The sequence below is a fragment of the Myotis daubentonii genome, chromosome 14 (assembly GCF_963259705.1).
Source record: "Myotis daubentonii chromosome 14, mMyoDau2.1, whole genome shotgun sequence".
Lineage (NCBI taxonomy): Eukaryota > Metazoa > Chordata > Mammalia > Chiroptera > Vespertilionidae > Myotis > Myotis daubentonii.
Genome location: NC_081853.1, coordinates 618,584 through 690,672, shown reverse-complemented (window position 1 = coordinate 690,672; position 72,089 = coordinate 618,584).

Genomic DNA, 72,089 nt, shown 5'->3' with positions numbered 1-72,089 from the left:
ACATTTACTGTCTTATTCTATCCCGGAGTTTACCAGGGGAAAGCTGTGAAATGATGCAAATCCTGGTAATATTTACGTCTCCGGGTACTTCCGGTGGCGTTTTCACAGGACTGTGCTTTGAAATATTAAGAGTTCATGCTTACAGAGCTCAGAATTGGTGTCTAAAGCCTTGGAATGACGAGAATAGTGTTTCTGTTTACAATAAAGGAGGATTGGCTTTGGCGTTTTTTTGTGTGAATCAGTTAAAATGGTGACAATTCCGGTAAATTCTTCTAAGCAAACTGTCTAATTTTGGTAAAACTGTTAAAATACACAATGATAGTGCCCAGAAATGATTAAGAACGTGTAAGAAACACCTCAAGTACAAGTACATAGATTCTTACTACATTTACTGTCGTATTCAAACACGGAGGTTTCCAGGGGAAAGCTGTGAAATGACACAAATACTGGTAATATTTACGTCTCAGGGTACTTCCGGTGGCGTTTTCACGGGACTGTGCTTTGAAATATTAAGAGTTCATACTTACAGGGCTCAGAATTGGTGTCTAAAGCCTTGGAATGACGAGAATAGTGTTGAGGTTTACAATTAAGGAGGATTGGCTTTGGCGTTTTTTTGTGTGAATCAGTTGAAATGGTGACGATTCCGGTAAATTCTTCTAAGCAAACTGTCTAATTTTGGTAAAACTGTTAAAATACACAATGATAGTTCCCAGAAATGATTAAGAACGTGTAAGAAACACCTCAAGTACAAGTAAATACATTCTTACTACAGTTACTGTCTTATTCTATCCCGGAGTTTACCAGGGGAAAGCTGTGAAATGATGCAAATCCTGGTAATATTTACGTCTCCGGGTACTTCCGGTGGCGTTTTCACGGGACTGTGCTTTGAAATATTAAGAGTTCATGCTTACAGAGCTCAGAATTGGTGTCTAAAGCCTTGGAATGACGAGAATAGTGTTTCTGTTTACAATTAAGGAGGATTGGCTTTGGCGTTTTTTTTTGTGAATCAGTTAAAATGGTGACGATTCCGGTAAATACTTCTAAGCAAACTGTCATATTTTGGTAAAACTGTTAAAATACACAATGATAGTTCCCAGAAATGATTAAGAACGTGTAAGAAACACCTCAAGTACAAGTAAATACATTCTTACTACATTTACTGTCGTATTCAAACACGGAGGTTTACAGGGGAAAGCTGTGAAATGACGCAAATAATGGTAATATTTACATCTCAGGGTACTTCCGGTGGCGTTTTCATGGGACTGTGCTTTGAAATATTAAGAGTTCATACTTACAGGGCTCAGAATTGGTGACTAAAGCCTTGGAATGACGAGAATAGTGTTTCTGTTTACAATTAAGGAGGATTGGCTTTGGCGTTTTTTTGTGTGAATCAGTTAAAATGGTGACGATTCCGGTAAATACTTCTAAGCAAACTGTCTAATTTTGGTAAAACTGTTAAAATACACAATGATAGTTCCCAGAAATGATTAAGAACGTGTAAGAAACACCTCAAGTACAAGTAAATACATTCTTACTACATTTACTGTCTTATTCTATCCCGGAGGTTTCCAGGGGAAAGCTGTGAAATGATGCAAATCCTGGTAATATATACGTCTCCGGGTACTTTCGGTGGCGTTTTCACGGGACTGTGCTTTGAAATATTAAGACTTCATGCTTACAGGGCTCAGAATTGGTGTCTAAAGCCTTGGAGTGACGAGAATAGTGTTGAGGTTTACAATTAAGGAGGATTGGCTTTGGCGTTTTTTTGTGTGAATCAGTTAAAATGGTGACGATTCCGGTAAATACTTCTAAGCAAACTGTCTAATTTTGGTAAAACTGTTAAAGTACACAATGATAGTTCCCAGAAATGATTAAGAACGTGTAAGAAACACCTCAAGTACACCTAAATAGATTCTTACTACATTTACTGTAGTATTCAATCACGGAGGTTTCCATTGGAAAGCTGTGAAATGCCGAAAATACTGGTAATATTTACATCTCCAGGTACTTCCGGTGGCGTTTTCACGGGACTGTACTTTGAAATATTAAGATTTCATGCTTACAGAGCTCAGAATTGGTGTCTAAAGCCTTGGAATGACGAGAATAGTGTTGATGTTTACAATTAAGGAGGATTGGCTTTGGCGTTTTTTTGTGTGAATCAGTTAAAATGGTGACGACTCCGGTAATTTCTTCTAAGCAAACTGTCTAATTTTGGTGAAACTGCTAAATACACAATGACAGTTCCCAGAAATGATTAAGAACGTGTAAGAAACACCTCAAGTACAAGTAAATACATTCTTACTACATTTACTGTCGTATTCTATCACGGAGGTTTCCAGGGGAAAGCTGTGAAATGACGCAAATACTGGTAATATTTACATCTCAGGGTACTTCCGGTGGCGATTTCACGGGACTGTGCTTTGAAATATTAAGACATCATGCTTACAGGGCTCAGAATTGGTGTCTAAAGCCTTGGAATGATGAGAATAGTGTTGAGGTTTACAATTAAGGAGGATTGGCTTTGCCTTTTTTTTGTGTGAATCAGTTAAAATGGTGACGATTCCGGTAATTTCTTCTAAGCAAACTGTCTAATTTTGGTGAAACTGTTAAAGTACACAATGATAGTTCCCAGAAATGATTAAGAACGTGTAAGAAACACCGCAAGTACAAGTAAATACATTCTTACTACATTTACTGTCTTATTCTATCCCGGAGGTTTCCAGGGGAAAGCTGTGAAATGATGCAAATCCTGGTAATATTTACGTCTCCGGGTACTTCCGGTGGCGTTTTCACGGGACTGTGCTTTGAAATATTAAGAGTTCATGCTTACAGAGCTCAGAATTGGTGTCTAAAGCCTTGGAATGACGAGAATAGTGTTTCTGTTTACAATAAAGGAGGATTGGCTTTGGCGTTTTTTTGTGTGAATCAGTTAAAATGGTGACAATTCCGGTAAATACTTCTAAGCAAACTGTCTAATTTTGGTAAAACTGTTAAAATACACAATGATAGTGCCCAGAAATGATTAAGAACGTGTAAGAAACACCTCAAGTACACGTAAATAGATTCTTACTACATTTACTGTCGTATTCAAACACGGAGGTTTCCAGGGGAAAGCTGTGAAATGACACAAATACTGGTAATATTTACGTCTTAGGGTACTTCCGGTGGCGTTTTCACGGGACTGTGCTTTGAAATATTAAGAGTTCATACTTACAGGGCTCAGAATTGGTGTCTAAAGCCTTGGAATGACGAGAATAGTGTTGAGGTTTACAATTAAGGAGGATTGGCTTTGGCGTTTTTTTGTGTGAATCAGTTGAAATGGTGACGATTCCGGTAAATTCTTCTAAGCAAACTGTCTAATTTTGGTAAAACTGTTAAAATACACAATGATAGTTCCCAGAAATGATTAAGAACGTGTAAGAAACACCTCAAGTACAAGTAAATACATTCTTACTACAGTTACTGTCTTATTCTATCCCGGAGTTTACCAGGGGAAAGCTGTGAAATGATGCAAATCCTGGTAATATTTACGTCTCCGGGTACTTCCGGTGGCGTTTTCACGGGACTGTGCTTTGAAATATTAAGAGTTCATGCTTACAGAGCTCAGAATTGGTGTCTAAAGCCTTGGAATGACGAGAATAGTGTTTCTGTTTACAATTAAGGAGGATTGGCTTTGGCGTTTTTTTTTGTGAATCAGTTAAAATGGTGACAATTCCGGTAAATACTTCTAAGCAAACTGTCATATTTTGGTAAAACTGTTAAAATACACAATGATAGTTCCCCGAAATGATTAAGAACGTGTAAGAAACACCTCAAGTACAAGTAAATAGATTCTTACTACATTTACTGTCGTATTCAAACTAGGAGGTTTCCAGGGGAAAGCTGTGAAAAGAAGGAAATACTGGTAATATTTACATCTCCCAGTACTTCCGGTGGCGTTTTCACGGGACTGTGCTTTGAAATATTAAGAGTTAATGCTTACAGAGCTCAGAATTGGTGTCTAAAGCCTTGGAATGACGAGAATAGTGTTTCTGTTTACAATTAAGGGGGATTGGCTTTGGCGGTTTTTTTTTGTGATTCAGTTAAAATGGTGACAATTCCGGTAAATACTTCTAAGCAAACTGTCATATTTTGGTAAAACTGTTAAAATACACAATGATAGTTCCCAGAAATGATTAAGAACGTGTAAGAAACACCTCAAGTACAAGTAAATAGATTCTTACTACATTTACTGTCGTATTCAAACACGGAGGTTTACAGGGGAAAGCTGTGAAATGACGCAAATAATGGTAATATTTACATCTCAGGGTACTTCCGGTGGCGTTTTCACGGGACTGTGCTTTGAAATATTAAGAGTTCATACTTACAGGGCTCAGAATTGGTGACTAAAGCCTTGGAATGACGAGAATAGTGTTTCTGTTTACAATTAAGGAGGATTGGCTTTGGCGTTTTTTTGTGTGAATCAGTTAAAATGGTGACGATTCCGGTAAATTTTTCTAAGCAAACTGTCTAATTTTGGTAAAATTGTTAAAGTACACAATGATAGTTCCCAGAAATGATTAAGAACGTGTAAGAAACACCGCAAGTACAAGTAAATACATTCTTACTACATTTACTGTCTTATTCTATCCCGGAGGTTTCCAGGGGAAAGCTGTGAAATGATGCAAATCCTGGTAATATTTACGTCTCCGGGTTCTGCTGGTGGCGTTTTCACGGGACTGTGCTTTGAAATATTAAGAGTTCATGCTTACAGAGCTCAGAATTGGTGTCTAAAGCCTTGGAATGACGAGAATAGTGTTTCTGTTTACAATAAAGGAAGATTGGCTTTGGCGTTTTTTTGTGTGAATCAGTTAAAATGGTGACAATTCCGGTAAATACTTCTAAGCAAACTGTCTAATTTTGGTAAAACTGTTAAAATACACAATGATAGTGCCCAGAAATGATTAAGAACGTGTAAGAAACACCTCAAGTACAAGTAAATACATTCTTACTACATTTACTGTCGTATTCTATCACGGAGGTTTCCAGGGGAAAGCTGTGAAATGACGCAAATACTGGTAATATTTACGTCTCCGGGTACTTCCGGTGGCGTTTTCACGGGACTGTGCTTTGAAATATTAAGAGTTCATGCTTACAGAGCTCAGAATTGGTGTCTAAAGCCTTGGAATGACGAGAATAGTGTTTCTGTTTACAATTAAGGAGGATTGGCTTTGGCGTTTTTTTGTGTGAATCAGTTAAAATGGTGACGATTCCGGTAAATTCTTCTAAGCAAACTGTCTAATTTTGGTAAAACTGTTAAAGTACACAATGATAGTTCCAAGAAATGATTAAGAACGTGTAAGAAACACCTCAAGTACAAGTAAATAGATTCTTACTACATTTACTGTCGTATTCTATCACTGAGGTTTCCAGGGGAAAGCTGTGAAATGACGCAAATACTGGTAATATTTACGTCTCCGGGTACTTCCGGTGGCGTTTTCACGGGACTGTGCTTTGAAATATTAAGACATCATGCTTACAGGGCTCAGAATTGGTGTCTAAAGCCTTGGAATGACGAGAATAGTGTTGAGGTTTACAATTAAGGAGGATTGGCTTTGGCTTTTTTTTGTGTGAATCAGTTAAAATGGTGACGATTCCAGTAAATTCTTCTAAGCAAACTGTCTAATTTTGTTGAAACTGTTAAAGTACACAATGATAGTTCCCAGAAATGATTAAGAACGTGTAATAAACACCGCAAGTACAAGTAAATACATTCTTACTACATTTACTGTCTTATTCTATCCCGGAGTTTACCAGGGGAAAGCTGTGAAATGATGCAAATCCTGGTAATATTTACGTCTCCGGGTACTTCCGGTGGCGTTTTCACAGGACTGTGCTTTGAAATATTAAGAGTTCATGCTTACAGAGCTCAGAATAGGTGTCTAAAGCCTTGGAATGACGAGAATAGTGTTTCTGTTTACAATAAAGGAGGATTGGCTTTGGCGTTTTTTTGTGTGAATCAGTTAAAATGGTGACAATTCCGGTAAATACTTCTAAGCAAACTGTCTAATTTTGGTAAAACTGTTAAAATACACAATGATAGTGCCCAGAAATGATTAAGAACGTGTAAGAAACACCTCAAGTACAAGTACATAGATTCTTACTACATTTACTGTCGTATTCAAACACGGAGGTTTCCAGGGGAAAGCTGTGAAATGACACAAATACTGGTAATATTTACGTCTCAGGGTACTTCCGGAGGCGTTTTCACGGGACTGTGCTTTGAAATATTAAGAGTTCATACTTACAGGGCTCAGAATTGGTGTCTAAAGCCTTGGAATGACGAGAATAGTGTTGAGGTTTACAATTAAGGAGGATTGGCTTTGGCGTTTTTTTGTGTGAATCAGTTGAAATGGTGACGATTCCGGTAAATTCTTCTAAGCAAACTGTCTAATTTTGGTAAAACTGTTAAAATACACAATGATAGTTCCCAGAAATGATTAAGAACGTGTAAGAAACACCTCAAGTACAAGTAAATAGATTCTTACTACATTTACTGTCGTATTCAAACACGGAGGTTTACAGGGGAAAGCTGTGAAATGACGCAAATAATGGTAATATTTACATCTCAGGGTACTTCCGGTGGCGTTTTCACGGGACTGTGCTTTGAAATATTAAGAGTTCATACTTACAGGGCTCAGAATTGGTGACTAAAGCCTTGGAATGACGAGAATAGTGTTTCTGTTTACAATTAAGGAGGATTGGCTTTGGCGTTTTTTTGTGTGAATCAGTTAAAATGGTGACGATTCCGGTAAATACTTCTAAGCAAACTGTCTAATTTTGGTAAAACTGTTAAAATACACAATGATAGTTCCCAGAAATGATTAAGAACGTGTAAGAAACACCTCAAGTACAAGTAAATACATTCTTACTACATTTACTGTCTTATTCTATCCCGGAGGTTTCCAGGGGAAAGCTGTGAAATGATGCAAATCCTGGTAATATTTATGTCTCCGGGTACTTCCGGTGGCGTTTTTACGGGACTGTGCTTTGAAATATTAAGACTTCATGCTTACAGGGCTCAGAATTGGTGTCTAAAGCCTTGGAGTGACGAGAATAGTGTTGAGGTTTACAATTAAGGAGGATTGGCTTTGGCGTTTTTTTGTGTGAATCAGTTAAAATGGTGACGATTCCGGTAAATACTTCTAAGCAAACTGTCTAATTTTGGTAAAACTGTTAAAGTACACAATGATAGTTCCCAGAAATGATTAAGAACGTGTAAGAAACACCTCAAGTACACCTAAATAGATTCTTACTACATTTACTGTAGTATTCAATCACGGAGGTTTCCATTGGAAAGCTGTGAAATGCCGAAAATACTGGTAATATTTACATCTCCAGGTACTTCCGGTGGCGTTTTCACGGGACTGTACTTTGAAATATTAAGAGTTCATGCTTACAGAGCTCAGAATTGGTGTCTAAAGCCTTGGAATGACGAGAATAGTGTTGATGTTTACAATTAAGGAGGATTGGCTTTGGCGTTTTTTTGTGTGAATCAGTTAAAATGGTGACGATTCCGGTAAATTCTTCTAAGCAAACTGTCTAATTTTGGTAAAACTGCTAAATACACAATGACAGTTCCCAGAAATGATTAAGAACGTGTAAGAAACACCTCAAGTACAAGTAAATACATTCTTACTACATTTACTGTCGTATTCTATCCCGGAGGTTTCCAGGGGAAAGCTGTGAAATGATGCAAATCCTGGTAATATTTACGTCTCCGGGTTCTTCCGGTGGCGTTTCCACGGGACTGTGCTTTGAAATATTAAGAGTTCATGCTTACAGAGCTCAGAATTGGTGTCTAAAGCCTTGGAATGACGAGAATAGTGTTTCTGTTTACAATAAAGGAGGATTGGCTTTGGCGTTTTTTTGTGTGAATCAGTTAAAATGGTGACAATTCCGGTAAATACTTCTAAGCAAACTGTCTAATTTTGGTAAAACTGTTAAAATACACAATGATAGTGCCCAGAAATAATTAAGAACGTGTAAGAAACACCTCAAGTACAAGTAAATACATTCTTACTACATTTACTGTCGTATTCTATCACGGAGGTTTCCAGGGGAAAGCTGTGAAATGACGCAAATACTGGTAATATTTACGTCTCCGGGTACTTCCGGTGGCGTTTTCACGGGACTGTGCTTTGAAATATTAAGAGTTCATGCTTACAGGGCTCAGAATTGGTGTCTAAAGCCTTGGAATGACGAGAATAGTGTTTCTGTTTACAATTAAGGAGGATTGGCTTTGGCGTTTTTTTGTGTGAATCAGTTAAAATGGTGACGATTCCGGTAAATTCTTCTAAGCAAACTGTCTAATTTTGGTAAAACTGTTAAAGTACACAATGATAGTTCCCAGAAATGATTAAGAACGTGTAAGAAACACCGCAAGTACAAGTAAATACATTCTTACTACAGTTACTATCTTATTCTATCCCGGAGTTTACCAGGGGAAAGCTGTGAAATGATGCAATTCCTGGTAATATTTACGTCTCCGGGTACTTCCGGTGGCGTTTTCACGGGACTGTGCTTTGAAATATTAAGAGTTCATGCTTACAGAGCTCAGAATTGGTGTCTAAAGCCTTGGAATGACGGGAATAGTGTTTCTGTTTACATTAAAGGAGGATTGGCTTTTGCGTTTTTTTGTGTGAATCAGTTAAAATGGTGACAATTCCGGTAAATACTTCTAAGCAAACTGTCTAATTTTGGTAAAACTGTTAAAATACACAATGATAGTTCCCAGAAATGATTAAGAACGTGTAAGAAACACCTCAAGTACAAGTAAATAGATTCTTACTACATTTACTGTCGTATTCAAACACGGAGGTTTCCAGGGGAAAGCTGTGAAATGACACAAATACTGGTAATATTTACGTCTCAGGGTACTTCCGGTGGCGTTTTCACGGGACTGTGCTTTGAAATATTAAGAGTTCATACTTACAGGGCTCAGAATTGGTGTCTAAAGCCTTGGAATGACGAGAATAGTGTTGAGGTTTACAATTAAGGAGGATTGGCTTTGGCGTTTTTTTGTGTGAATCAGTTGAAATGGTGACGATTCCGGTAAATTCTTCTAAGCAAACTGTCTAATTTTGGTAAAACTGTTAAAATACACAATGATATTCCCAGAAATGATTAAGAACGTGTAAGAAACACCTCAAGTACAAGTAAATACATTCTTACTACAGTTACTGTCTTATTCTATCCCGGAGTTTACCAGGGGAAAGCTGTGAAATGATGCAAATCCTGGTAATATTTACGTCTCCGGGTACTTCCGGTGGCGTTTTCACGGGACTGTGCTTTGAAATATTAAGAGTTCATGCTTAGAGAGCTCAGAATTGGTGTCTAAAGCCTTGGAATGACGAGAATAGTGTTTCTGTTTACAATTAAGGAGGATTGGCTTTGGCGGTTTTTTTTGTGAATCAGTTAAAATGGTGACAATTCCGGTAAATACTTCTAAGCAAACTGTCATATTTTGGTAAAACTGTTAAAATACACAATGATAGTTCCCAGAAATGATTAAGAACGTGTAAGAAACACCTCAAGTACAAGTAAATAGATTCTTACTACATTTACTGTCGTATTCAAACACGGAGGTTTACAGGGGAAAGCTGTGAAATGACGCAAATAATGGTAATATTTACATCTCAGGGTACTTCCGGTGGCGTTTTCACGGGACTGTGCTTTGAAATATTAAGAGTTCATACTTACAGGGCTCAGAATTGGTGACTAAAGCCTTGGAATGACGAGAATAGTGTTTCTGTTTACAATTAAGGAGGATTGGCTTTGGCGTTTATTTGTGTGAATCAGTTAAAATGGTGACGATTCCGGTAAATACTTCTAAGCAAACTGTCTAATTTTGGTAAAACTGTTAAAATACACAATGATAGTTCCCAGAAATGATTAAGAACGTGTAAGAAACACCTCAAGTACAAGTAAATACATTCTTACTACATTTACTGTCTTATTCTATCCCGGAGGTTTCCAGGGGAAAGCTGTGAAATGATGCAAATCCTGGTAATATTTACGTCTCCCGGTACTTCCGGTGGCGTTTTCACGGGACTGTGCTTTGAAATATTAAGACTTCATGCTTACAGGGCTCAGAATTGGTGTCTAATGCCTTGGAGTGACAAGAATAGTGTTGAGGTTTACAATTAAGGAGGATTGGCTTTGGCGTTTTTTTGTGTGAATCAGTTAAAATGGTGACGATTCCGGTAAATACTTCTAAGCAAACAGTCTAATTTTGGTAAAACTGTTAAAGTACACAATGATAGTTCCCAGAAATGATTAAGAACGTGTAAGAAACACCTCAAGTACACCTAAATAGATTCTTACTACATTTACTGTAGTATTCAATCACGGAGGTTTCCATTGGAAAGCTGTGAAATGCCGAAAATACTGGTAATATTTAAATCTCCAGGTACTTCCGGTGGCGTTTTCACGGGACTGTACTTTGAAATATTAAGAGTTCATGCTTACAGAGCTCAGAATTGGTGTCTAAAGCCTTGGAATGATGAGAATAGTGTTGATGTTTACAATTAAGGAGGATTGGCTTTGGCGTTTTTTTGTGTGAATCAGTTAAAATGGTGACGATTCCGGTAAATTCTACTAAGCAAACTGTCTAATTTTGGTAAAACTGTTAAAATACACAATGACAGTTCCCAGAAATGATTAAGAACGTGTAAGAAACACCTCAAGTACAAGTAAATACATTCTTACTACATTTACTGTCGTATTCTATCACGGAGGTTTACAGGGGAAAGCTGTGAAATGACGCAAATACCTGTAATATTTACGTCTCCGTGTACTTCCGGTGGCGTTTTCACGGGACTGTGCTTTGAAATATTACGACTTCATGCTTACAGGGCTCAGAATTGGTGTCTGAAGCCTTGGAATGACGAGAATAGTGTTTCTGTTTACAATTAAGGAGGATTGGCTTTGGCGTTTTTTTGTGTGAATCAGTTAAAATGGTGACGATTCCGGTAAATACTTCTAAGCAAACTGTCTAATTTTGGTAAAACTGTTAAAATACACAATGATAGTTCCCAGAAATGATTAAGAACGTGTAAGAAACACCTCAAGTACAAGTAAATACATTCTTACTACATTTACTGTCTTATTCTATCCCGGAGGTTTCCAGGGGAAAGCTGTGAAATGATGCAAATCCTGGTAATATTTACGTCTCCCGGTACTTCCGGTGGCGTTTTCACGGGACTGTGCTTTGAAATATTAAGACTTCATGCTTACAGGGCTCAGAATTGGTGTCTAAAGCCTTGGAGTGACGAGAATAGTGTTTCTGTTTACAATTAAGGAGGATTGGCTTTGGCGTTTTTTTGTGTGAATCAGTTAAAATGGTGACGATTCCGGTAAATACTTCTAAGCAAACAGTCTAATTTTGGTAAAACTGTTAAAGTACACAATGATAGTTCCCAGAAATGATTAAGAACGTGTAAGAAACACCTCAAGTACACCTAAATAGATTCTTACTACATTTACTGTAGTATTCAATCACGGAGGTTTCCATTGGAAAGCTGTGAAATGCCGAAAATACTGGTAATATTTAAATCTCCAGGTACTTCCGGTGGCGTTTTCACGGGACTGTACTTTGAAATATTAAGAGTTCATGCTTACAGAGCTCAGAATTGGTGTCTAAAGCCTTGGAATGATGAGAATAGTGTTGATGTTTACAATTAAGGAGGATTGGCTTTGGCGTTTTTTTGTGTGAATCAGTTAAAATGGTGACGATTCCGGTAAATTCTACTAAGCAAACTGTCTAATTTTGGTAAAACTGTTAAAATACACAATGACAGTTCCCAGAAATGATTAAGAACGTGTAAGAAACACCTCAAGTACAAGTAAATACATTCTTACTACATTTACTGTCGTATTCTATCACGGAGGTTTACAGGGGAAAGCTGTGAAATGACGCAAATACCTGTAATATTTACGTCTCCGTGTACTTCCGGTGGCGTTTTCACGGGACTGTGCTTTGAAATATTACGACTTCATGCTTACAGGGCTCAGAATTGGTGTCTGAAGCCTTGGAATGACGAGAATAGTGTTGAGGTTTACAATTAAGGAGGATTGGCTTTGGCGTTTATTTGTGTGAATCAGTTAAAATGGTGACAATTCCGGTAAATACTTCTAAGCAAACTGTCTAATTTTGGTAAAACTGTTAAAATACACAATGATAGTGCCCAGAAATTATTAAGAACGTGTAAGAAACACCTCAAGTACAAGTAAATAGATTCTTACTACATTTACTGTCGTATTCCAACACGGAGGTTTCCATTGGAAAGCTGTGAAATGCCGAAAATACTGGTAATATTTACATATCCAGGTACTTCCGGTGGCGTTTTCACGGGACTGTACTTTGAAATATTAAGAGTTCATGCTTACAGAGCTCAGAATTGGTGTCTAAAGCCTTGGAATGACGAGAATAGTGTTTCTGTTTACAATTAAGGAGGATTGGCTTTGGCGTTTTTTTGTGTGAATCAGTTAAAATGGTGACGATTCCGGTAAATTCTTCTAAGCAAACTGTCTAATTTTGGTAAAACTGTTAAAATACACAATGACAGTTCCCAGAAATGATTAAGAACGTGTAAGAAACACCTCAAGTACAAGTAAATACATTCTTACTACATTTACTGTCGTATTCTATCACGGAGGTTTACAGGGGAAAGCTGTGAAATGACGCTAATACCTGTAATATTTACGTCTCCGGGTACTTCCTGTGGCGTTTTCACGGGACTGTGCTTTGAAATATTAAGACTTCATGCTTACAGGGCTCAGAATTGGTGTCTAAAGCCTTGGAATGACGAGAATAGTGTTTCTGTTTACAATTAAGGAGGATTGGCTTTGGCGTTTTTTTGTGTGAATCAGTTAAAATGGTGACGATTCCAGTAAATACTTCTAAGCAAACTGTCTAATTTTGGTCAAACTGTTAAAATACACAATGATAGTTCCCAGAAATGGTTAAGAACGTGTAAGAAACACCTCAAGGACAAGTAAATACATTCTTACTACATTTACTGTCGTATTCTATCACGGAGGTTTCCAGGGGAAAGCTGTGAAATGACGCAAATACCTGTAATATTTATGTATCCGGGTACTTCCGGTGGCGTTTTCACGGGACTGTGCTTTGAAATATTAAGCGTTCATGCTTACAGAGCTCAGAATTGGTGTCTAAAGCCTTGGAATGACGAGAATAGTGTTGAGGTTTACAATTAAGGAGGATTGGCTTTGGCGTTTATTTGTGTGAATCAGTTAAAATGGTGACAATTCCGGTAAATACTTCTAAGCAAACTGTCTAATTTTGGTAAAACTGTTAAAATACACAATGATAGTGCCCAGAAATTATTAAGAACGTGTAAGAAACACCTCAAGTACAAGTAAATAGATTCTTACTACATTTACTGTCGTATTCCAACACGGAGGTTTCCATTGGAAAGCTGTGAAATGCCGAAAATACTGGTAATATTTACATATCCAGGTACTTCCGGTGGCGTTTTCACGGGACTGTACTTTGAAATATTAAGAGTTCATGCTTACAGAGCTCAGAATTGGTGTCTAAAGCCTTGGAATGACGAGAATAGTGTTTCTGTTTACAATTAAGGAGGATTGGCTTTGGCGTTTTTTTGTGTGAATCAGTTAAAATGGTGACGATTCCGGTAAATTCTTCTAAGCAAACTGTCTAATTTTGGTAAAACTGTTAAAATACACAATGACAGTTCCCAGAAATGATTAAGAACGTGTAAGAAACACCTCAAGTACAAGTAAATACATTCTTACTACATTTACTGTCGTATTCTATCACGGAGGTTTACAGGGGAAAGCTGTGAAATGACGCTAATACCTGTAATATTTACGTCTCCGGGTACTTCCTGTGGCGTTTTCACGGGACTGTGCTTTGAAATATTAAGACTTCATGCTTACAGGGCTCAGAATTGGTGTCTAAAGCCTTGGAATGACGAGAATAGTGTTTCTGTTTACAATTAAGGAGGATTGGCTTTGGCGTTTTTTTGTGTGAATCAGTTAAAATGGTGACGATTCCAGTAAATACTTCTAAGCAAACTGTCTAATTTTGGTCAAACTGTTAAAATACACAATGATAGTTCCCAGAAATGGTTAAGAACGTGTAAGAAACACCTCAAGTACAAGTAAATACATTCTTACTACATTTACTGTCGTATTCTATCACGGAGGTTTCCAGGGGAAAGCTGTGAAATGACGCAAATACCTGTAATATTTACGTCTCCGGGTACTTCCTGTGGCGTTTTCACGGGACTGTGCTTTGAAATATTAAGAGTTCATGCTTACAGAGCTCAGAATTGGTGTCTAAAGCCTTGGAATGACGAGAATAGTGTTTCTGTTTACAATTAAGGAGGATTGGCTTTGGCGTTTTCTTGTGTGAATCAGTTAAAATGGTGACGATTCCGGTAAATACTTCTAAGCAAACTGTCTAATTTTGGTAAAACTGTTAAAATACAAAATGATAGTTCCCAGAAATGATTAAGAACGTGTAAGAAACACCGCAAGTACACGTAAATAGATTCTTACTACATTTACTGTCGTATTCTATCACGGAGGTTTACAGGGGAAAGCTGTGAAATGACGCAAATACCTGTAATATTTATGTCTCCGGGTTCTTCCGGTGGCGTTTTCACGGGACTGTGCTTTGAAATATTAAGCGTTCATGCTTACAGAGCTCAGAATTGGTGTCTAAAGCCTTGGAATGACGAGAATAGTGTTTCTCTTTACAATTAAGGAGGATTGGCTTTGGCGTTTTTTTGTGTGAATCATTTAAAATGGTGACGATTCCGGGACATTCTTCTAAGCAAACTGTCTAATTTTGGTAAAACTGTTAAAATACACAATGATAGTTCCCATAAATGATTAAGAACGTGTAAGAAACACCTCAAGTACAAGTAAATACATTCTTACTACATTTACTGTCGTATTCTATCACGGAGGTTTCCAGGGGAAAGCTGTGAAATGACGCAAATACCTGTAATATTTACGTCTCCGGGTACTTCCTGTGGCGTTTTCACGGGACTGTGCTTTGAAATATTAAGCGTTCATGCTTACAGAGCTCAGAATTGGTGTCTAAAGCCTTGGAATGACGAGAATAGTGTTTCTGTTTACAATTAAGGAGGATTGGCTTTGGCGTTTTCTTGTGTGAATCAGTTAAAATGGTGACGATTCCGGTAAATACTTCTAAGGAAACTGTCTAATTTTGGTAAAACTGTTAAAATACACAATGATAGTTCCCAGAAATGATTAAGAACGTGTAAGAAACACCGCAAGTACACGTAAATAGATTCTTACTACATTTACTGTAGCATTCAATCACGGAGGTTTCCATTGGAAAGCTGTGAAATGCCGAAAATACTGGTAATATTTACATCTCCAGGTACTTCCGGTGGCGTTTTCACGGGACTGTACTTTGAAATATTTAGAGTTCATGCTTACAGGGCTCAGAATTGGTGTCTAAAGCCTTGGAATGACTAGAATAGTGTTGATGTTTACAATTAAGGAGGATTGGCTTTGGCGTTTTTTTGTGTGAATCAGTTAAAATGGTGACGATTCCGGTAAATTCTTCTAAGCAAACTGTCTAATTTTGGTAAAACTGTTAAAATACACAATGATAGTTCCCAGAAATGGTTAAGAACGTGTAAGAAACACCTCAAGGACAAGTAAATACATTCTTACTACATTTACTGTCGTATTCTATCACGGAGGTTTCCAGGGGAAAGCTGTGAAATGACGCAAATACCTGTAATATTTATGTATCCGGGTACTTCCGGTGGCGTTTTCACGGGACTGTGCTTTGAAATATTAAGCGTTCATGCTTACAGAGCTCAGAATTGGTGTCTAAAGCCTTGGAATGACGAGAATAGTGTTGAGGTTTACAATTAAGGAGGATTGGCTTTGGCGTTTATTTGTGTGAATCAGTTAAAATGGTGACAATTCCGGTAAATACTTCTAAGCAAACTGTCTAATTTTGGTAAAACTGTTAAAATACACAATGATAGTGCCCAGAAATTATTAAGAACGTGTAAGAAACACCTCAAGTACAAGTAAATAGATTCTTACTACATTTACTGTCGTATTCCAACACGGAGGTTTCCATTGGAAAGCTGTGAAATGCCGAAAATACTGGTAATATTTACATATCCAGGTACTTCCGGTGGCGTTTTCACGGGACTGTACTTTGAAATATTAAGAGTTCATGCTTACAGAGCTCAGAATTGGTGTCTAAAGCCTTGGAATGACGAGAATAGTGTTTCTGTTTACAATTAAGGAGGATTGGCTTTGGCGTTTTTTTGTGTGAATCAGTTAAAATGGTGACGATTCCGGTAAATTCTTCTAAGCAAACTGTCTAATTTTGGTAAAACTGTTAAAATACACAATGACAGTTCCCAGAAATGATTAAGAACGTGTAAGAAACACCTCAAGTACAAGTAAATACATTCTTACTACATTTACTGTCGTATTCTATCACGGAGGTTTACAGGGGAAAGCTGTGAAATGACGCTAATACCTGTAATATTTACGTCTCCGGGTACTTCCTGTGGCGTTTTCACGGGACTGTGCTTTGAAATATTAAGACTTCATGCTTACAGGGCTCAGAATTGGTGTCTAAAGCCTTGGAATGACGAGAATAGTGTTTCTGTTTACAATTAAGGAGGATTGGCTTTGGCGTTTTTTTGTGTGAATCAGTTAAAATGGTGACGATTCCAGTAAATACTTCTAAGCAAACTGTCTAATTTTGGTCAAACTGTTAAAATACACAATGATAGTTCCCAGAAATGGTTAAGAACGTGTAAGAAACACCTCAAGTACAAGTAAATACATTCTTACTACATTTACTGTCGTATTCTATCACGGAGGTTTCCAGGGGAAAGCTGTGAAATGACGCAAATACCTGTAATATTTACGTCTCCGGGTACTTCCTGTGGCGTTTTCACGGGACTGTGCTTTGAAATATTAAGAGTTCATGCTTACAGAGCTCAGAATTGGTGTCTAAAGCCTTGGAATGACGAGAATAGTGTTTCTGTTTACAATTAAGGAGGATTGGCTTTGGCGTTTTCTTGTGTGAATCAGTTAAAATGGTGACGATTCCGGTAAATACTACTAAGCAAACTGTCTAATTTTGGTAAAACTGTTAAAATACAAAATGATAGTTCCCAGAAATGATTAAGAACGTGTAAGAAACACCGCAAGTACACGTAAATAGATTCTTACTACATTTACTGTCGTATTCTATCACGGAGGTTTACAGGGGAAAGCTGTGAAATGACGCAAATACCTGTAATATTTATGTCTCCGGGTTCTTCCGGTGGCGTTTTCACGGGACTGTGCTTTGAAATATTAAGCGTTCATGCTTACAGAGCTCAGAATTGGTGTCTAAAGCCTTGGAATGACGAGAATAGTGTTTCTCTTTACAATTAAGGAGGATTGGCTTTGGCGTTTTTTTGTGTGAATCATTTAAAATGGTGAGGATTCCGGGACATTCTTCTAAGCAAACTGTCTAATTTTGGTAAAACTGTTAAAATACACAATGATAGTTCCCATAAATGATTAAGAACGTGTAAGAAACACCTCAAGTACAAGTAAATACATTCTTACTACATTTACTGTCGTATTCTATCACGGAGGTTTCCAGGGGAAAGCTGTGAAATGACGCAAATACCTGTAATATTTACGTCTCCGGGTACTTCCTGTGGCGTTTTCACGGGACTGTGCTTTGAAATATTAAGAGTTCATGCTTACAGAGCTCAGAATTGGTGTCTAAAGCCTTGGAATGACGAGAATAGTGTTGATGTTTACAATTAAGGAGGATTGTCATTGGCGTTTTTTTGTGTGAATCAGTTAAAATGGTGACGATTCCGGGACATTCTTCTAAGCAAACTGTCTAATTTTGGTAAAACTGTTAAAATACACAATGATAGTTCCCAGAAATGATTAAGAACGTGTAAGAAACACCGCAAGTACACGTAAATAGATTCTTACTACATTTACTGTCGTATTCTATCACGGAGGTTTACAGGGGAAAGCTGTGAAATGACGCAAATACCTGTAATATTTATGTCTCCGGGTACTTCCGGTGGCGTTTTCACGGGACTGTGCTTTGAAATATTAAGCGTTCATGCTTACAGAGCTCAGAATTGGTGTCTAAAGCCTTGGAATGACGAGAATAGTGTTGATGTTTACAATTAAGGAGGATTGGCTTTGGCGTTTTTTTGTGTGAATCAGTTAAAATGGTGACGATTCCGGTAAATACTTCTAAGCAAACTGTCTAATTTTGGTAAAACTGTTAAAATACACAATGATAGTTCCCAGAAATGATTAAGAACGTGTAAGAAACACCGCAAGTACACGTAAATAGATTCTTACTACATTTACTGTCGTATTCTATCACGGAGGTTTACAGGGGAAAGCTGTGAAATGACGCAAATACCTGTAATATTTATGTCTCCGGGTACTTCCGGTGGCGTTTTCACGGGACTGTGCTTTGAAATATTAAGCGTTCATACTTACAGAGCTCAGAATTGGTGTCTAAAGCCTTGGAATGACGAGAATAGTGTTTCTCTTTACAATTAAGGAGGATTGGCTTTGGCGTTTTTTTGTGTGAATCATTTAAAATGGTGACGATTCCGGGACATTCTTCTAAGCAAACTGTCTAATTTTGGTAAAACTGTTAAAATACACAATGATAGTTCCCAGAAATGGTTAAGAACGTGTAAGAAACACCTCAAGGACAAGTAAATACATTCTTACTACATTTACTGTCGTATTCTATCACGGAGGTTTCCAGGGGAAAGCTGTGAAATGACGCAAATACCTGTAATATTTATGTATCCGGGTACTTCCGGTGGCGTTTTCACGGGACTGTGCTTTGAAATATTAAGCGTTCATGCTTACAGAGCTCAGAATTGGTGTCTAAAGCCTTGGAATGACGAGAATAGTGTTGAGGTTTACAATTAAGGAGGATTGGCTTTGGCGTTTATTTGTGTGAATCAGTTAAAATGGTGACAATTCCGGTAAATACTTCTAAGCAAACTGTCTAATTTTGGTAAAACTGTTAAAATACACAATGATAGTGCCCAGAAATTATTAAGAACGTGTAAGAAACACCTCAAGTACAAGTAAATAGATTCTTACTACATTTACTGTCGTATTCCAACACGGAGGTTTCCATTGGAAAGCTGTGAAATGCCGAAAATACTGGTAATATTTACATATCCAGGTACTTCCGGTGGCGTTTTCACGGGACTGTACTTTGAAATATTAAGAGTTCATGCTTACAGAGCTCAGAATTGGTGTCTAAAGCCTTGGAATGACGAGAATAGTGTTTCTGTTTACAATTAAGGAGGATTGGCTTTGGCGTTTTTTTGTGTGAATCAGTTAAAATGGTGACGATTCCGGTAAATTCTTCTAAGCAAACTGTCTAATTTTGGTAAAACTGTTAAAATACACAATGACAGTTCCCAGAAATGATTAAGAACGTGTAAGAAACACCTCAAGTACAAGTAAATACATTCTTACTACATTTACTGTCGTATTCTATCACGGAGGTTTACAGGGGAAAGCTGTGAAATGACGCTAATACCTGTAATATTTACGTCTCCGGGTACTTCCTGTGGCGTTTTCACGGGACTGTGCTTTGAAATATTAAGACTTCATGCTTACAGGGCTCAGAATTGGTGTCTAAAGCCTTGGAATGACGAGAATAGTGTTTCTGTTTACAATTAAGGAGGATTGGCTTTGGCGTTTTTTTGTGTGAATCAGTTAAAATGGTGACGATTCCAGTAAATACTTCTAAGCAAACTGTCTAATTTTGGTCAAACTGTTAAAATACACAATGATAGTTCCCAGAAATGGTTAAGAACGTGTAAGAAACACCTCAAGTACAAGTAAATACATTCTTACTACATTTACTGTCGTATTCTATCACGGAGGTTTCCAGGGGAAAGCTGTGAAATGACGCAAATACCTGTAATATTTACGTCTCCGGGTACTTCCTGTGGCGTTTTCACGGGACTGTGCTTTGAAATATTAAGAGTTCATGCTTACAGAGCTCAGAATTGGTGTCTAAAGCCTTGGAATGACGAGAATAGTGTTTCTGTTTACAATTAAGGAGGATTGGCTTTGGCGTTTTCTTGTGTGAATCAGTTAAAATGGTGACGATTCCGGTAAATACTTCTAAGCAAACTGTCTAATTTTGGTAAAACTGTTAAAATACAAAATGATAGTTCCCAAAAATGATTAAGAACGTGTAAGAAACACCGCAAGTACACGTAAATAGATTCTTACTACATTTACTGTCGTATTCTATCACGGAGGTTTACAGGGGAAAGCTGTGAAATGACGCAAATACCTGTAATATTTATGTCTCCGGGTTCTTCCGGTGGCGTTTTCACGGGACTGTGCTTTGAAATATTAAGCGTTCATGCTTACAGAGCTCAGAATTGGTGTCTAAAGCCTTGGAATGACGAGAATAGTGTTTCTCTTTACAATTAAGGAGGATTGGCTTTGGCGTTTTTTTGTGTGAATCATTTAAAATGGTGACGATTCCGGGACATTCTTCTAAGCAAACTGTCTAATTTTGGTAAAACTGTTAAAATACACAATGATAGTTCCCATAAATGATTAAGAACGTGTAAGAAACACCTCAAGTACAAGTAAATACATTCTTACTACATTTACTGTCGTATTCTATCACGGAGGTTTCCAGGGGAAAGCTGTGAAATGACGCAAATACCTGTAATATTTACGTCTCCGGGTACTTCCTGTGGCGTTTTCACGGGACTGTGCTTTGAAATATTAAGAGTTCATGCTTACAGAGCTCAGAATTGGTGTCTAAAGCCTTGGAATGACGAGAATAGTGTTTCTGTTTACAATTAAGGAGGATTGGCTTTGGCGTTTTCTTGTGTGAATCAGTTAAAATGGTGACGATTCCGGTAAATACTTCTAAGGAAACTGTCTAATTTTGGTAAAACTGTTAAAATACACAATGATAGTTCCCAGAAATGATTAAGAACGTGTAAGAAACACCGCAAGTACACGTAAATAGATTCTTACTACATTTACTGTAGCATTCAATCACGGAGGTTTCCATTGGAAAGCTGTGAAATGCCGAAAATACTGGTAATATTTACATCTCCAGGTACTTCCGGTGGCGTTTTCACGGGACTGTACTTTGAAATATTTAGAGTTCATGCTTACAGGGCTCAGAATTGGTGTCTAAAGCCTTGGAATGACTAGAATAGTGTTGATGTTTACAATTAAGGAGGATTGGCTTTGGCGTTTTTTTGTGTGAATCAGTTAAAATGGTGACGATTCCGGTAAATTCTTCTAAGCAAACTGTCTAATTTTGGTAAAACTGTTAAAATACACAATGATAGTTCCCAGAAATGGTTAAGAACGTGTAAGAAACACCTCAAGGACAAGTAAATACATTCTTACTACATTTACTGTCGTATTCTATCACGGAAGTTTCCAGGGGAAAGCTGTGAAATGACGCAAATACCTGTAATATTTATGTATCCGGGTACTTCCGGTGGCGTTTTCACGGGACTGTGCTTTGAAATATTAAGCGTTCATGGTTACAGAGCTCAGAATTGGTGTCTAAAGCCTTGGAATGACGAGAATAGTGTTGATGTTTACAATTAAGGAGGATTGGCTTTGGCGTTTTTTTGTGTGAATCAGTTAAAATGGTGACGATTCCGGTAAATACTTCTAAGCAAACTGTCTAATTTTGGTAAAACTGTTAAAATACACAATGATAGTTCCCAGAAATGATTAAGAACGTGTAAGAAACACCGCAAGTACACGTAAATAGATTCTTACTACATTTACTGTCGTATTCTATCACGGAGGTTTACAGGGGAAAGCTGTGAAATGACGCAAATACCTGTAATATTTATGTCTCCGGGTACTTCCGGTGGCGTTTTCACGGGACTGTGCTTTGAAATATTAAGCGTTCATGCTTACAGAGCTCAGAATTGGTGTCTAAAGCCTTGGAATGACGAGAATAGTGTTTCTCTTTACAATTAAGGAGGATTGGCTTTGGCGTTTTTTTGTGTGAATCATTTAAAATGGTGAGGATTCCGGGACATTCTTCTAAGCAAACTGTCTAATTTTGGTAAAACTGTTAAAATACACAATGATAGTTCCCATAAATGATTAAGAACGTGTAAGAAACACCTCAAGTACAAGTAAATACATTCTTACTACATTTACTGTCGTATTCTATCACGGAGGTTTCCAGGGGAAAGCTGTGAAATGACGCAAATACCTGTAATATTTACTTCTCCGGGTACTTCCTGTGGCGTTTTCACGGGACTGTACTTTGAAATATTAAGAGTTCATGCTTACAGAGCTCAGAATTGGTGTCTAAAGCCTTGGAATGACGAGAATAGTGTTGATGTTTACAATTAAGGAGGATTGTCATTGGCGTTTTTTTGTGTGAATCAGTTAAAATGGTGACGATTCCGGGACATTCTTCTAAGCAAACTGTCTAATTTTGGTAAAACTGTTAAAATACACAATGATAGTTCCCAGAAATGATTAAGAACGTGTAAGAAACACCGCAAGTACACGTAAATAGATTCTTACTACATTTACTGTCGTATTCTATCACGGAGGTTTACAGGGGAAAGCTGTGAAATGACGCAAATACCTGTAATATTTATGTCTCCGGGTACTTCCGGTGGCGTTTTCACGGGACTGTGCTTTGAAATATTAAGCGTTCATGCTTACAGAGCTCAGAATTGGTGTCTAAAGCCTTGGAATGACGAGAATAGTGTTGATGTTTACAATTAAGGAGGATTGGCTTTGGCGTTTTTTTTGTGTGAATCAGTTAAAATGGTGACGATTCCGGTAAATTCTTCTAAGCAAACTGTCTAATTTTGGTAAAACTGTTAAAATACACAATGATAGTTCCCAGAAATGATTAAGAACGTGTAAGAAACACCGCAAGTACACGTAAATAGATTCTTACTACATTTACTGTCGTATTCTATCACGGAGGTTTACAGGGGAAAGCTGTGAAATGACGCAAATACCTGTAATATTTATGTCTCCGGGTACTTCCGGTGGCGTTTTCACGGGACTGTGCTTTGAAATATTAAGCGTTCATACTTACAGAGCTCAGAATTGGTGTCTAAAGCCTTGGAATGACGAGAATAGTGTTTCTCTTTACAATTAAGGAGGATTGGCTTTGGCGTTTTTTTGTGTGAATCATTTAAAATGGTGACGATTCCGGGACATTCTTCTAAGCAAACTGTCTAATTTTGGTAAAACTGTTAAAATACACAATGATAGTTCCCAGAAATGGTTAAGAACGTGTAAGAAACACCTCAAGTACAAGTAAATACATTCTTACTACATTTACTGTCGTATTCTATCACGGAGGTTTCCAGGGGAAAGCTGTGAAATGACGCAAATACCTGTAATATTTATGTATCCGGGTACTTCCGGTGGCGTTTTCACGGGACTGTGCTTTGAAATATTAAGCGTTCATGCTTACAGAGCTCAGAATTGGTGTCTAAAGCCTTGGAATGACGAGAATAGTGTTGAGGTTTACAATTAAGGAGGATTGGCTTTGGCGTTTATTTGTGTGAATCAGTTAAAATGGTGACAATTCCGGTAAATACTTCTAAGCAAACTGTCTAATTTTGGTAAAACTGTTAAAATACACAATGATAGTGCCCAGAAATTATTAAGAACGTGTAAGAAACACCTCAAGTACAAGTAAATAGATTCTTACTACATTTACTGTCGTATTCCAACACGGAGGTTTCCATTGGAAAGCTGTGAAATGCCGAAAATACTGGTAATATTTACATATCCAGGTACTTCCGGTGGCGTTTTCACGGGACTGTACTTTGAAATATTAAGAGTTCATGCTTACAGAGCTCAGAATTGGTGTCTAAAGCCTTGGAATGACGAGAATAGTGTTTCTGTTTACAATTAAGGAGGATTGGCTTTGGCGTTTTTTTGTGTGAATCAGTTAAAATGGTGACGATTCCGGTAAATTCTTCTAAGCAAACTGTCTAATTTTGGTAAAACTGTTAAAATACACAATGACAGTTCCCAGAAATGATTAAGAACGTGTAAGAAACACCTCAAGTACAAGTAAATACATTCTTACTACATTTACTGTCGTATTCTATCACGGAGGTTTACAGGGGAAAGCTGTGAAATGACGCTAATACCTGTAATATTTACGTCTCCGGGTACTTCCTGTGGCGTTTTCACGGGACTGTGCTTTGAAATATTAAGACTTCATGCTTACAGGGCTCAGAATTGGTGTCTAAAGCCTTGGAATGACGAGAATAGTGTTTCTGTTTACAATTAAGGAGGATTGGCTTTGGCGTTTTTTTGTGTGAATCAGTTAAAATGGTGACGATTCCAGTAAATACTTCTAAGCAAACTGTCTAATTTTGGTCAAACTGTTAAAATACACAATGATAGTTCCCAGAAATGGTTAAGAACGTGTAAGAAACACCTCAAGTACAAGTAAATACATTCTTACTACATTTACTGTCGTATTCTATCACGGAGGTTTCCAGGGGAAAGCTGTGAAATGACGCAAATACCTGTAATATTTACGTCTCCGGGTACTTCCTGTGGCGTTTTCACGGGACTGTGCTTTGAAATATTAAGAGTTCATGCTTACAGAGCTCAGAATTGGTGTCTAAAGCCTTGGAATGACGAGAATAGTGTTTCTGTTTACAATTAAGGAGGATTGGCTTTGGCGTTTTCTTGTGTGAATCAGTTAAAATGGTGACGATTCCGGTAAATACTTCTAAGCAAACTGTCTAATTTTGGTAAAACTGTTAAAATACAAAATGATAGTTCCCAGAAATGATTAAGAACGTGTAAGAAACACCGCAAGTACACGTAAATAGATTCTTACTACATTTACTGTCGTATTCTATCACGGAGGTTTACAGGGGAAAGCTGTGAAATGACGCAAATACCTGTAATATTTATGTCTCCGGGTTCTTCCGGTGGCGTTTTCACGGGACTGTGCTTTGAAATATTAAGCGTTCATGCTTACAGAGCTCAGAATTGGTGTCTAAAGCCTTGGAATGACGAGAATAGTGTTTCTCTTTACAATTAAGGAGGATTGGCTTTGGCGTTTTTTTGTGTGAATCATTTAAAATGGTGACGATTCCGGGACATTCTTCTAAGCAAACTGTCTAATTTTGGTAAAACTGTTAAAATACACAATGATAGTTCCCAGAAATGATTAAGAACGTGTAAGAAACACCTCAAGTACAAGTAAATACATTCTTACTACATTTACTGTCGTATTCTATCACGGAGGTTTCCAGGGGAAAGCTGTGAAATGACGCAAATACCTGTAATATTTACGTCTCCGGGTACTTCCTGTGGCGTTTTCACGGGACTGTGCTTTGAAATATTAAGAGTTCATGCTTACAGAGCTCAGAATTGGTGTCTAAAGCCTTGGAATGACGAGAATAGTGTTTCTGTTTACAATTAAGGAGGATTGGCTTTGGCGTTTTCTTGTGTGAATCAGTTAAAATGGTGACGATTCCGGTAAATACTTCTAAGGAAACTGTCTAATTTTGGTAAAACTGTTAAAATACACAATGATAGTTCCCAGAAATGATTAAGAACGTGTAAGAAACACCGCAAGTACACGTAAATAGATTCTTACTACATTTACTGTAGCATTCAATCACGGAGGTTTCCATTGGAAAGCTGTGAAATGCCGAAAATACTGGTAATATTTACATCTCCAGGTACTTCCGGTGGCGTTTTCACGGGACTGTACTTTGAAATATTTAGAGTTCATGCTTACAGGGCTCAGAATTGGTGTCTAAAGCCTTGGAATGACTAGAATAGTGTTGATGTTTACAATTAAGGAGGATTGGCTTTGGCGTTTTTTTGTGTGAATCAGTTAAAATGGTGACGATTCCGGTAAATTCTTCTAAGCAAACTGTCTAATTTTGGTCAAACTGTTAAAATACACAATGATAGTTCCCAGAAATGGTTAAGAACGTGTAAGAAACACCTCAAGGACAAGTAAATAGATTCTTACTACATTTACTGTCGTATTCTATCACGGAGGTTTCCAGGGGAAAGCTGTGAAATGACGCAAATACCTGTAATATTTATGTATCCGGGTACTTCCGGTGGCGTTTTCACGGGACTGTGCTTTGAAATATTAAGCGTTCATGCTTACAGAGCTCAGAATTGGTGTCTAAAGCCTTGGAATGACGAGAATAGTGTTGATGTTTACAATTAAGGAGGATTGGCTTTGGCGTTTTTTTGTGTGAATCAGTTAAAATGGTGACGATTCCGGTAAATACTTCTAAGCAAACTGTCTAATTTTTGTAAAACTGTTAAAATACACAATGATAGTTCCCAGAAATGATTAAGAACGTGTAAGAAACACCGCAAGTACACGTAAATAGATTCTTACTACATTTACTGTCGTATTCTATCACGGAGGTTTACAGGGGAAAGCTGTGAAATGACGCAAATACCTGTAATATTTATGTCTCCGGGTACTTCCGGTGGCGTTTTCACGGGACTGTGCTTTGAAATATTAAGCGTTCATGCTTACAGAGCTCAGAATTGGTGTCTAAAGCCTTGGAATGACGAGAATAGTGTTTCTCTTTACAATTAAGGAGGATTGGCTTTGGCGTTTTTTTGTGTGAATCATTTAAAATGGTGAGGATTCCGGGACATTCTTCTAAGCAAACTGTCTAATTTTGGTAAAACTGTTAAAATACACAATGATAGTTCCCATAAATGATTAAGAACGTGTAAGAAACACCTCAAGTACAAGTAAATACATTCTTACTACATTTACTGTCGTATTCTATCACGGAGGTTTCCAGGGGAAAGCTGTGAAATGACGCAAATACCTGTAATATTTACGTCTCCGGGTACTTCCTGTGGCGTTTTCACGGGACTGTGCTTTGAAATATTAAGAGTTCATGCTTACAGAGCTCAGAATTGGTGTCTAAAGCCTTGGAATGACGAGAATAGTGTTGATGTTTACAATTAAGGAGGATTGGCTTTGGCGTTTTTTTGTGTGAATCAGTTAAAATGGTGACGATTCCGGTAAATTCTTCTAAGCAAACTGTCTAATTTTGGTAAAACTGTTAAAATACACAATGATAGTTCCCAGAAATGATTAAGAACGTGTAAGAAACACCGCAAGTACACGTAAATAGATTCTTACTACATTTACTGTCGTATTCTATCACGGAGGTTTACAGGGGAAAGCTGTGAAATGACGCAAATACCTGTAATATTTATGTCTCCGGGTACTTCCGGTGGCGTTTTCACGGGACTGTGCTTTGAAATATTAAGCGTTCATGCTTACAGAGCTCAGAATTGGTGTCTAAAGCCTTGGAATGACGAGAATAGTGTTTCTCTTTACAATTAAGGAGGATTGGCTTTGGCGTTTTTTTGTGTGAATCATTTAAAATGGTGACGATTCCGGGACATTCTTCTAAGCAAACTGTCTAATTTTGGTAAAACTGTTAAAATACACAATGATAGTTCCCATAAATGATTAAGAACGTGTAAGAAACACCTCAAGTACAAGTAAATACATTCTTACTACATTTACTGTCGTATTCTATCACGGAGGTTTCCAGGGGAAAGCTGTGAAATGACGCAAATACCTGTAATATTTACGTCTCCGGGTACTTCCTGTGGCGTTTTCACGGGACTGTGCTTTGAAATATTAAGAGTTCATGCTTACAGAGCTCAGAATTGGTGTCTAAAGCCTTGGAATGACGAGAATAGTGTTGATGTTTACAATTAAGGAGGATTGGCTTTGGCGTTTTTTTGTGTGAATCAGTTAAAATGGTGACGATTCCGGTAAATTCTTCTAAGCAAACTGTCTAATTTTGGTAAAACTGTTAAAATACACAATGATAGTTCCCAGAAATGGTTAAGAACGTGTAAGAAACACCTCAAGGACAAGTAAATACATTCTTACTACATTTACTGTCGTATTCTATCACGGAGGTTTCCAGGGGAAAGCTGTGAAATGACACAAATACCTGTAATATTTACGTCTCCGGGTACTTCCGGTGGCGTTTTCACGGCACTGTGCTTTGAAATATTAAGAGTTTATGCTTACAGAGCTCAGAATTGGTGTCTAAAGCCTTTGAATGACGAGAATAGTGTTTCTGTTTACAATTAAGGAGGATTTTCTTTGGCGTTTTCTTGTGTGAATCAGGTAAAATGGTGACGATTCCGGTAAATACTTCTAAGCAAACTGTCTAATTTTGGTAAAACTGTTAAAATACACAATGATAGTTCCCAGAAATGATTAAGAACGTGTAAGAAACACCTCAAGTACAAGTAAATAGATTCTTACTACATTTACTGTAGTATTCAATCACGGAGGTTTCCATTGGAAAGCTGTGAAATGCCGAAAATACTGGTAATATTTACATCTCCAGGTACTTCCGGTGGCGTTTTCACGGGACTGTACTTTGAAATATTAAGAGTTCATGCTTACAGGGCTCAGAATTGGTGTCTAAAGCCTTGGAATGACGAGAATAGTGTTGATGTTTACAATTAAGGAGGATTGGCTTTGGCGTTTTTTTGTGTGAATCAGTTAAAATGGTGACGATTCCGGTAAATACTTCTAAGCAAACTGTCTAATTTTGGTAAAACTGTTAAAATACACAATGATAGTTCCCAGAAATGATTAAGAACGTGTAAGAAACACCGCAAGTACACGTAAATAGATTCTTACTACATTTACTGTCGTATTCTATCACGGAGGTTTACAGGGGAAAGCTGTGAAATGACGCAAATACCTGTAATATTTATGTCTCCGGGTACTTCCGGTGGCGTTTTCACGGGACTGTGCTTTGAAATATTAAGCGTTCATGCTTACAGAGCTCAGAATTGGTGTCTAAAGCCTTGGAATGACGAGAATAGTGTTGATGTTTACAATTAAGGAGGATTGGCTTTGGCGTTTTTTTGTGTGAATCAGTCAAAATGGTGACGATTCCGGTAAATACTTCTAAGCAAACTGTCTAATTTTGGTAAAACTGTTAAAATACACAATGATAGTTCCCAGAAATGATTAAGAACGTGTAAGAAACACCGCAAGTACACGTAAATAGATTCTTACTACATTTACTGTCGTATTCTATCACGGAGGTTTACAGGGGAAAGCTGTGAAATGACGCAAATACCTGTAATATTTATGTCTCCGGGTACTTCCGGTGGCGTTTTCACGGGACTGTGCTTTGAAATATTAAGCGTTCATGCTTACAGAGCTCAGAATTGGTGTCTAAAGCCTTGGAATGACGAGAATAGTGTTTCTCTTTACAATTAAGGAGGATTGGCTTTGGCGTTTTTTTGTGTGAATCATTTAAAATGGTGACGATTCCGGGACATTCTTCTAAGCAAACTGTCTAATTTTGGTAAAACTGTTAAAATACACAATGATAGTTCCCAGAAATGATTAAGAACGTGTAAGAAACACCTCAAGTACAAGTAAATACATTCTTACTACATTTACTGTCGTATTCTATCACGGAGGTTTCCAGGGGAAAGCTGTGAAATGACGCAAATACCTGTAATATTTACGTCTCCGGGTACTTCCTGTGGCGTTTTCACGGGACTGTGCTTTGAAATATTAAGAGTTCATGCTTACAGAGCTCAGAATTGGTGTCTAAAGCCTTGGAATGACGAGAATAGTGTTGATGTTTACAATTAAGGAGGATTGGCTTTGGCGTTTTTTTGTGTGAATCAGTTAAAATGGTGACGATTCCGGTAAATTCTTCTAAGCAAACTGTCTAATTTTGGTAAAACTGTTAAAATACACAATGATAGTTCCCAGAAATGGTTAAGAACGTGTAAGAAACACCTCAAGGACAAGTAAATACATTCTTACTACATTTACTGTCGTATTCTATCACGGAGGTTTCCAGGGGAAAGCTGTGAAATGACACAAATACCTGTAATATTTACGTCTCCGGGTACTTCCGGTGGCGTTTTCACGGCACTGTGCTTTGAAATATTAAGAGTTTATGCTTACAGAGCTCAGAATTGGTGTCTAAAGCCTTGGAATGACGAGAATAGTGTTGAGGTTTACAATTAAGGAGGATTTTCTTTGGCGTTTTCTTGTGTGAATCAGGTAAAATGGTGACGATTCCGGTAAATACTTCTAAGCAAACTGTCTAATTTTGGTAAAACTGTTAAAATACACAATGATAGTTCCCAGAAATGATTAAGAACGTGTAAGAAACACCTCAAGTACACGTAAATAGATTCTTACTACATTTACTGTAGTATTCAATCACGGAGGTTTCCATTGGAAAGCTGTGAAATGCCGAAAATACTGGTAATATTTACATCTCCAGGTACTTCCGGTGGCGTTTTCACGGGACTGTACTTTGAAATATTAAGAGTTCATGCTTACAGGGCTCAGAATTGGTGTCTAAAGCCTTGGAATGACGAGAATAGTGTTGATGTTTACAATTAAGGAGGATTGGCTTTGGCGTTTTTTTGTGTGAATCAGTTAAAATGGTGACGATTCCGGTAAATACTTCTAAGCAAACTGTCTAATTTTGGTAAAACTGTTAAAATACACAATGATAGTTCCCAGAAATGATTAAGAACGTGTAAGAAACACCGCAAGTACACGTAAATAGATTCTTACTACATTTACTGTCGTATTCTATCACGGAGGTTTACAGGGGAAAGCTGTGAAATGACGCAAATACCTGTAATATTTATGTCTCCGGGTACTTCCGGTGGCGTTTTCACGGGACTGTGCTTTGATATATTAAGCGTTCATGCTTACAGAGCTCAGAATTGGTGTCTAAAGCCTTGGAATGACGAGAATAGTGTTGATGTTTACAATTAAGGAGGATTGGCTTTGGCGTTTTTTTGTGTGAATCAGTCAAAATGGTGACGATTCCGGTAAATACTTCTAAGCAAACTGTCTAATTTTGGTAAAACTGTTAAAATACACAATGATAGTTCCCAGAAATGGTTAAGAACGTGTAAGAAACACCTCAAGGACAAGTAAATACATTCTTACTACATTTACTGTCGTATTCTATCACGGAGGTTTCCAGGGGAAAGCTGTGAAATGACACAAATACCTGTAATATTTACGTCTCCGGGTACTTCCGGTGGCGTTTTCACGGCACTGTGCTTTGAAATATTAAGAGTTTATGCTTACAGAGCTCAGAATTGGTGTCTAAAGCCTTGGAATGACGAGAATAGTGTTTCTGTTTACAATTAAGGAGGATTTTCATTGGCGTTTTCTTGTGTGAATCAGGTAAAATGGTGACGATTCCGGTAAATACTTCTAAGCAAACTGTCTAATTTTGGTAAAACTGTTAAAATACACAATGATAGTTCCCAGAAATGATTAAGAACGTGTAAGAAACACCTCAAGTACACGTAAATAGATTCTTACTACATTTACTGTAGTATTCAATCACGGAGGTTTCCATTGGAAAGCTGTGAAATGCCGAAAATACTGGTAATATTTACATCTCCAGGTACTTCCGGTGGCGTTTTCACGGGACTGTACTTTGAAATATTAAGAGTTCATGCTTACAGGGCTCAGAATTGGTGTCTAAAGCCTTGGAATGACGAGAATAGTGTTGATGTTTACAATTAAGGAGGATTGGCTTTGGCGTTTTTTTGTGTGAATCAGTTAAAATGGTGACGATTCCGGTAAATACTTCTAAGCAAACTGTCTAATTTTGGTAAAACTGTTAAAATACACAATGATAGTTCCCAGAAATGGTTAAGAACGTGTAAGAAACACCTCAAGTACAAGTAAATACATTCTTACTACATTTACTGTCGTATTCTATCACGGAGGTTTCCAGGGGAAAGCTGTGAAATGACCCAAATACCTGTAATATTTACGTCTCCGGGTACTTCCTGTGGCGTTTTCACGGGACTGTGCTTTGAAATATTAAGAGTTCATGCTTACAGAGCTCAGAATTGGTGTCTAAAGCCTTGGAATGACGAGAATAGTGTTTCTGTTTACAATTAAGGAGGATTGGCTTTGGCGTTTTCTTGTGTGAATCAGTTAAAATGGTGACGATTCCGGTAAATACTTCTAAGCCAATTGTCTAATTTTGGTAAAACTGTTAAAATACACAATGATAGTTCCCAGAAATGATTAAGAACGTGTAAGAAACACCTCAAGTAAAAGTAAATTTATTCTTACTACATTTACTGTCGTATTCTATCACGGAGGTTTCCAGGGGAAAGCTGTGAAATGACGCAAATACTGGTAATATTTACGTCTCCGGGTACTTCCGGTGGCGTTTTCACGGGACTGTGCTTTGAAATATTAAGACTTCATGCTTACAGGACTCAGAATTGGTGTCTAAAGATTTGGAATGACGAGAATAGTGTTGAGGTTTACAATTAAGGACGATTGGCTTTGGCGTTTTTTTGTGTGAATCAGTTAAAATGGTGATGATTCCGGTAAATTCTTCTAAGCAAACTGTCTAATTTTGGTAAAACTGTTAAAATACACAATGATAGTTCCCAGAAATGATTAAGAACGGGTAAGAAACACCTCAAGTACAAGTAAATAGATTCTTACTACATTTACTGTCGTATTCTATCACGGAGGTTTACAGGGGAAAGCTGTGAAATGACGCAAATACCTGTAATATTTACGTCTCCGTGTACTTCCTGTGGCGTTTTCACGGGACTGTGCTTTGAAATATTAAGCGTTCATGCTTACAGAGCTCAGAATTGGTGTCTAAAGCCTTGGAATGACGAGAATAGTGTTTCTCTTTACAATTAAGGAGGATTGGCTTTGGCGTTTTTTTGTGTGAATCATTTAAAATGGTGACGATTCCGGGACATTCTTCTAAGCAAACTGTCTAATTTTGGTAAAACTGTTAAAATACACAATGATAGTTCCCATAAATGATTAAGAACGTGTAAGAAACACCTCAAGTACAAGTAAATACATTCTTACTACATTTACTGTCGTATTCTATCACGGAGGTTTCCAGGGGAAAGCTGTGAAATGACGCAAATACCTGTAATATTTACATCTCCGGGTACTTCCTGTGGCGTTTTCACGGGACTGTGCTTTGAAATATTAAGAGTTCATGCTTACAGAGCTCATAATTGGTGTCTAAAGCCTTGGAATGACGAGAATAGTGTTTCTGTTTACAATTAAGGAGGATTGGCTTTGGCGTTTTCTTGTGTGAATCAGTTAAAATGGTGACGATTCCGGTAAATACTTCTAAGCAAACTGTCTAATTTTGGTAAAACTGTTAAAATACACAATGATAGTTCCCAGAAATGATTAAGAACGTGTAAGAAACACCGCAAGTACATGTAAATAGATTCTTACTACATTTACTGTCGTATTCTATCACGGAGGTTTCCAGGGGAAAGCTGTGAAATGACGCAAATACTGGTAATATTTACGTCTCCGGGTACTTCCGGTGGCGTTTTCACGGGACTGTGCTTTGAAATATTAAGACTTCATGCTTACAGGACTCAGAATTGGTGTCTAAAGATTTGGAATGACGAGAATAGTGTTGAGGTTTACAATTAAGGACGATTGGCTTTGGCGTTTTTTTGTGTGAATCAGTTAAAATGGTGATGATTCCGGTAAATTCTTCTAAGCAAACTGTCTAATTTTGGTAAAACTGTTAAAATACACAATGATAGTTCCCAGAAATGATTAAGAACGGGTAAGAAACACCTCAAGTACAAGTAAATAGATTCTTACTACATTTACTGTCGTATTCTATCACGGAGGTTTACAGGGGAAAGCTGTGAAATGACGCAAATACCTGTAATATTTACGTCTCCGGGTACTTCCTGTGGCGTTTTCACGGGACTGTGCTTTGAAATATTAAGCGTTCATGCTTACAGAGCTCAGAATTGGTGTCTAAAGCCTTGGAATGACGAGAATAGTGTTTCTCTTTACAATTAAGGAGGATTGGCTTTGGCGTTTTTTTGTGTGAATCATTTAAAATGGTGACGATTCCGGGACATTCTTCTAAGCAAACTGTCTAATTTTGGTAAAACTGTTAAAATACACAATGATAGTTCCCATAAATGATTAAGAACGTGTAAGAAACACCTCAAGTACAAGTAAATACATTCTTACTACATTTACTGTCGTATTCTATCACGGAGGTTTCCAGGGGAAAGCTGTGAAATGACGCAAATACCTGTAATATTTACGTCTCCGGGTACTTCCTGTGGCGTTTTCACGGGACTGTGCTTTGAAATATTAAGAGTTCATGCTTACAGAGCTCAGAATTGGTGTCTAAAGCCTTGGAATGACGAGAATAGTGTTGATGTTTACAATTAAGGAGGATTGGCTTTGGCGTTTTTTTGTGTGAATCAGTTAAAATGGTGACGATTCCGGTAAATACTTCTAAGCAAACTGTCTAATTTTGGTAAAACTGTTAAAATACACAATGATAGTTCCCAGAAATGGTTAAGAACGTGTAAGAAACACCTCAAGTACAAGTAAATACATTCTTACTACATTTACTGTCGTATTCTATCACGGAGGTTTCCAGGGGAAAGCTGTGAAATGACCCAAATACCTGTAATATTTACGTCTCCGGGTACTTCCTGTGGCGTTTTCACGGGACTGTGCTTTGAAATATTAAGAGTTCATGCTTACAGAGCTCAGAATTGGTGTCTAAAGCCTTGGAATGACGAGAATAGTGTTTCTCTTTACAATTAAGGAGGATTGGCTTTGGCGTTTTTTTGTGTGAATCATTTAAAATGGTGACGATTCCGGGACATTCTTCTAAGCAAACTGTCTAATTTTGGTAAAACTGTTAAAATACACAATGATAGTTCCCATAAATGATTAAGAACGTGTAAGAAACACCTCAAGTACAAGTAAATACATTCTTACTACATTTACTGTCGTATTCTATCACGGAGGTTTCCAGGGGAAAGCTGTGAAATGACGCAAATACCTGTAATATTTACATATCCGGGTACTTCCTGTGGCGTTTTCACGGGACTGTGCTTTGAAATATTAAGAGTTCATGCTTACAAAGCTCAGAATTGGTGTCTAAAGCCTTGGAATGACGAGAATAGTGTTTCTGTTTACAATTAAGGAGGATTGGCTTTGGCGTTTTCTTGTGTGAATCAGTTAAAATGGTGACGATTCCGGTAAATACTTCTAAGCAAACTGTCTAATTTTGGTAAAACTGTTAAAATACACAATGATAGTTCCCAGAAATGATTAAGAATGTGTAAGAAACACCGCAAGTACATGTAAATAGATTCTTACTACATTTACTGTCGTATTCTATCACGGAGGTTTACAGGGGAAAGCTGTGAAATGACGCAAATACCTGTAATATTTATGTCTCCGGGTACTTCCGGTGGCGTTTTCACGGGACTGTGCTTTGAAATATTAAGCGTTCATGCTTACAGAGCTCAGAATTGGTGTCTAAAGCCTTGGAATGACGAGAATAGTGTTTCTCTTTACAATTAAGGAGGATTGGATTTGGCGTTTTTTTGTGTGAATCATTTAAAATGGTGAGGATTCCGGGACATTCTTCTAAGCAAACTGTCTAATTTTGGTAAAACTGTTAAAATACACAATGATAGTTCCCATAAATGATTAAGAACGTGTAAGAAACACCTCAAGTACAAGTAAATACATTCTTACTACATTTACTGTCGTATTCTATCACGGAGGTTTCCAGGGGAAAGCTGTGAAATGACGCAAATACCTGTAATATTTACGTCTCCGGGTACTTCCTGTGGCGTTTTCACGGGACTGTGCTTTGAAATATTAAGAGTTCATGCTTACAGAGCTCAGAATTGGTGTCTAAAGCCTTGGAATGACGAGAATAGTGTTGATGTTTACAATTAAGGAGGATTGGCTTTGGCGTTTTTTTGTGTGAATCAGTTAAAATGGTGACGATTCCGGTAAATTCTTCTAAGCAAACTGTCTAATTTTGGTAAAACTGTTAAAATACACAATGATAGTTCCCAGAAATGGTTAAGAACGTGTAAGAAACACCTCAAGGACAAGTAAATACATTCTTACTACATTTACTGTCGTATTCTATCACGGAGGTTTCCAGGGGAAAGCTGTGAAATGACGCAAATACCTGTAATATTTACGTCTCCGGGTACTTCCGGTGGCGTTTTCACGGCACTGTGCTTTGAAATATTAAGAGTTTATGCTTACAGAGCTCAGAATTGGTGTCTAAAGCCTTGGAATGACGAGAATAGTGTTTCTGTTTACAATTAAGGAGGATTTTCTTTGGCGTTTTCTTGTGTGAATCAGGTAAAATGGTGACGATTCCGGTAAATACTTCTAAGCAAACTGTCTAATTTTGGTAAAACTGTTAAAATACACAATGATAGTTCCCAGAAATGATTAAGAACGTGTAAGAAACACCTCAAGTACACGTAAATAGATTCTTACTACATTTACTGTAGTATTCAATCACGGAGGTTTCCATTGGAAAGCTGTGAAATGCCGAAAATACTGGTAATATTTACATCTCCAGGTACTTCCGGTGGCGTTTTCACGGGACTGTACTTTGAAATATTAAGAGTTCATGCTTACAGGGCTCAGAATTGGTGTCTAAAGCCTTGGAATGACGAGAATAGTGTTGATGTTTACAATTAAGGAGGATTGGCTTTGGCGTTTTTTTGTGTGAATCAGTTAAAATGGTGACGATTCCGGTAAATACTTCTAAGCAAACTGTCTAATTTTGGTAAAACTGTTAAAATACACAATGATAGTTCCCAGAAATGGTTAAGAACGTGTAAGAAACACCTCAAGTACAAGTAAATACATTCTTACTACATTTACTGTCGTATTCTATCACGGAGGTTTCCAGGGGAAAGCTGTGAAATGACCCAAATACCTGTAATATTTACGTCTCCGGGTACTTCCTGTGGCGTTTTCACGGGACTGTGCTTTGAAATATTAAGAGTTCATGCTTACAGAGCTCAGAATTGGTGTCTAAAGCCTTGGAATGACGAGAATAGTGTTTCTGTTTACAATTAAGGAGGATTGGCTTTGGCGTTTTCTTGTGTGAATCAGTTAAAATGGTGACGATTCCGGTAAATACTTCTAAGCAAACTGTCTAATTTTGGTAAAACTGTTAAAATACACAATGATAGTTCCCAGAAATGGTTAAGAACGTGTAAGAAACACCTCAAGTACAAGTAAATACATTCTTACTACATTTACTGTCGTATTCTATCACGGAGGTTTCCAGGGGAAAGCTGTGAAATGACCCAAATACCTGTAATATTTACGTCTCCGGGTACTTCCTGTGGCGTTTTCACGGGACTGTGCTTTGAAATATTAAGAGTTCATGCTTACAGAGCTCAGAATTGGTGTCTAAAGCCTTGGAATGACGAGAATAGTGTTTCTGTTTACAATTAAGGAGGATTGGCTTTGGCGTTTTCTTGTGTGAATCAGTTAAAATGGTGACGATTCCGGTAAATACTTCTAAGCCAATTGTCTAATTTTGGTAAAACTGTTAAAATACACAATGATAGTTCCCAGAAATGGTTAAGAACGTGTAAGAAACACCTCAAGGACAAGTAAATACATTCTTACTACATTTACTGTCGTATTCTATCACGGAGGTTTCCAGGGGAAAGCTGTGAAATGACGCAAATACCTGTAAGATTTACGTCTCCGGGTACTTCCGGTGGCGTTTTCACGGCACTGTGCTTTGAAATATTAAGAGTTTATGCTTACAGAGCTCAGAATTGGTGTCTAAAGCCTTGGAATGACGAGAATAGTGTTTCTGTTTACAATTAAGGAGGATTTTCTTTGGCGTTTTCTTGTGTGAATCAGGTAAAATGGTGACGATTCCGGTAAATACTTCTAAGCAAACTGTCTAATTTTGGTAAAACTGTTAAAATACACAATGATAGTTCCCAGAAATGATTAAGAACGTGTAAGAAACACCTCAAGTACACGTAAATAGATTCTTACTACATTTACTGTAGTATTCAATCACGGAGGTTTCCATTGGAAAGCTGTGAAATGCCGAAAATACTGGTAATATTTACATCTCCAGGTACTTCAGGTGGCGTTTTCACGGGACTGTACTTTGAAATATTAAGAGTTCATGCTTACAGGGCTCAGAATTGGTGTCTAAAGCCTTGGAATGACGAGAATAGTGTTGATGTTTACAATTAAGGAGGATTGGCTTTGGCGTTTTTTTGTGTGAATCAGTTAAAATGGTGACGATTCCGGTAAATACTTCTAAGCAAACTGTCTAATTTTGGTAAAACTGTTAAAATACACAATGATAGTTCCCAGAAATGATTAAGAACGTGTAAGAAACACCGCAAGTACACGTAAATAGATTCTTACTACGTTTACTGTCGTATTCTATCACGGAGGTTTACAGGGGAAAGCTGTGAAATGACGCAAATACCTGTAATATTTATGTCTCCGGGAACTTCCGGGGGCGTTTTCACGGGACTGTGCTTTGAAATATTAAGCGTTCATGCTTACAGAGCTCAGAATTGGTGTCTAAAGCCTTGGAATGACGAGAATAGTGTTGATGTTTACAATTAAGGAGGATTGGCTTTGGCGTTTTTTTGTGTGAATCAGTTAAAATGGTGACGATTCCGGTAAATACTTCTAAGCAAACTGTCTAATTTTGGTAAAACTGTTAAAATACACAATGATAGTTCCCAGAAATGATTAAGAACGTGTAAGAAACACCGCAAGTACACGTAAATAGATTCTTACTACATTTACTGTCGTATTCTATCACGGAGGTTTACAGGGGAAAGCTGTGAAATGACGCAAATACCTGTAATATTTATGTCTCCGGGTACTTCCGGTGGCGTTTTCACGGGACTGTGCTTTGAAATATTAAGCGTTCATGCTTACAGAGCTCAGAATTGGTGTCTAAAGCCTTGGAATGACGAGAATAGTGTTTCTCTTTACAATTAAGGAGGATTGGCTTTGGCGTTTTTTTGTGTGAATCATTTAAAATGGTGACGATTCCGGGACATTCTTCTAAGCAAACTGTCTAATTTTGGTAAAACTGTTAAAATACACAATGATAGTTCCCATAAATGATTAAGAACGTGTAAGAAACACCTCAAGTACAAGTAAATACATTCTTACTACATTTACTGTCGTATTCTATCACGGAGGTTTCCAGGGGAAAGCTGTGAAATGACGCAAATACTGGTAATATTTACGTCTCCGGGTACTTCCTGTGGCGTTTTCACGGGACTGTGCTTTGAAATATTAAGAGTTCATGCTTACAGAGCTCAGAATTGGTGTCTAAAGCCTTGGAATGACGAGAATAGTGTTGATGTTTACAATTAAGGAGGATTGGCTTTGGCGTTTTTTTGTGTGAATCAGTTAAAATGGTGACGATTCCGGTAAATACTTCTAAGCAAACTGTCTAATTTTGGTAAAACTGTTAAAATACACAATGATAGTTCCCAGAAATGATTAAGAACGTGTAAGAAACACCGCAAGTACACGTAAATAGATTCTTACTACGTTTACTGTCGTATTCTATCACGGAGGTTTACAGGGGAAAGCTGTGAAATGACGCAAATACCTGTAATATTTATGTCTCCGGGAACTTCCGGTGGCGTTTTCACGGGACTGTGCTTTGAAATATTAAGCGTTCATGCTTACAGAGCTCAGAATTGGTGTCTAAAGCCTTGGAATGACGAGAATAGTGTTGATGTTTACAATTAAGGAGGATTGGCTTTGGCGTTTTTTTGTGTGAATCAGTTAAAATGGTGACGATTCCGGTAAATACTTCTAAGCAAACTGTCTAATTTTGGTAAAACTGTTAAAATACACAATGATAGTTCCCAGAAATGATTAAGAACGTGTAAGAAACACCGCAAGTACACGTAAATAGATTCTTACTACATTTACTGTCGTATTCTATCACGGAGGTTTACAGGGGAAAGCTGTGAAATGACGCAAATACCTGTAATATTTATGTCTCCGGGTACTTCCGGTGGCGTTTTCACGGGACTGTGCTTTGAAATATTAAGCGTTCATGCTTACAGAGCTCAGAATTGGTGTCTAAAGCCTTGGAATGACGAGAATAGTGTTTCTCTTTACAATTAAGGAGGATTGGCTTTGGCGTTTTTTTGTGTGAATCATTTAAAATGGTGACGATTCCGGGACATTCTTCTAAGCAAACTGTCTAATTTTGGTAAAACTGTTAAAATACACAATGATAGTTCCCATAAATGATTAAGAACGTGTAAGAAACACCTCAAGTACAAGTAAATACATTCTTACTACATTTACTGTCGTATTCTATCACGGAGGTTTCCAGGGGAAAGCTGTGAAATGACGCAAATACTGGTAATATTTACGTCTCCGGGTACTTCCTGTGGCGTTTTCACGGGACTGTGCTTTGAAATATTAAGAGTTCATGCTTACAGAGCTCAGAATTGGTGTCTAAAGCCTTGGAATGACGAGAATAGTGTTGATGTTTACAATTAAGGAGGATTGGCTTTGGCGTTTTTTTGTGTGAATCAGTTAAAATGGTGACGATTCCGGTAAATTCTTCTAAGCAAACTGTCTAATTTTGGTAAAACTGTTAAAATACACAATGATAGTTCCCAGAAATGGTTAAGAACGTGTAAGAAACACCTCAAGGACAAGTAAATACATTCTTACTACATTTACTGTCGTATTCTATCACGGAGGTTTCCAGGGGAAAGCTGTGAAATGACACAAATACCTGTAATATTTACGTCTCCGGGTACTTCCGGTGGCGTTTTCACGGCACTGTGCTTTGAAATATTAAGAGTTTATGCTTACAGAGCTCAGAATTGGTGTCTAAAGCCTTGGAATGACGAGAATAGTGTTTCTGTTTACAATTAAGGAGGATTTTCTTTGGCGTTTTCTTGTGTGAATCAGGTAAAATGGTGACGATTCCGGTAAATACTTCTAAGCAAACTGTCTAATTTTGGTAAAACTGTTAAAATACACAATGATAGTTCCCAGAAATGATTAAGAACGTGTAAGAAACACCTCAAGTACAAGTAAATACATTCTTACTACATTTACTGTCGTATTCTATCACGGAGGTTTCCAGGGGAAAGCTGTGAAATGACGCAAATACTGGTAATATTTACGTCTCCGGGTACTTCCTGTGGCGTTTTCACGGGACTGTGCTTTGAAATATTAAGAGTTCATGCTTACAGAGCTCAGAATTGGTGTCTAAAGCCTTGGAATGACGAAAATAGTGTTGATGTTTACAATTAAGGAGGATTGGCTTTGGCGTTTTTTTGTGTGAATCAGTTAAAATGGTGACGATTCCGGTAAATACTTCTAAGCAAACTGTCTAATTTTGGTAAAACTGTTAAAATACACAATGATAGTTCCCAGAAATGATTAAGAACGTGTAAGAAACACCGCAAGTACACGTAAATAGATTCTTACTACGTTTACTGTCGTATTCTATCACGGAGGTTTACAGGGGAAAGCTGTGAAATGACGCAAATACCTGTAATATTTATGTCTCCGGGAACTTCCGGTGGCGTTTTCACGGGACTGTGCTTTGAAATATTAAGCGTTCATGCTTACAGAGCTCAGAATTGGTGTCTAAAGCCTTGGAATGACGAGAATAGTGTTGATGTTTACAATTAAGGAGGATTGGCTTTGGCGTTTTTTTGTGTGAATCAGTTAAAATGGTGACGATTCCGGTAAATACTTCTAAGCAAACTGTCTAATTTTGGTAAAACTGTTAAAATACACAATGATAGTTCCCAGAAATGATTAAGAACGTGTAAGAAACACCGCAAGTACACGTAAATAGATTCTTACTACATTTACTGTCGTATTCTATCACGGAGGTTTACAGGGGAAAGCTGTGAAATGACGCAAATACCTGTAATATTTATGTCTCCGGGTACTTCCGGTGGCGTTTTCACGGGACTGTGCTTTGAAATATTAAGCGTTCATGCTTACAGAGCTCAGAATTGGTGTCTAAAGCCTTGGAATGACGAGAATAGTGTTTCTCTTTACAATTAAGGAGGATTGGCTTTGGCGTTTTTTTGTGTGAATCATTTAAAATGGTGACGATTCCGGGACATTCTTCTAAGCAAACTGTCTAATTTTGGTAAAACTGTTAAAATACACAATGATAGTTCCCATAAATGATTAAGAACGTGTAAGAAACACCTCAAGTACAAGTAAATACATTCTTACTACATTTACTGTCGTATTCTATCACGGAGGTTTCCAGGGGAAAGCTGTGAAATGACGCAAATACTGGTAATATTTACGTCTCCGGGTACTTCCTGTGGCGTTTTCACGGGACTGTGCTTTGAAATATTAAGAGTTCATGCTTACAGAGCTCAGAATTGGTGTCTAAAGCCTTGGAATGACGAGAATAGTGTTGATGTTTACAATTAAGGAGGATTGGCTTTGGCGTTTTTTTGTGTGAATCAGTTAAAATGGTGACGATTCCGGTAAATTCTTCTAAGCAAACTGTCTAATTTTGGTAAAACTGTTAAAATACACAATGATAGTTCCCAGAAATGGTTAAGAACGTGTAAGAAACACCTCAAGGACAAGTAAATACATTCTTACTACATTTACTGTCGTATTCTATCACGGAGGTTTCCAGGGGAAAGCTGTGAAATGACACAAATACCTGTAATATTTACGTCTCCGGGTACTTCCGGTGGCGTTTTCACGGCACTGTGCTTTGAAATATTAAGAGTTTATGCTTACAGAGCTCAGAATTGGTGTCTAAAGCCTTGGAATGACGAGAATAGTGTTTCTGTTTACAATTAAGGAGGATTTTCTTTGGCGTTTTCTTGTGTGAATCAGGTAAAATGGTGACGATTCCGGTAAATACTTCTAAGCAAACTGTCTAATTTTGGTAAAACTGTTAAAATACACAATGATAGTTCCCAGAAATGATTAAGAACGTGTAAGAAACACCTCAAGTACACGTAAATAGATTCTTACTACATTTACTGTAGTATTCAATCACGGAGGTTTCCATTGGAAAGCTGTGAAATCCCGAAAATACTGGTAATATTTACATCTCCAGGTACTTCCGGTGGTGTTTTCACGGGACTGTACTTTGAAATATTAAGAGTTCATGCTTACAGGGCTCAGAATTGGTGTCTAAAGCCTTGGAATGACGAGAATAGTGTTGATGTTTACAATTAAGGAGGATTTGCTTTGGCGTTTTTTTGTGTGAATCAGTTAAAATGGTGACGATTCCGGTAAATACTTCTAAGCAAACTGTCTAATTTTGGTAAAACTGTTAAAATACACAATGATAGTTCCCAGAAATGATTAAGAACGTGTAAGAAACACCTCAAGTACACGTAAATAGATTCTTACTACATTTACTGTAGTATTCAATCACGGAGGTTTCCATTGGAAAGCTGTGAAATGCCGAAAATACTGGTAATATTTACATCTCCAGGTACTTCCGGTGGCGTTTTCACGGGACTGTACTTTGAAATATTAAGAGTTCATGCTTACAGGGCTCAGAATTGGTGTCTAAAGCCTTGGAATGACGAGAATAGTGTTGATGTTTACAATTAAGGAGGATTGGCTTTGGCGTTTTTTTGTGTGAATCAGTTAAAATGGTGACGATTCCGGTAAATACTTCTAAGCAAACTGTCTAATTTTGGTAAAACTGTTAAAATACACAATGATAGTTCCCAGAAATGGTTAAGAACGTGTAAGAAACACCTCAAGTACAAGTAAATACATTCTTACTACATTTACTGTCGTATTCTATCACGGAGGTTTCCAGGGGAAAGCTGTGAAATGACCCAAATACCTGTAATATTTACGTCTCCGGGTACTTCCTGTGGCGTTTTCACGGGACTGTGCTTTGAAATATTAAGAGTTCATGCTTACAGAGCTCAGAATTGGTGTCTAAAGCCTTGGAATGACGAGAATAGTGTTTCTGTTTACAATTAAGGAGGATTGGCTTTGGCGTTTTCTTGTGTGAATCAGTTAAAATGGTGACGATTCCGGTAAATACTTCTAAGCAAACTGTCTAATTTTGGTAAAACTGTTAAAATACACAATGATAGTTCCCAGAAATGGTTAAGAACGTGTAAGAAACACCTCAAGTACAAGTAAATACATTCTTACTACATTTACTGTCGTATTCTATCACGGAGGTTTCCAGGGGAAAGCTGTGAAATGACCCAAATACCTGTAATATTTACGTCTCCGGGTACTTCCTGTGGCGTTTTCACGGGACTGTGCTTTGAAATATTAAGAGTTCATGCTTACAGAGCTCAGAATTGGTGTCTAAAGCCTTGGAATGACGAGAATAGTGTTTCTGTTTACAATTAAGGAGGATTGGCTTTGGCGTTTTCTTGTGTGAATCAGTTAAAATGGTGACGATTCCGGTAAATACTTCTAAGCCAATTGTCTAATTTTGGTAAAACTGTTAAAATACACAATGATAGTTCCCAGAAATGGTTAAGAACGTGTAAGAAACACCTCAAGGACAAGTAAATACATTCTTACTACATTTACTGTCGTATTCTATCACGGAGGTTTCCAGGGGAAAGCTGTGAAATGACGCAAATACCTGTAATATTTACGTCTCCGGGTACTTCCGGTGGCGTTTTCACGGCACTGTGCTTTGAAATATTAAGAGTTTATGCTTACAGAGCTCAGAATTGGTGTCTAAAGCCTTGGAATGACGAGAATAGTGTTTCTGTTTACAATTAAGGAGGATTTTCTTTGGCGTTTTCTTGTGTGAATCAGGTAAAATGGTGACGATTCCGGTAAATACTTCTAAGCAAACTGTCTAATTTTGGTAAAACTGTTAAAATACACAATGATAGTTCCCAGAAATGATTAAGAACGTGTAAGAAACACCTCAAGTACACGTAAATAGATTCTTACTACATTTACTGTAGTATTCAATCACGGAGGTTTCCATTGGAAAGCTGTGAAATGCCGAAAATACTGGTAATATTTACATCTCCAGGTACTTCCGGTGGCGTTTTCACGGGACTGTACTTTGAAATATTAAGAGTTCATGCTTACAGGGCTCAGAATTGGTGTCTAAAGCCTTGGAATGACGAGAATAGTGTTGATGTTTACAATTAAGGAGGATTGGCTTTGGCGTTTTTTTGTGTGAATCAGTTAAAATGGTGACGATTCCGGTAAATACTTCTAAGCAAACTGTCTAATTTTGGTAAAACTGTTAAAATACACAATGATAGTTCCCAGAAATGATTAAGAACGTGTAAGAAACACCGCAAGTACACGTAAATAGATTCTTACTACGTTTACTGTCGTATTCTATCACGGAGGTTTACAGGGGAAAGCTGTGAAATGACGCAAATACCTGTAATATTTATGTCTCCGGGAACTTCCGGTGGCGTTTTCACGGGACTGTGCTTTGAAATATTAAGCGTTCATGCTTACAGAGCTCAGAATTGGTGTCTAAAGCCTTGGAATGACGAGAATAGTGTTGATGTTTACAATTAAGGAGGATTGGCTTTGGCGTTTTTTTGTGTGAATCAGTTAAAATGGTGACGATTCCGGTAAATACTTCTAAGCAAACTGTCTAATTTTGGTAAAACTGTTAAAATACACAATGATAGTTCCCAGAAATGATTAAGAACGTGTAAGAAACACCGCAAGTACACGTAAATAGATTCTTACTACATTTACTGTCGTATTCTATCACGGAGGTTTACAGGGGAAAGCTGTGAAATGACGCAAATACCTGTAATATTTATGTCTCCGGGTACTTCCGGTGGCGTTTTCACGGGACTGTGCTTTGAAATATTAAGCGTTCATGCTTACAGAGCTCAGAATTGGTGTCTAAAGCCTTGGAATGACGAGAATAGTGTTTCTCTTTACAATTAAGGAGGATTGGCTTTGGCGTTTTTTTGTGTGAATCATTTAAAATGGTGACGATTCCGGGACATTCTTCTAAGCAAACTGTCTAATTTTGGTAAAACTGTTAAAATACACAATGATAGTTCCCATAAATGATTAAGAACGTGTAAGAAACACCTCAAGGACAAGTAAATACATTCTTACTACATTTACTGTCGTATTCTATCACGGAGGTTTCCAGGGGAAAGCTGTGAAATGACACAAATACCTGTAATATTTACGTCTCCGGGTACTTCCGGTGGCGTTTTCACGGCACTGTGCTTTGAAATATTAAGAGTTTATGCTTACAGAGCTCAGAATTGGTGTCTAAAGCCTTGGAATGACGAGAATAGTGTTTCTGTTTACAATTAAGGAGGATTTTCTTTGGCGTTTTCTTGTGTGAATCAGGTAAAATGGTGACGATTCCGGTAAATACTTCTAAGCAAACTGTCTAATTTTGGTAAAACTGTTAAAATACACAATGATAGTTCCCAGAAATGATTAAGAACGTGTAAGAAACACCTCAAGTACACGTAAATAGATTCTTACTACATTTACTGTAGTATTCAATCACGGAGGTTTCCATTGGAAAGCTGTGAAATGCCGAAAATACTGGTAATATTTACATCTCCAGGTACTTCCGGTGGCGTTTTCACGGGACTGTACTTTGAAATATTAAGAGTTCATGCTTACAGGGCTCAGAATTGGTGTCTAAAGCCTTGGAATGACGAGAATAGTGTTGATGTTTACAATTAAGGAGGATTGGCTTTGGCGTTTTTTTGTGTGAATCAGTTAAAATGGTGACGATTCCGGTAAATACTTCTAAGCAAACTGTCTAATTTTGGTAAAACTGTTAAAATACACAATGATAGTTCCCAGAAATGGTTAAGAACGTGTAAGAAACACCTCAAGTACAAGTAAATACATTCTTACTACATTTACTGTCGTATTCTATCACGGAGGTTTCCAGGGGAAAGCTGTGAAATGACCCAAATACCTGTAATATTTACGTCTCCGGGTACTTCCTGTGGCGTTTTCACGGGACTGTGCTTTGAAATATTAAGAGTTCATGCTTACAGAGCTCAGAATTGGTGTCTAAAGCCTTGGAATGACGAGAATAGTGTTTCTCTTTACAATTAAGGAGGATTGGCTTTGGCGTTTTTTTGTGTGAATCATTTAAAATGGTGACGATTCCGGGACATTCTTCTAAGCAAACTGTCTAATTTTGGTAAAACTGTTAAAATACACAATGATAGTTCCCATAAATGATTAAGAACGTGTAAGAAACACCTCAAGGACAAGTAAATACATTCTTACTACATTTACTGTCGTATTCTATCACGGAGGTTTCCAGGGGAAAGCTGTGAAATGACGCAAATACTGGTAATATTTACGTCTCCGGGTACTTCCTGTGGCGTTTTCACGGGACTGTGCTTTGAAATATTAAGAGTTCATGCTTACAGAGCTCAGAATTGGTGTCTAAAGCCTTGGAATGACGAGAATAGTGTTGATGTTTACAATTAAGGAGGATTGGCTTTGGCGTTTTTTTGTGTGAATCAGTTAAAATGGTGACGATTCCGGTAAATTCTTCTAAGCAAACTGTCTAATTTTGGTAAAACTGTTAAAATACACAATGATAGTTCCCAGAAATGGTTAAGAACGTGTAAGAAACACCTCAAGGACAAGTAAATACATTCTTACTACATTTACTGTCGTATTCTATCACGGAGGTTTCCAGGGGAAAGCTGTGAAATGACACAAATACCTGTAATATTTACGTCTCCGGGTACTTCCGGTGGCGTTTTCACGGCACTGTGCTTTGAAATATTAAGAGTTTATGCTTACAGAGCTCAGAATTGGTGTCTAAAGCCTTGGAATGACGAGAATAGTGTTTCTGTTTACAATTAAGGAGGATTTTCTTTGGCGTTTTCTTGTGTGAATCAGGTAAAATGGTGACGATTCCGGTAAATACTTCTAAGCAAACTGTCTAATTTTGGTAAAACTGTTAAAATACACAATGATAGTTCCCAGAAATGATTAAGAACGTGTAAGAAACACCTCAAGTACACGTAAATAGATTCTTACTACATTTACTGTAGTATTCAATCACGGAGGTTTCCATTGGAAAGCTGTGAAATGCCGAAAATACTGGTAATATTTACATCTCCAGGTACTTCCGGTGGTGTTTTCACGGGACTGTACTTTGAAATATTAAGAGTTCATGCTTACAGGGCTCAGAATTGGTGTCTAAAGCCTTGGAATGACGAGAATAATGTTGATGTTTACAATTAAGGAGGATTTGCTTTGGCGTTTTTTTGTGTGAATCAGTTAAAATGGTGACGATTCCGGTAAATACTTCTAAGCAAACTGTCTAATTTTGGTAAAACTGTTAAAATACACAATGATAGTTCCCAGAAATGATTAAGAACGTGTAAGAAACACCTCAAGTACACGTAAATAGATTCTTACTACATTTACTGTAGTATTCAATCACGGAGGTTTCCATTGGAAAGCTGTGAAATGCCGAAAATACTGGTAATATTTACATCTCCAGGTACTTCCGGTGGCGTTTTCACGGGACTGTACTTTGAAATATTAAGAGTTCATGCTTACAGGGCTCAGAATTGGTGTCTAAAGCCTTGGAATGACGAGAATAGTGTTGATGTTTACAATTAAGGAGGATTGGCTTTGGCGTTTTTTTGTGTGAATCAGTTAAAATGGTGACGATTCCGGTAAATACTTCTAAGCAAACTGTCTAATTTTGGTAAAACTGTTAAAATACACAATGATAGTTCCCAGAAATGGTTAAGAACGTGTAAGAAACACCTCAAGTACAAGTAAATACATTCTTACTACATTTACTGTCGTATTCTATCACGGAGGTTTCCAGGGGAAAGCTGTGAAATGACCCAAATACCTGTAATATTTACGTCTCCGGGTACTTCCTGTGGCGTTTTCACGGGACTGTGCTTTGAAATATTAAGAGTTCATGCTTACAGAGCTCAGAATTGGTGTCTAAAGCCTTGGAATGACGAGAATAGTGTTTCTGTTTACAATTAAGGAGGATTGGCTTTGGCGTTTTCTTGTGTGAATCAGTTAAAATGGTGACGATTCCGGTAAATACTTCTAAGCAAACTGTCTAATTTTGGTAAAACTGTTAAAATACACAATGATAGTTCCCAGAAATGGTTAAGAACGTGTAAGAAACACCTCAAGTACAAGTAAATACATTCTTACTACATTTACTGTCGTATTCTATCACGGAGGTTTCCAGGGGAAAGCTGTGAAATGACCCAAATACCTGTAATATTTACGTCTCCGGGTACTTCCTGTGGCGTTTTCACGGGACTGTGCTTTGAAATATTAAGAGTTCATGCTTACAGAGCTCAGAATTGGTGTCTAAAGCCTTGGAATGACGAGAATAGTGTTTCTGTTTACAATTAAGGAGGATTGGCTTTGGCGTTTTCTTGTGTGAATCAGTTAAAATGGTGACGATTCCGGTAAATACTTCTAAGCCAATTGTCTAATTTTGGTAAAACTGTTAAAATACACAATGATAGTTCCCAGAAATGGTTAAGAACGTGTAAGAAACACCTCAAGGACAAGTAAATACATTCTTACTACATTTACTGTCGTATTCTATCACGGAGGTTTCCAGGGGAAAGCTGTGAAATGACGCAAATACCTGTAATATTTACGTCTCCGGGTACTTCCGGTGGCGTTTTCACGGCACTGTGCTTTGAAATATTAAGAGTTTATGCTTACAGAGCTCAGAATTGGTGTCTAAAGCCTTGGAATGACGAGAATAGTGTTTCTGTTTACAATTAAGGAGGATTTTCTTTGGCGTTTTCTTGTGTGAATCAGGTAAAATGGTGACGATTCCGGTAAATACTTCTAAGCAAACTGTCTAATTTTGGTAAAACTGTTAAAATACACAATGATAGTTCCCAGAAATGATTAAGAACGTGTAAGAAACACCTCAAGTACACGTAAATAGATTCTTACTACATTTACTGTAGTATTCAATCACGGAGGTTTCCATTGGAAAGCTGTGAAATGCCGAAAATACTGGTAATATTTACATCTCCAGGTACTTCCGGTGGCGTTTTCACGGGACTGTACTTTGAAATATTAAGAGTTCATGCTTACAGGGCTCAGAATTGGTGTCTAAAGCCTTGGAATGACGAAAATAGTGTTGATGTTTACAATTAAGGAGGATTGGCTTTGGCGTTTTTTTGTGTGAATCAGTTAAAATGGTGACGATTCCGGTAAATACTTCTAAGCAAACTGTCTAATTTTGGTAAAACTGTTAAAATACACAATGATAGTTCCCAGAAATGATTAAGAACGTGTAAGAAACACCGCAAGTACACGTAAATAGATTCTTACTACGTTTACTGTCGTATTCTATCACGGAGGTTTACAGGGGAAAGCTGTGAAATGACGCAAATACCTGTAATATTTATGTCTCCGGGAACTTCCGGTGGCGTTTTCACGGGACTGTGCTTTGAAATATTAAGCGTTCATGCTTACAGAGCTCAGAATTGGTGTCTAAAGCCTTGGAATGACGAGAATAGTGTTGATGTTTACAATTAAGGAGGATTGGCTTTGGCGTTTTTTTGTGTGAATCAGTTAAAATGGTGACGATTCCGGTAAATACTTCTAAGCAAACTGTCTAATTTTGGTAAAACTGTTAAAATACACAATGATAGTTCCCAGAAATGATTAAGAACGTGTAAGAAACACCGCAAGTACACGTAAATAGATTCTTACTACATTTACTGTCGTATTCTATCACGGAGGTTTACAGGGGAAAGCTGTGAAATGACGCAAATACCTGTAATATTTATGTCTCCGGGTACTTCCGGTGGCGTTTTCACGGGACTGTGCTTTGAAATATTAAGCGTTCATGCTTACAGAGCTCAGAATTGGTGTCTAAAGCCTTGGAATGACGAGAATAGTGTTTCTCTTTACAATTAAGGAGGATTGGCTTTGGCGTTTTTTTGTGTGAATCATTTAAAATGGTGACGATTCCGGGACATTCTTCTAAGCAAACTGTCTAATTTTGGTAAAACTGTTAAAATACACAATGATAGTTCCCATAAATGATTAAGAACGTGTAAGAAACACCTCAAGGACAAGTAAATACATTCTTACTACATTTACTGTCGTATTCTATCACGGAGGTTTCCAGGGGAAAGCTGTGAAATGACACAAATACCTGTAATATTTACGTCTCCGGGTACTTCCGGTGGCGTTTTCACGGCACTGTGCTTTGAAATATTAAGAGTTTATGCTTACAGAGCTCAGAATTGGTGTCTAAAGCCTTGGAATGACGAGAATAGTGTTTCTGTTTACAATTAAGGAGGATTTTCTTTGGCGTTTTCTTGTGTGAATCAGGTAAAATGGTGACGATTCCGGTAAATACTTCTAAGCAAACTGTCTAATTTTGGTAAAACTGTTAAAATACACAATGATAGTTCCCAGAAATGATTAAGAACGTGTAAGAAACACCTCAAGTACACGTAAATAGATTCTTACTACATTTACTGTAGTATTCAATCACGGAGGTTTCCATTGGAAAGCTGTGAAATGCCGAAAATACTGGTAATATTTACATCTCCAGGTACTTCCGGTGGCGTTTTCACGGGACTGTACTTTGAAATATTAAGAGTTCATGCTTACAGGGCTCAGAATTGGTGTCTAAAGCCTTGGAATGACGAGAATAGTGTTGATGTTTACAATTAAGGAGGATTTGCTTTGGCGTTTTTTTGTGTGAATCAGTTAAAATGGTGACGATTCCGGTAAATACTTCTAAGCAAACTGTCTAATTTTGGTAAAACTGTTAAAATACACAATGATAGTTCCCAGAAATGGTTAAGAACGTGTAAGAAACACCTCAAGTACAAGTAAATACATTCTTACTACATTTACTGTCGTATTCTATCACGGAGGTTTCCAGGGGAAAGCTGTGAAATGACCCAAATACCTGTAATATTTACGTCTCCGGGTACTTCCTGTGGCGTTTTCACGGGACTGTGCTTTGAAATATTAAGAGTTCATGCTTACAGAGCTCAGAATTGGTGTCTAAAGCCTTGGAATGACGAGAATAGTGTTTCTGTTTACAATTAAGGAGGATTGGTTTTGGCGTTTTCTTGTGTGAATCAGTTAAAATGGTGACGATTCCGGTAAATACTTCTAAGCCAATTGTCTAATTTTGGTAAAACTGTTAAAATACACAATGATAGTTCCCAGAAATGATTAAGAACGTGTAAGAAACACCTCAAGTAAAAGTAAATTTATTCTTACTACATTTACTGTCGTATTCTATCACGGAGGTTTCCAGGGGAAAGCTGTGAAATGACGCAAATACTGGTAATATTTACGTCTCCGGGTACTTCCGGTGGCGTTTTCACGGGACTGTGCTTTGAAATATTAAGACTTCATGCTTACAGGGCTCAGAATTGGTGTCTAAAGCTTTGGAATGACGAGAATAGTGTTGAGGTTTACAATTAAGGACGATTGGCTTTGGCGTTTTTTTGTGTGAATCAGTTAAAATGGTGACGATTCCGGTAAATTCTTCTAAGCAAACTGTCTAATTTTGGTAAAACTGTTAAAATACACAATGATAGTTCCCAGAAATGATTAAGAACGGGTAAGAAACACCTCAAGTACAAGTAAATAGATTCTTACTACATTTACTGTCGTATTCTATCACGGAGGTTTACAGGGGAAAGCTGTGAAATGACGCAAATACCTGTAATATTTACGTCTCCGGGTACTTCCGGTGGCGTTTTCACGGGACTGTGCTTTGAAATATTAAGCGTTCATGCTTACAGAGCTCAGAATTGGTGTCTAAAGCCTTGGAATGACGAGAATAGTGTTTCTCTTTACAATTAAGGAGGATTGGCTTTGGCGTTTTTTTGTGTGAATCATTTAAAATGGTGACGATTCCGGGACATTCTTCTAAGCAAACTGTCTAATTTTGGTAAAACTGTTAAAATACACAATGATAGTTCCCATAAATGATTAAGAACGTGTAAGAAACACCTCAAGTACAAGTAAATACATTCTTACTACATTTACTGTCGTATTCTATCACGGAGGTTTCCAGGGGAAAGCTGTGAAATGACGCAAATACTGGTAATATTTACGTCTCCGGGTACTTCCTGTGGCGTTTTCACGGGACTGTGCTTTGAAATATTAAGAGTTCATGCTTACAGAGCTCAGAATTGGTGTCTAAAGCCTTGGAATGACGAGAATAGTGTTTCTGTTTACAATTAAGGAGGATTGGCTTTGGCGTTTTCTTGTGTGAATCAGTTAAAATGGTGACGATTCCGGTAAATACTTCTAAGCAAACTGTCTAATTTTGGTAAAACTGTTAAAATACACAATGATAGTTCCCAGAAATGATTAAGAACGTGTAAGAAACACCGCAAGTACATGTAAATAGATTCTTACTACATTTACTGTCGTATTCTATCACGGAGGTTTACAGGGGAAAGCTGTGAAATGACGCAAATACCTGTAATATTTACGTCTCCGGGTACTTCCGGTGGCGTTTTCACGGGACTGTGCTTTGAAATATTAAGCGTTCATGCTTACAGAGCTCAGAATTGGTGTCTAAAGCCTTGGAATGACGAGAATAGTGTTTCTCTTTACAATTAAGGAGGATTGGCTTTGGCGTTTTTTTGTGTGAATCATTTAAAATGGTGACGATTCCGGGACATTCTTCTAAGCAAACTGTCTAATTTTGGTAAAAATGTTAAAATACACAATGATAGTTCCCATAAATGATTAAGAACGTGTAAGAAACACCTCAAGTACAAGTAAATACATTCTTACTACATTTACTGTCGTATCCTATCACGGAGGTTTCCAGGGGAAAGCTGTGAAATGACGCAAATACCTGTAATATTTACGTCTCCGGGTAGTTCCTGTGGCGTTTTCACGGGACTGTGCTTTGAAATATTAAGAGTTCATGCTTACAGAGCTCAGAATTGGTGTCTAAAGCCTTGGAATGACGAGAATAGTGTTGATGTTTACAATTAAGGAGGATTGGCTTTGGCGTTTTTTTGTGTGAATCAGTTAAAATGGTGACGATTCCGGTAAATTCTTCTAAGCAAACTGTCTAATTTTGGTAAAACTGTTAAAATACACAATGAGAGTTCCCAGAAATGGTTAAGAACGTGTAAGAAACACCTCAAGGACAAGTAAATACATTCTTACTACATTTACTGTCGCATTCTATCATGGAGGTTTCCAGGGGAAAGCTGTGAAATGACGCAAATACCTGTAATATTTACGTCTCCGGGTACTTCCGGTGGCGTTTTCACGGCACTGTGCTTTGAAATATTAAGAGTTTATGCTTACAGAGCTCAGAATTGGTGTCTAAAGCCTTGGAATGACGAGAATAGTGTTTCTGTTTACAATTAAGGAGGATTTTCTTTGGCGTTTTCTTGTGTGAATCAGGTAAAATGGTGACGATTCCGGTAAATACTTCTAAGCAAACTGTCTAATTTTGGTAAAACTGTTAAAATACACAATGATAGTTCCCAGAAATGATTAAGAACGTGTAAGAAACACCTCAAGTACACGTAAATAGATTCTTACTACATTTACTGTAGTATTCAATCACGGAGGTTTCCATTGGAAAGCTGTGAAATGCCGAAAATACTGGTAATATTTACATCTCCAGGTACTTCCGGTGGCGTTTTCACGGGACTGTACTTTGAAATATTAAGAGTTCATGCTTACAGGGCTCAGAATTGGTGTCTAAAGCCTTGGAATGACGAGAATAGTGTTTCTGTTTACAATTAAGGAGGATTGGCTTTGGCGTTTTCTTGTGTGAATTAGTTAAAATGGTGACGATTCCGGTAAATACTTCTAAGCCAATTGTCTAATTTTGGTAAAACTGTTAAAATACACAATGATAGTTCCCAGAAATGATTAAGAACGTGTAAGAAACACCTCAAGTAAAAGTAAATTTATTCTTACTACATTTACTGTCGTATTCTATCACGGAGGTTTCCAGGGGAAAGCTGTGAAATGACGCAAATACTGGTAATATTTACGTCTCCGGGTACTTCCGGTGGCGTTTTCACGGGACTGTGCTTTGAAATATTAAGACTTCATGCTTACAGGGCTCAGAATTGGTGTCTAAAGCTTTGGAATGACGAGAATAGTGTTGAGGTTTACAATTAAGGACGATTGGCTTTGGCGTTTTTTTGTGTGAATCAGTTAAAATGGTGACGATTCCGGTAAATTCTTCTAAGCAAACTGTCTAATTTTGGTAAAACTGTTAAAATACACAATGGTAGTTCCCAGAAATGATTAAGAACGGGTAAGAAACACCTCAAGTACAAGTAAATAGATTCTTACTACATTTACTGTCGTATTCTATCACGGAGGTTTACAGGGGAAAGCTGTGAAATGACGCAAATACCTGTAATATTTACGTCTCCGGGTACTTCCGGTGGCGTTTTCACGGGACTGTGCTTTGAAATATTAAGCGTTCATGCTTACAGAGCTCAGAATTGGTGTCTAAAGCCTTGGAATGATGAGAATAGTGTTTCTCTTTACAATTAAGGAGGATTGGCTTTGGCGTTTTTTTGTGTGAATCATTTAAAATGGTGACGATTCCGGGACATTCTTCTAAGCAAACTGTCTAATTTTGGTAAAACTGTTAAAATACACAATGATAGTTCCCAGAAATGATTAAGAACGTGTAAGAAACACCGCAAGTACACGTAAATAGATTCTTACTACATTTACTGTCGTATTCTATCACGGAGGTTTACAGGGGAAAGCTGTGAAATGACGCAAATACCTGTAATATTTACGTCTCCGTGTACTTCCTGTGGCGTTTTCACGGGACTGTGCTTTGAAATATTAAGCGTTCATGCTTACAGAGCTCAGAATTGGTGTCTAAAGCCTTGGAATGACGAGAATAGTGTTTCTGTTTACAATTAAGGAGGATTGGCTTTGGCGTTTTCTTGTGTGAATCAGTTAAAATGGTGACGATTCCGGTAAATACTTCTAAGCAAACTGTCTAATTTTGGTAAAACTGTTAAAATACACAATGATAGTTCCCAGAAATGATTAAGAACGTGTAAGAAACACCGCAAGTACACGTAAATAGATTCTTACTACATTTACTGTAGTATTCAATCACAGAGGTTTCCATTGGAAAGCTGTGAAATGCCGAAAATACTGGTAATATTTACATCTCCAGGTACTTCCGGTGGCGTTTTCACGGGACTGTACTTTGAAATATTAAGAGTTCATGCTTACAGGGCTCAGAATTGGTGTCTAAAGCCTTGGAATGACGAGAATAGTGTTGATGTTTACAATTAAGGAGGATTGGCTTTGGCGTTTTTTTGTGTGAATCAGTTAAAATGGTGACGATTCCGGTAAATACTTCTAAGCAAACTGTCTAATTTTGGTAAAACTGTTAAAATACACAATGATAGTTCCCAGAAATGATTAAGAACGTGTAAGAAACACCGCAAGTACACGTAAATAGATTCTTACTACGTTTACTGTCGTATTCTATCACGGAGGTTTACAGGGGAAAGCTGTGAAATGACGCAAATACCTGTAATATTTATGTCTCCGGGAACTTCCGGTGGCGTTTTCACGGGACTGTGCTTTGAAATATTAAGCGTTCATGCTTACAGAGCTCAGAATTGGTGTCTAAAGCCTTGGAATGACGAGAATAGTGTTGATGTTTACAATTAAGGAGGATTGGCTTTGGCGTTTTTTTGTGTGAATCAGTTAAAATGGTGACGATTCCGGTAAATACTTCTAAGCAAACTGTCTAATTTTGGTAAAACTGTTAAAATACACAATGATAGTTCCCAGAAATGATTAAGAACGTGTAAGAAACACCGCAAGTACACGTAAATAGATTCTTACTACATTTACTGTCGTATTCTATCACGGAGGTTTACAGGGGAAAGCTGTGAAATGACGCAAATACCTGTAATATTTATGTCTCCGGGTACTTCCGGTGGCGTTTTCACGGGACTGTGCTTTGAAATATTAAGCGTTCATGCTTACAGAGCTCAGAATTGGTGTCTAAAGCCTTGGAATGACGAGAATAGTGTTTCTCTTTACAATTAAGGAGGATTGGCTTTGGCGTTTTTTTGTGTGAATCATTTAAAATGGTGACGATTCCGGGACATTCTTCTAAGCAAACTGTCTAATTTTGGTAAAACTGTTAAAATACACAATGATAGTTCCCATAAATGATTAAGAACGTGTAAGAAACACCTCAAGGACAAGTAAATACATTCTTACTACATTTACTGTCGTATTCTATCACGGAGGTTTCCAGGGGAAAGCTGTGAAATGACGAAAATACCTGTAATATTTACGTCTCCGGGTACTTCCGGTGGCGTTTTCACGGCACTGTGCTTTGAAATATTAAGAGTTTATGCTTACAGAGCTCAGAATTGGTGTCTAAAGCCTTGGAATGACGAGAATAGTGTTTCTGTTTACAATTAAGGAGGATTTTCTTTGGCGTTTTCTTGTGTGAATCAGGTAAAATGGTGACGATTCCGGTAAATACTTCTAAGCAAACTGTCTAATTTTGGTAAAACTGTTAAAATACACAATGATAGTTCCCAGAAATGATTAAGAACGTGTAAGAAACACCTCAAGTACAAGTAAATACATTCTTACTACATTAACTGTCGTATTCTATCACGGAGGTTTCCAGGGGAAAGCTGTGAAATGACCCAAATACCTGTAATATTTACGTCTCCGGGTACTTCCGGTGGCGTTTTCACGGGACTGTGCTTTGAAATATTAAGCGTTCATGCTTACAGAGCTCAGAATTGGTGTCTAAAGCCTTGGAATGACGAGAATAGTGTTTCTCTTTACAATTAAGGAGGATTGGCTTTGGCGTTTTTTTGTGTGAATCATTTAAAATGGTGACGATTCCGGGACATTCTTCTAAGCAAACTGTCTAATTTTGGTAAAAATGTTAAAATACACAATGATAGTTCCCATAAATGATTAAGAACGTGTAAGAAACACCTCAAGTACAAGTAAATACATTCTTACTACATTTACTGTCGTATCCTATCACGGAGGTTTCCAGGGGAAAGCTGTGAAATGACGCAAATACCTGTAATATTTACGTCTCCGGGTAGTTCCTGTGGCGTTTTCACGGGACTGTGCTTTGAAATATTAAGAGTTCATGCTTACAGAGCTCAGAATTGGTGTCTAAAGCCTTGGAATGACGAGAATAGTGTTGATGTTTACAATTAAGGAGGATTGGCTTTGGCGTTTTTTTGTGTGAATCAGTTAAAATGGTGACGATTCCGGTAAATTCTTCTAAGCAAACTGTCTAATTTTGGTAAAACTGTTAAAATACACAATGAGAGTTCCCAGAAATGGTTAAGAACGTGTAAGAAACACCTCAAGGACAAGTAAATACATTCTTACTACATTTACTGTCGCATTCTATCATGGAGGTTTCCAGGGGAAAGCTGTGAAATGACGCAAATACCTGTAATATTTACGTCTCCGGGTACTTCCGGTGGCGTTTTCACGGCACTGTGCTTTGAAATATTAAGAGTTTATGCTTACAGAGCTCAGAATTGGTGTCTAAAGCCTTGGAATGACGAGAATAGTGTTTCTGTTTACAATTAAGGAGGATTTTCTTTGGCGTTTTCTTGTGTGAATCAGGTAAAATGGTGACGATTCCGGTAAATACTTCTAAGCAAACTGTCTAATTTTGGTAAAACTGTTAAAATACACAATGATAGTTCCCAGAAATGATTAAGAACGTGTAAGAAACACCTCAAGTACACGTAAATAGATTCTTACTACATTTACTGTAGTATTCAATCACGGAGGTTTCCATTGGAAAGCTGTGAAATGCCGAAAATACTGGTAATATTTACATCTCCAGGTACTTCCGGTGGCGTTTTCACGGGACTGTACTTTGAAATATTAAGAGTTCATGCTTACAGGGCTCAGAATTGGTGTCTAAAGCCTTGGAATGACGAGAATAGTGTTTCTGTTTACAATTAAGGAGGATTGGCTTTGGCGTTTTCTTGTGTGAATTAGTTAAAATGGTGACGATTCCGGTAAATACTTCTAAGCCAATTGTCTAATTTTGGTAAAACTGTTAAAATACACAATGATAGTTCCCAGAAATGATTAAGAACGTGTAAGAAACACCTCAAGTAAAAGTAAATTTATTCTTACTACATTTACTGTCGTATTCTATCACGGAGGTTTCCAGGGGAAAGCTGTGAAATGACGCAAATACTGGTAATATTTACGTCTCCGGGTACTTCCGGTGGCGTTTTCACGGGACTGTGCTTTGAAATATTAAGACTTCATGCTTACAGGGCTCAGAATTGGTGTCTAAAGCTTTGGAATGACGAGAATAGTGTTGAGGTTTACAATTAAGGACGATTGGCTTTGGCGTTTTTTTGTGTGAATCAGTTAAAATGGTGACGATTCCGGTAAATTCTTCTAAGCAAACTGTCTAATTTTGGTAAAACTGTTAAAATACACAATGGTAGTTCCCAGAAATGATTAAGAACGGGTAAGAAACACCTCAAGTACAAGTAAATAGATTCTTACTACATTTACTGTCGTATTCTATCACGGAGGTTTACAGGGGAAAGCTGTGAAATGACGCAAATACCTGTAATATTTACGTCTCCGGGTACTTCCGGTGGCGTTTTCACGGGACTGTGCTTTGAAATATTAAGCGTTCATGCTTACAGAGCTCAGAATTGGTGTCTAAAGCCTTGGAATGATGAGAATAGTGTTTCTCTTTACAATTAAGGAGGATTGGCTTTGGCGTTTTTTTGTGTGAATCATTTAAAATGGTGACGATTCCGGGACATTCTTCTAAGCAAACTGTCTAATTTTGGTAAAACTGTTAAAATACACAATGATAGTTCCCAGAAATGATTAAGAACGTGTAAGAAACACCGCAAGTACACGTAAATAGATTCTTACTACATTTACTGTCGTATTCTATCACGGAGGTTTACAGGGGAAAGCTGTGAAATGACGCAAATACCTGTAATATTTACGTCTCCGTGTACTTCCTGTGGCGTTTTCACGGGACTGTGCTTTGAAATATTAAGCGTTCATGCTTACAGAGCTCAGAATTGGTGTCTAAAGCCTTGGAATGACGAGAATAGTGTTTCTGTTTACAATTAAGGAGGATTGGCTTTGGCGTTTTCTTGTGTGAATCAGTTAAAATGGTGACGATTCCGGTAAATACTTCTAAGCAAACTGTCTAATTTTGGTAAAACTGTTAAAATACACAATGATAGTTCCCAGAAATGATTAAGAACGTGTAAGAAACACCGCAAGTACACGTAAATAGATTCTTACTACATTTACTGTAGTATTCAATCACAGAGGTTTCCATTGGAAAGCTGTGAAATGCCGAAAATACTGGTAATATTTACATCTCCAGGTACTTCCGGTGGCGTTTTCACGGGACTGTACTTTGAAATATTAAGAGTTCATGCTTACAGGGCTCAGAATTGGTGTCTAAAGCCTTGGAATGACGAGAATAGTGTTGATGTTTACAATTAAGGAGGATTGGCTTTGGCGTTTTTTTGTGTGAATCAGTTAAAATGGTGACGATTCCGGTAAATACTTCTAAGCAAACTGTCTAATTTTGGTAAAACTGTTAAAATACACAATGATAGTTCCCAGAAATGATTAAGAACGTGTAAGAAACACCGCAAGTACACGTAAATAGATTCTTACTACGTTTACTGTCGTATTCTATCACGGAGGTTTACAGGGGAAAGCTGTGAAATGACGCAAATACCTGTAATATTTATGTCTCCGGGAACTTCCGGTGGCGTTTTCACGGGACTGTGCTTTGAAATATTAAGCGTTCATGCTTACAGAGCTCAGAATTGGTGTCTAAAGCCTTGGAATGACGAGAATAGTGTTGATGTTTACAATTAAGGAGGATTGGCTTTGGCGTTTTTTTGTGTGAATCAGTTAAAATGGTGACGATTCCGGTAAATACTTCTAAGCAAACTGTCTAATTTTGGTAAAACTGTTAAAATACACAATGATAGTTCCCAGAAATGATTAAGAACGTGTAAGAAACACCGCAAGTACACGTAAATAGATTCTTACTACATTTACTGTCGTATTCTATCACGGAGGTTTACAGGGGAAAGCTGTGAAATGACGCAAATACCTGTAATATTTATGTCTCCGGGTACTTCCGGTGGCGTTTTCACGGGACTGTGCTTTGAAATATTAAGCGTTCATGCTTACAGAGCTCAGAATTGGTGTCTAAAGCCTTGGAATGACGAGAATAGTGTTTCTCTTTACAATTAAGGAGGATTGGCTTTGGCGTTTTTTTGTGTGAATCATTTAAAATGGTGACGATTCCGGGACATTCTTCTAAGCAAACTGTCTAATTTTGGTAAAACTGTTAAAATACACAATGATAGTTCCCATAAATGATTAAGAACGTGTAAGAAACACCTCAAGGACAAGTAAATACATTCTTACTACATTTACTGTCGTATTCTATCACGGAGGTTTCCAGGGGAAAGCTGTGAAATGACGAAAATACCTGTAATATTTACGTCTCCGGGTACTTCCGGTGGCGTTTTCACGGCACTGTGCTTTGAAATATTAAGAGTTTATGCTTACAGAGCTCAGAATTGGTGTCTAAAGCCTTGGAATGACGAGAATAGTGTTTCTGTTTACAATTAAGGAGGATTTTCTTTGGCGTTTTCTTGTGTGAATCAGGTAAAATGGTGACGATTCCGGTAAATACTTCTAAGCAAACTGTCTAATTTTGGTAAAACTGTTAAAATACACAATGATAGTTCCCAGAAATGATTAAGAACGTGTAAGAAACACCTCAAGTACAAGTAAATACATTCTTACTACATTAACTGTCGTATTCTATCACGGAGGTTTCCAGGGGAAAGCTGTGAAATGACCCAAATACCTGTAATATTTAAGTCTCCGGGTACTTCCTGTGGCGTTTTCACGGGACTGTGCTTTGAAATATTAAGAGTTCATGCTTACAGAGCTCAGAATTGGTGTCTAAAGCCTTGGAATGACGAGAATAGTGTTTCTGTTTACAATTAAGGAGGATTGGTTTTGGCGTTTTCTTGTGTGAATCAGTTAAAATGGTGACGATTCCGGTAAATACTTCTAAGCCAATTGTCTAATTTTGGTAAAACTGTTAAAATACACAATGATAGTTCCCAGAAATGATTAAGAACGTGTAAGAAACACCTCAAGTAAAAGTAAATTTATTCTTACTACATTTACTGTCGTATTCTATCACGGAGGTTTCCAGGGGAAAGCTGTGAAATGACGCAAATACTGGTAATATTTACGTCTCCGGGTACTTCCGGTGGCGTTTTCACGGGACTGTGCTTTGAAATATTAAGACTTCATGCTTACAGGGCTCAGAATTGGTGTCTAAAGCTTTGGAATGACGAGAATAGTGTTGAGGTTTACAATTAAGGACGATTGGCTTTGGCGTTTTTTTGTGTGAATCAGTTAAAATGGTGACGATTCCGGTAAATTCTTCTAAGCAAACTGTCTAATTTTGGTAAAACTGTTAAAATACACAATGATAGTTCCCAGAAATGATTAAGAACGGGTAAGAAACACCTCAAGTACAAGTAAATAGATTCTTACTACATTTACTGTCGTATTCTATCACGGAGGTTTACAGGGGAAAGCTGTGAAATGACGCAAATACCTGTAATATTTACGTCTCCGGGTACTTCCGGTGGCGTTTTCACGGGACTGTGCTTTGAAATATTAAGCGTTCATGCTTACAGAGCTCAGAATTGGTGTCTAAAGCCTTGGAATGACGAGAATAGTGTTTCTCTTTACAATTAAGGAGGATTGGCTTTGGCGTTTTTTTGTGTGAATCATTTAAAATGGTGACGATTCCGGGACATTCTTCTAAGCAAACTGTCTAATTTTGGTAAAACTGTTAAAATACACAATGATAGTTCCCATAAATGATTAAGAACGTGTAAGAAACACCTCAAGTACAAGTAAATACATTCTTACTACATTTACTGTCGTATTCTATCACGGAGGTTTCCAGGGGAAAGCTGTGAAATGACGCAAATACTGGTAATATTTACGTCTCCGGGTACTTCCTGTGGCGTTTTCACGGGACTGTGCTTTGAAATATTAAGAGTTCATGCTTACAGAGCTCAGAATTGGTGTCTAAAGCCTTGGAATGACGAGAATAGTGTTTCTGTTTACAATTAAGGAGGATTGGCTTTGGCGTTTTCTTGTGTGAATCAGTTAGAATGGTGACGATTCCGGTAAATACTTCTAAGCAAACTGTCTAATTTTGGTAAAACTGTTAAAATACACAATGATAGTTCCCAGAAATGATTAAGAACGTGTAAGAAACACCGCAAGTACATGTAAATAGATTCTTACTACATTTACTGTCGTATTCTATCACGGAGGTTTACAGGGGAAAGCTGTGAAATGACGCAAATACCTGTAATATTTACGTCTCCGGGTACTTCCGGTGGCGTTTTCACGGGACTGTGCTTTGAAATATTAAGCGTTCATGCTTACAGAGCTCAGAATTGGTGTCTAAAGCCTTGGAATGACGAGAATAGTGTTTCTCTTTACAATTAAGGAGGATTGGCTTTGGCGTTTTTTTGTGTGAATCATTTAAAATGGTGACGATTCCGGGACATTCTTCTAAGCAAACTGTCTAATTTTGGTAAAAATGTTAAAATACACAATGATAGTTCCCATAAATGATTAAGAACGTGTAAGAAACACCTCAAGTACAAGTAAATACATTCTTACTACATTTACTGTCGTATCCTATCACGGAGGTTTCCAGGGGAAAGCTGTGAAATGACGCAAATACCTGTAATATTTACGTCTCCGGGTAGTTCCTGTGGCGTTTTCACGGGACTGTGCTTTGAAATATTAAGAGTTCATGCTTACAGAGCTCAGAATTGGTGTCTAAAGCCTTGGAATGACGAGAATAGTGTTGATGTTTACAATTAAGGAGGATTGGCTTTGGCGTTTTTTTGTGTGAATCAGTTAAAATGGTGACGATTCCGGTAAATTCTTCTAAGCAAACTGTCTAATTTTGGTAAAACTGTTAAAATACACAATGAGAGTTCCCAGAAATGGTTAAGAACGTGTAAGAAACACCTCAAGGACAAGTAAATACATTCTTACTACATTTACTGTCGCATTCTATCATGGAGGTTTCCAGGGGAAAGCTGTGAAATGACGCAAATACCTGTAATATTTACGTCTCCGGGTACTTCCGGTGGCGTTTTCACGGCACTGTGCTTTGAAATATTAAGAGTTTATGCTTACAGAGCTCAGAATTGGTGTCTAAAGCCTTGGAATGACGAGAATAGTGTTTCTGTTTACAATTAAGGAGGATTTTCTTTGGCGTTTTCTTGTGTGAATCAGGTAAAATGGTGACGATTCCGGTAAATACTTCTAAGCAAACTGTCTAATTTTGGTAAAACTGTTAAAATACACAATGATAGTTCCCAGAAATGATTAAGAACGTGTAAGAAACACCTCAAGTACACGTAAATAGATTCTTACTACATTTACTGTAGTATTCAATCACGGAGGTTTCCATTGGAAAGCTGTGAAATGCCGAAAATACTGGTAATATTTACATCTCCAGGTACTTCCGGTGGCGTTTTCACGGGACTGTACTTTGAAATATTAAGAGTTCATGCTTACAGGGCTCAGAATTGGTGTCTAAAGCCTTGGAATGACGAGAATAGTGTTTCTGTTTACAATTAAGGAGGATTGGCTTTGGCGTTTTCTTGTGTGAATTAGTTAAAATGGTGACGATTCCGGTAAATACTTCTAAGCCAATTGTCTAATTTTGGTAAAACTGTTAAAATACACAATGATAGTTCCCAGAAATGATTAAGAACGTGTAAGAAACACCTCAAGTAAAAGTAAATTTATTCTTACTACATTTACTGTCGTATTCTATCACGGAGGTTTCCAGGGGAAAGCTGTGAAATGACGCAAATACTGGTAATATTTACGTCTCCGGGTACTTCCGGTGGCGTTTTCACGGGACTGTGCTTTGAAATATTAAGACTTCATGCTTACAGGGCTCAGAATTGGTGTCTAAAGCTTTGGAATGACGAGAATAGTGTTGAGGTTTACAATTAAGGACGATTGGCTTTGGCGTTTTTTTGTGTGAATCAGTTAAAATGGTGACGATTCCGGTAAATTCTTCTAAGCAAACTGTCTAATTTTGGTAAAACTGTTAAAATACACAATGGTAGTTCCCAGAAATGATTAAGAACGGGTAAGAAACACCTCAAGTACAAGTAAATAGATTCTTACTACATTTACTGTCGTATTCTATCACGGAGGTTTACAGGGGAAAGCTGTGAAATGACGCAAATACCTGTAATATTTACGTCTCCGGGTACTTCCGGTGGCGTTTTCACGGGACTGTGCTTTGAAATATTAAGCGTTCATGCTTACAGAGCTCAGAATTGGTGTCTAAAGCCTTGGAATGATGAGAATAGTGTTTCTCTTTACAATTAAGGAGGATTGGCTTTGGCGTTTTTTTGTGTGAATCATTTAAAATGGTGACGATTCCGGGACATTCTTCTAAGCAAACTGTCTAATTTTGGTAAAACTGTTAAAATACACAATGATAGTTCCCAGAAATGATTAAGAACGTGTAAGAAACACCGCAAGTACACGTAAATAGATTCTTACTACATTTACTGTCGTATTCTATCACGGAGGTTTACAGAGGAAAGCTGTGAAATGACGCAAATACCTGTAATATTTACGTCTCCGTGTACTTCCTGTGGCGTTTTCACGGGACTGTGCTTTGAAATATTAAGCGTTCATGCTTACAGAGCTCAGAATTGGTGTCTAAAGCCTTGGAATGACGAGAATAGTGTTTCTGTTTACAATTAAGGAGGATTGGCTTTGGCGTTTTCTTGTGTGAATCAGTTAAAATGGTGACGATTCCGGTAAATACTTCTAAGCAAACTGTCTAATTTTGGTAAAACTGTTAAAATACACAATGATAGTTCCCAGAAATGATTAAGAACGTGTAAGAAACACCGCAAGTACACGTAAATAGATTCTTACTACATTTACTGTAGTATTCAATCACAGAGGTTTCCATTGGAAAGCTGTGAAATGCCGAAAATACTGGTAATATTTACATCTCCAGGTACTTCCGGTGGCGTTTTCACGGGACTGTACTTTGAAATATTAAGAGTTCATGCTTACAGGGCTCAGAATTGGTGTCTAAAGCCTTGGAATGACTAGAATAGTGTTGAGGTTTACAATTAAGGAGGATTGGCTTTGGCGTTTTTTTGTGTGAATCAGTTAAAATGGTGACGATTCCGGTAAATTCTTCTAAGCAAACTGTCTAATTTTGGTAAAACTGTTAAAATACACAATGATAGTTCCCAGAAATGGTTAAGAACGTGTAAGAAACACCTCAAGGACAAGTAAATACATTCTTACTACATTTACTGTCGTATTCTATCACGGAGGTTTCCAGGGGAAAGCTGTGAAATGACGCAAATACCGGTAATATTTACGTCTCCGGGTACTTCCTGTGGCGTTTTCACGGCACTGTGCTTTGAAATATTAAGAGTTCATGCTTACAGAGCTCAGAATTGGTGTCTAAAGCCTTGGAATGACGAGAATAGTGTTTCTGTTTACAATTAAGGATGATTTTCTTTGGCGTTTTCTTGTGTGAATCAGGTAAAATGGTGACGATTCCGGTAAATACTTCTAAGCAAACTGTCTAATTTTGGTAAAACTGTTAAAATACACAATGATAGTTCCCAGAAATGATTAAGAACGTGTAAGAAACACCTCAAGTACACGTAAATAGATTCTTACTACATTTACTGTAGTATTCAATCACGGAGGTTTCCATTGGAAAGCTGTGAAATGCCGAAAATACTGGTAATATTTACATCTCCAGGTACTTCCGGTGGCGTTTTCACGGGTCTGTACTTTGAAATATTAAGAGTTCATGCTTACAGGGCTCAGAATTGGTGTCTAAAGCCTTGGAATGACGAGAATCGTGTTGAGGTTTACAATTAAGGAGGATTGGCTTTGGCGTTTTTTTGTGTGAATCAGTTAAAATGGTGACGATTCCGGTAAATTCTTCTAAGCAAACTGTCTAATTTTGGTAAAACTGTTAAAATACACAATGATAGTTCCCAGAAATGGTTAAGAACGTGTAAGAAACACCTCAAGGACAAGTAAATACATTCTTACTACATTTACTGTCGTATTCTATCACGGAGGTTTCCAGGGGAAAGCTGTGAAATGACGCAAATACCTGTAATATTTACGTCTCCGGGTACTTCCTGTGGCGTTTTCACGGGACTGTGCTTTGAAATATTAAGAGTTCATGCTTACAGAGCTCAGAATTGGTGTCTAAAGCCTTGGATGACGAGAATAGTGTTTCTGTTTACAATTAAGGAGGATTTTCTTTGGCGTTTTCTTGTGTGAATCAGGTAAAATGGTGACGATTCCGGTAAATACTTCTAAGCAAACTGTCTAATTTTGGTAAAACTGTTAAAATACACAATGATAGTTCCCAGAAATGATTAAGAACGTGTAAGAAACACCTCAAGTACACGTAAATAGATTCTTACTACATTTACTGTAGTATTCAATCACGGAGGTTTCCATTGGAAAGCTGTGAAATGCCGAAAATACTGGTAATATTTACATCTCCAGGTACTTCCGGTGGCGTTTTCACGGGACTGTACTTTGAAATATTAAGAGTTCATGCTTACAGGGCTCAGAATTGGTGTCTAAAGCCTTGGAATGACGAGAATCGTGTTGAGGTTTACAATTAAGGAGGATTGGCTTTGGCGTTTTTTTGTGTGAATCAGTTAAAATGGTGACGATTCCGGTAAATTCTTCTAAGCAAACTGTCTAATTTTGGTAAAACTGTTAAAATACACAATGATAGTTCCCAGAAATTATTAAGAACGGGTAAGAAACACCTCAAGTACAAGTAAATAGATTCTTACTACATTTACTGTCGTATTCTATCACGGAGGTTTACAGGGGAAAGCTGTGAAATGACGCAAATACCTGTAATATTTACGTCTCCGGGTACTTCCGGTGGCGTTTTCACGGGACTGTGCTTTGAAATATTAAGCGTTCATGCTTACAGAGCTCAGAATTGGTGTCTAAAGCCTTGGAATGACGAGAATAGTGTTTCTGTTTACAATTAAGGAGGATTGGCTTTGGCGTTTTTTTGTGTGAATCAGTTAAAATGGTGACGATACTGGGACATTCTTCTAAGCAAACTGTCTAATTTTGGTAAAACTGTTAAAATACACAATGATAGTTCCCAGAAATGATTAAGAACGTGTAAGAAACACCTCAAGTACACGTAAATAGATTCTTACTACATTTACTGTAGTATTCAATCACGGACGTTTCCATTGGAAAGCTGTGAAATGCCGAAAATACTGGTAATATTTTCATCTCCAGGTACTTCCGGTGGCGTTTTCACGGGACTGTACTTGGAAATATTAAGAGTTCATGCTTACAGGGCTCAGAATTGGTGTCTACAGCCTTGGAATGACGAGAATAGTGTTTCTGTTTACAATTAAGGAGGATTGGCTTTGGCGTTTTTTTGTGTGAATCAGTTAAAATGGTGACGATTCCGGTAAATTCTTCTAAGCAAACTGTCTAATTTTGGTAAAACTGTTAAAATACACAATGATAGTTCCCAGAAATGATTAAGAACGTGTAAGAAACACCTCAAGTACACGTAAATAGATTCTTACTACATTTACTGTAGTATTCAATCACGGAGGTTTCCATTGGAAAGCTGTGAAATGCCGAAAATACTGGTAATATTTACATCTCCAGGTACTTCCGGTGGCGTTTTCACGGGACTGAGCTTTGAAATATTAAGAGTTCATGCTTACAGAGCTCAGAATTGGTGTCTAAAGCCTTTGGAATGACGAGAATAGTGTTTATGTTTACAATTAAGGAGGATTGGCTTTGGCGTTTTTTTGTGTGAATCAGTTAAAATGGTGACGATTCCGGTAAATTCTTCTAAGCAAACTGTCTAATTTTGGTAAAACTGTTAAAATACACAATGATAGTTCCCAGAAATTATTAAGAACGGGTAAGAAACACCTCAAGTACAAGTAAATAGATTCTTACTACATTTACTGTCGTATTCTATCACGGAGGTTTACAGGGGAAAGCTGTGAAATGACGCAAATACCTGTAATATTTACGTCTCCGGGTACTTCCGGTGGCGTTTTCACGGGACTGTGCTTTGAAATATTAAGCGTTCATGCTTACAGAGCTCAGAATTGGTGTCTAAAGCCTTGGAATGACGAGAATAGTGTTTCTGTTTACAATTAAGGAGGATTGGCTTTGGCGTTTTTTTGTGTGAATCAGTTAAAATGGTGACGATACTGGGACATTCTTCTAAGCAAACTGTCTAATTTTGGTAAAACTGTTAAAATACACAATGATAGTTCCCAGAAATGATTAAGAACGTGTAAGAAACACCTCAAGTACACGTAAATAGATTCTTACTACATTTACTGTAGTATTCAATCACGGACGTTTCCATTGGAAAGCTGTGAAATGCCGAAAATACTGGTAATATTTTCATCTTCAGGTACTTCCGGTGGCGTTTTCACGGGACTGTACTTGGAAATATTAAGAGTTCATGCTTACAGGGCTCAGAATTGGTGTCTACAGCCTTGGAATGACGAGAATAGTGTTGATGTTTAAAATTAAGGAGGATTGGCTTTGGCGTTTTTTTGTGTGAATCAGTTAAAATGGTGACGATTCCGGTAAATTCTTCTAAGCAAACTGTCTAATTTTGGTAAAACTGTTAAAATACACAATGATAGTTCCCAGAAATGATTAAGAACGTGTAAGAAACACCTCAAGTACACGTAAATAGATTCTTACTACATTTACTGTAGTATTCAATCACGGAGGTTTCCATTGGAAAGCTGTGAAATGCCGAAAATACTGGTAATATTTACATCTCCAGGTACTTCCGGTGGCGTTTTCACGGGACTGTACTTTGAAATATTAAGAGTTCATGCTTACAGAGCTCAGAATTGGTGTCTAAAGCCTTTGGAATGACGAGAATAGTGTTTATGTTTACAATTAAGGAGGATTGGCTTTGGCGTTTTTTTGTGTGAATCAGTTAAAATGGTGACGATTCCGGTAAATTCGTCTAAGCAAACTGTCTAATTTTGGTAAAACTGTTAAAATACACAATGATAGTTCCCAGAAATGATTAAGAACGTGTAAGAAACACCTCAAGTACAAGTAAATACATTCTTACTACATTTACTGTCGTATTCTATCACGGAGGTTTACAGGGGAAAGCTGTGAAATGACGCAAATACCTGTAATATTTACGTCTCCGGGAACTTCCGGTGGCGTTTTCACGGGACTGTGCTTTGAAATATTAAGCGTTCATGCTTACAGAGCTCAGAATTGGTGTCTAAAGCCTTGGAATGACGAGAATAGTGTTTCTGTTTACAATTAAGGAGGATTGGCTTTGGCGTTTTTTTGTGTGAATCAGTTAAAATGGTGACGATTCCGGGAAATTCTTCTAAGCAAACTGTCTAATTTTGGTAAAACTGTTAAAATACACAATGATAGTTCCCAGAAATGATTAAGAACGTGTAAGAAACACCTCAAGTACAAGTAAATACATTCTTACTACATTTACTGTCGTATTCTATCACGGAGGTTTCCAGGGGAAAGCTGTGAAATGACGCAAATACCTGTAATATTTAAGTGTCCGGGTACTTCCGGTGGCGTTTTCACGGGACTGTGCTTTGAAATATTAAGACTTCATGCTTACAGGGCTCAGAATTGGTGTCTAAAGCCTTGGAATGACGAGAATAGTGTTGAGGTTTACAATTAAGGAGGATTGGCTTTGGCGTTTTTTTGTGTGAATCAGTTAAAATGGTGACGATTCCGGTAAATTCTTCTAAGCAAACTGTCTAATTTTGGTAAAACTGTTAAAATACACAATGATAGTTCCCAGAAATGGTTAAGAACGTGTAAGAAACACCTCAAGTACAAGTAAATACATTCTTACTACATTTACTGTCGTATTCTATCACGGAGGTTTCCAGGGGAAAGCTGTGAAATGACGCAAATACCTGTAATATTTACGTCTCCGGGTACTTCCTGTGGCGTTTTCACGGGACTGTGCTTTGAAATATTAAGAGTTCATGCTTACAGAGCTCAGAATTGGTGTCTAAAGCCTTGGAATGACGAGAATAGTGTTTCTGTTTACAATTAAGGAGGATTGGCTTTGGCGTTTTCTTGTGTGAATCAGTTAAAATGGTGACGATTCCGGTAAATACTTCTAAGCAAACTGTCTAATTTGGTAAACCTGTTAAAATACACAATGATAGTTCCCAGAAATGATTAAGAACGGGTAAGAAACACCTCAAGTACAAGTAAATAGATTCTTACTACATTTACTGTCGTATTCTATCACGGAGGTTTACAGGGGAAAGCTGTGAAATGACGCAAATACCTGTAATATTTACGTCTCCGGGTACTTCCGGTGGCGTTTTCACGGGACTGTGCTTTGAAATATTAAGCGTTCATGCTTACAGAGCTCAGAATTGGTGTCTAAAGCCTTGGAATGACGAGAATAGTGTTTCTGTTTACAATTAAGGAGGATTGGCTTTGGCGTTTTTTTGTGTGAATCAGTTAAAATGGTGACGATTCCGGGACATTCTTCTAAGCAAACTGTCTAATTTTGGTAAAACTGTTAAAATACACAATGATAGTTCCCAGAAATGATTAAGAACGAGTAAGAAACACCTCAAGTACACGTAAATAGATTCTTACTACATTTACTGTAGTATTCAATCACGGACGTTTCCATTGGAAAGCTGTGAAATGCTGAAAATACTGGTAATATTTTCATCTCCAGGTACTTCCGGTGGCGTTTTCACGGGACTGTACTTGGAAATATTAAGAGTTCATGCTTACAGGGCTCAGAATTGGTGTCTAAAGCCTTGGAATGACGAGAATAGTGTTGATGTTTACAATTAAGGAGGATTGGCTTTGGCGTTTTTTTGTGTGAATCAGTTAAAATGGTGACGATTCCGGTAAATTCTTCTAAGCAAAC